Source organism: Bacillus rossius, chromosome 15 (genome assembly GCF_032445375.1).
Source record: "Bacillus rossius redtenbacheri isolate Brsri chromosome 15, Brsri_v3, whole genome shotgun sequence".
NCBI lineage: Eukaryota > Metazoa > Arthropoda > Insecta > Phasmatodea > Bacillidae > Bacillus > Bacillus rossius.
This window is the reverse complement of record NC_086342.1, coordinates 35794817-35866905: the sequence shown is the minus strand read 5'-3', so window position 1 is coordinate 35866905 and position 72089 is coordinate 35794817. Positions and strand designations below refer to the sequence as shown.

Sequence of the window (72089 nt, the reverse complement as noted above, 5' to 3'; positions counted from 1 at the left end):
CAGGAAAGACTGGAGTTCGTCTCTGAGTAGTAGTGTGATTGTGGACAGCGCCCTGGTCGGTTCTACGTGCGGTGATATCCGACGGAATAGCTGTAGTTTGTGGGCTATGAAGTTTTCAACGGGTTCCCCTCCCGCTGCGTGCTACTGTAAAATTGTGAGGTGCATTGTACTAGCTTAGATCCGGCGTTGAAGCGGTGGTTGAGGGCCTAGGTTAACTCCGGCCACTCCATGTCGGAACGTCCCCATCGTTGCCACCATGTGTGGGCAGGTCCCCGCAACTGTACGCTGGTCCTCTCGGGCCACTCATCGACGGTAATCCCGCTGCGTGCCAGGCACACTTCGCATTGATTTGTGTATGTCAGGGGGTCTTCGTGTGGTGCTCCGCTAAACTCCGGTAATCTCAACATGTAGTTTGCAGTCCGTGTCGAGCATGCACGTGTGGCGTCGGGTAGGGTGATTATCCCGTCCTCGGCCGCGGTGGTGGTGGTGTGGGTTGCGTGCCCACACTCAGGGCACGGTTGCGGTTTTGTATCGGTTGCCGTGGTCGTTGGCATAGGTTGTAGTGGTATGGCTAATCCTGTTTCTATTTTTCCTCTCCATAGCTGATCCCAATTCACTCCCCCTTGTTCGTAGTTCATGTCAGTCTTCGGTGGTGTTTTGCCCGGTGGTGGGCATTGGCAGGTGCTCTGCCAAGGTAATGGGCTTGTCAGTAAATCCATGGCCCTAGGCCGTTGGCATTCTGCATACATCGCGTGAGCCATGTACAGCAGCATGGTGTGTACATCCAGACTCGGGCGCGGTGGTGTTGACAGCTGAGCTCTGTTGACAGGGCTGGTGCACGTGGTTGCGCGCACTTTGTGCCGGTTTCGGTGAGTAAGAGGGGGACAGGTGCCCGGACAGCCGCACAAAGCGAGGGTCAAGAATGGCCGCGGCGCAGGCTGGATTGCGGATCAGCGTGCAAAGCGACGGCCGAGAGCGCCCAAACAGATGCACAAAGCGGAGGACGGAAACGGGTGAGCTGGAGGAGGGGGAGTGCGGATAGCCGTGCGTGGCGGTGGCCGAGAGCGCCCGGACAGCTGCACAAAGCGGAGGTCGAAGATGTCCGCGGCGGAGGAGGGGATGCGGATGGGCGTGTGAAGCGACAGGCGAGAGCGCCCGGACAGTCACATAAAGCGGAGGACGGAAACGGGCGCGGAGGAGGAGGGGTGTGGCGGGGTGCTGGTGGTGACGTCGGTGGCCCGCGTCGCTCGCTCCGCTGGAATGTCGAGCGCTAGGGGAGGGGGAGAGAGATCCTTTGTCTGTCGCTCCTGGCACGTCAGCCAGCCTAATCCCTGCACGTCCAAAATGGCAGTTTTCTTGCCATTTGTTCAGTTTTCACGTATTTTGTTCAAAAATTTGGCCCCACGTTGGTCGCCATTTGCCGTCGCCCGGGTTCTCATGTTCGAGATCCGGCATAGTTCCTAGCAGGAAGGTTGGTTTATTACGTAAAATGTGTCCGGGAGGGCGCCAGGCTAACTCGGTGGTTAACCATGAGATGGGTCGGTGGGTACGATAGACCCTGCGTGGCCTTCTAGGAACGGCGGCGGTTGTCGTGGTGTTAGGGGTCCCTAATTACTGCTGCACTACTGGCCCTACACAGCATAGCACACTGATCCCTAACTGGGTTGGGGAGGTTCCACAAATAACACACACGAGTCTGGTTTGCATACACGTCGCGCACAGAGTGTGCGGAGTGGATGTTTAATTAACGTCGGTAACTAAACTTACATTTACAGTTCCCTACACAAAGTACACTACGAGTACACTGGACGCTGTGACGCATCGTCACTAAAGTTAAGTCCTCACAGTCGAGGTTGAGGGGGAGAGTCTGATTGGAGTCGGCCAATCCCATTATTAGCAAACGGCGACGCTCGGGCACATCTGTGCGGCTCGCTATGAAATTAATTAAAGTCTTCACTTAGGTGTGGCCAGTGCCTGTGCACTGCGGTAGTTAACTGAAAGTCCGTTGTTGTGGGAGTCGGCCCATGCCGTATACTGCACTGCCCCGCGTAATGCGTTGTGTAGAGAGTGTTATATTTACGCGGCTGGGATAGGCCCTATGCCGTAAAAGGACCGGGCGCACACAGGGAGTAATTAAAAAAGGTTTTGAAGTTTGACTATATTTACCAGAATGAAGTTCAGTGAAGACAAAGGATAGTGGCTCCTCGTGGGACGTGCGTCCGTCCCGATCCACGAGTCGTGTTGTACTGGCGTCTGGCCATGGCGTGAGGGGAGAGGTGAGCATCCCGTCGCGCCAGTTTCCAAAGTTCCGTTATACATATAATATTATATAAACAAAAGATTGTAAGTGGCTCTAAATGCCCACCTTAAAAATTAACAATTAACTTAATACATATATATATATGTTATGAAAATTAGATTTAACTAGTTTATATTAAATAAGTTTGAATTATCTGAGTAACACTGGAGACTGTTCGTCGCTTGATGACTGCTCCAGTGGCAAATGATACACGGAAATTTGGGGCGGTTTTAATTAAGTTACACATTACGTTATTGAAATTAGGCTGAAGGCCGCAAGGGGAGCACTCACAACTGTATTACTAAAAAACCACACATGAGTGACCCGGGCACTCCTACGTTGCACTTCCCTTGCGCGGGGTTGTTAATTAAAAATGATGTGACCGTTAATGTGTATTTAATTTAAGATGTGCGTACATCGCATTGTCTGGTCAATTAAGTCATGGGTGTTGATTATACCTTTGTTCCGCGGCGCTCGCCTGACTCGAGTGGGCCTTGGCTAGGGGCGCGTTCCGTTAGCGGGGACGGATACTGGCGGTTGCAGGTCATGCTTTAGGGTGGCCTTCGGTCGGACGACGTCAGTATAATAATTAAATCTTTTTTTCACTTATTTGAAATATGAGTATAAATAACTTTTTTTTCTGAAATGTAAAACATGACAAGTAAAAATTACCAAAAATGTGGTTCCAGGTAATTTAATGTGTAATTCACTGCAAGCCATCCATGGGTGGAGGTAGGGGTACTATCAACGAGGGAACCACGAGGTTGTTGTGCCTCCAATACCCATGCGAAGTTGTGACCTATTGATCACCTATCTTATAAACAAGTGTAAACTATCTCTTGTGGTAGCTCTGCACTTTGCAAGCTGAAAGTATTTTTTTTGTGCTACCAACACAGGATTCCCGGAACCGACCAGAAAATCTATCTTTAGTCATAGCCTGTCACGATGAAAGAAAAGGACTAACATAATATATTGATTTCGATTTTTGGCACAGTCTAAAGAAGTTAATATTTTTGCATTGCACCCACTAGTCTATTGCAATACATATATGTTTATGTAAGCTGAACATGTAATGGACTGGCTACATAATCATGAGGTAGGTCATTGACTTGGCAGGCAGCTCGCTGATAGTCAAATGGGAACTGATGTGAGAGTACACTTGCATGGAGAGAATAAGAACATACATTTAATAACTATAATAAATGCTCTGTAAATGCTAGGAAGCCCTATATCATTAATTTCTACCATTACAATCTCGATCGTGGATGGTTCGTACTAAAATTGATTGGAACTTTATGAAACAGAGTAATCGAAAAACATATTTTGGTCTTACACTATTTTTTATTAAATTGTAATATCTGTAATTATTTTTGTAAATGTCAGAATATGAATGATACCGGAATCTTATCTTAAGCTATGTGCTTTTCTGAATAAGTTTTTGTAAAATCCCTTTAATAATCATTGCGAGTCATGTTTGTGCATTAAATATGCCAATTGTAAGACACTAACGAATATGATCCTTTTTTATTTTTTTTATAATTTTGTAGAATTAAATAAATTGTCTTTCGTAAACGTACATCTCAAGTATTATCAAGCGACGGTGCCTTTCAGTATTTTTGATGGATATTATTGATTCAGTGGTGCTTTTATTAAGTGAAAACCTTTGGTTTAAATTTTGCGCACATTTAGTCCCTTGTAATACAAGAACTCTTCGGTTAGCTTCAGATAACACCGGCCATACATGAGCTAAGTTTTGTTTAGCATTTCTGAATTTTATTTTTTTGCTAACAAAAAATGTCAAAGTTTGTCACTCTAGTAGGCCACAAAGTGACTAGTGCATACTTAATTCATCTCATGGGCTGGATCGCACACTTATCGTAACAAAACAAATGTCTGGCTTGCATTCAGAATGTTGTAGGTTCAAGCCTGACTGTACACCGAGAGTAATAGTCCAAAATTTGTTGTTTTTACAATCGGTACTATAGATGTGATAGCAAGAAGTCATCCTTATTCTTCATTTTTCATGGCTATTCCATTTAGCGTGTTATGCAAGTGCAACATTATCTTGACACAGTCAAGGGATACACCCACTTGAGCCCGATGTGCCATACCCATAACCTCCCTGGCTCTATCTGCGTGTGCGTGCAGCTTGACGTGTGCCGGCTTCAAATAGTGCGCTAACGGTTCGGAGGAGGTGCAAGTGATCACTGCTAGCAGTGAGATGTTCACATGAATACATTTTAATATAACTTTTTAATTTATTTTCCAAGGGCTGTTTTTTTTTCAGCTACAACGAACAACCTTTAATTAACTAACATAACTCAGGCGGACTCGGACACTCCGGAACCCATGCCTGAGCAGCACTATTTTTGACAGTTTGTATATTCAAATACAGTTATACAGTTACAGTACATGGTTTTTGAATGTAACTTAATTTGAATTAATTATGTTGATTGTTTATGTATAAGTTCCGTAACTTAAACGGCACCATTCTAGTAACTATTAAATCATCTGTGAGGCAGGAAGAGAATTGGTCAGAGGCCATTCTCTGATAACCAGCCCAGTCTTCAAAAATTAAAGCCCCAGGCAGGAAGCATCACATCGCTTCCCATCATTGACATGTTACTCCTGTTTTTTGACGTGACGTCTAATAAATCGATGAACGCCGGCTGCACGCACGAAAAAGTGTCCCGTTATGCACATTGTCCCACTACGATGTGTCCCGTTAACCTCATTGTCTTCCACGGAAACCAGGAACTCGTTAATACATATTTTTGTTTATCACGAGGGGCGTTATTATTATTTAATTATAAATAAAATTTCGTGCCCGGGGCCAAAATTGCATATCATTTTGAGCACTGGAAGACATAAAAACGTAAAATATTCTCGACAAATTTTAATTTTGGCCCCAGCGCACCACGAGCGTCTGGGTTGGAGATTAAAGCCGAAATTCTTTCTTAAATTTACTAAAACTTTTTTATTAACTGCAAGGGCATTTTTATTAAATTCTAAGTTTAATTTCACGACGAACAAACTTCGTTGTTAAATGTGTATTGCGAAAAAGCGTAAAACATTCTAGACGATCTTGAAGTTAGTATAAACATGGCGGCAGACTAGCAGCCGACAATATATTTTAAATTTCCCGCCTACCACTATAAGAAATAAACATGACGGACTACATACGTTTTTAAAACTTCCACAACACAAAACAAATTTTTTATAAATATATATACATACATCTGAAACTATTATTTCCAATATGGCCTCGTGGCCGTGCGGTTATCATCGCTGACTACCAATCCAAAGGTTGATGGATCGAATGCCTGTCTATCTTCATTTTTGTACTTGTGAAAATAAATACGGCACGTGCGACACTACAAAAGTAATAAATACATTTGAATTAATGAGTGCAAATAAAAGTAAATTTATCAATTAAATTGTAGATTTAATTTCACTCCTCCTTTGTATCCATACAAAATAGTGATGATTCAATATTATTCATAAAAGTATGCAGAGGTAGATTTTATCATAGAAAAGATAGAAAAATTTAAAAAAAAATTACTTCCTCAAAGAATAACATATTTTTAATGCCTAAATGGTTTGGTTGCAAAAACCTATTACGGCTCAGTCTCAGGCCGAATTGGATATTTCATTTTCTTACGGGTCAATCATATCATCAATGTTTTGTTATGACGTTGTCACGTTAAACTATCGTCCGTAAACTGACTTTACAGACAACCAATTTTTTTATTAAATACTTTAAATAATAGCAGTATAATCCTCAGGGGCTACCTAGGGAGGCAGGCTGGGTAGTGAATTCATTTAAACTCTTAAAAAGCTGTTTTGTAATTACTGCATGAGGAATTTGTCAGCCACGAAGGTGACCGAATATAACTATATAGATTATTGCTGCGTGGTGGTCTTACAGTTATAATGAGAGAAGTTTAACAATGCTAGTATTGAGATGAGTTCAATTCTTTCTCATGGATGGACTTCTGGTAGCAGGTCTTCAAGAGCCCACTCTTCCAATCAGCGTGTCTGATGCTCAGAACGGACCAGGTCTGGAGGGATCGAGGAAGTTCAAGTAGGGCAGCTCGAGTCGTCCACTCACGGGCCACGTCATCACCCTGTTAGGAGTCTCTGCCGGGTCTGTGTACCCAATAATCATATTGCGGTGCAGGCCGTGTAAAACCCTAGACATCACTCTATAACCTCACTGTTGATGACATAGTACAAAAATACTTCTAATGCAGATGTTTGAAAGGAAAATGAAAATATATTCAAAGGTGTGTTTAATAATACAAACAACACTTTTTTTATTATTTATAAAAAAATTTCTTTAAAAAGTATACAAATAACTAGATTCAATGGAGAAAATATTGTGCTCAAACCATACACATGTACAAAGCTACATACAATGGCTTTGAAAATAATCAGAACACAATAAATATATTTTTTTTACGCTACAAGCAAACAACTTGTTAAACAGATTAGTTTAAGAACTCTGGCAAACAACTCAGATGAAACTTAGAAATTCATATATACTTCCAAACACTGTAGCTAGTACAAAATACACACAGTCCAACTGACCTATGATGCAGTACAAATATTAAATTTGAGAAATAAAGCCAAGCACACTCAATTTTGCCACAAAAGTTTGCTGTAACATTTGTACGGGAATGTTCAGAATCAAGGAAAAAACACAATTTTCAAACCATCCAAGATCTTTTCACAACATGACAAAAGTGTGGCATGAACTGTATTGATTTACTGACCTAACAGACACATACCACACTGTTTTACTATGTACTTACTGAAACCTAATATATCACATGAGTAACAACTGCCATTTGAAGGAACCATTAAACATATGAATAGCTGAATCATCAGTACACAATTTTTAAGATGGGTGAAATTATTCTCTCCTCTAGAAAAGCCCTAACAGACACAAATGGAAATGAAGTAAATACAAATATGGTAAAAGGAATTATGTTATAGATTATGTGCTGGAATTTTGAAGTAGTATTTAGCACAAAATTGATTTTCAACTAAATTCCCTAATATAACTTTGTTAGCCCATTGTTCATCCTAATTAAATCTTTCCTACTAGAGTCCTGCAATGTTTTCACAACGCCGCAACTGAGAACCTGCTGTGATTCTGCCAGGCTAGTATTAGCCATAATTTTTCCTCCCACCTTGTGCCACGAACGCGACAAGTAACAGTGTCCGGCTTCATGAGCAAGAGCGCTTTTCTCCGTGTACTCCCAGGGCAGCCCACTTCCCAGAGCTCAGCTTAGGTTAGCAGCTCCAGTCATGCCCCATTCTAATGTTCCAGGGCTGTCGGGCACATTTCGGCACCCGGCCTAAGACTTTTCTCACGAGCCAGCAGACTCCTCCCTTCCCTCTTTCCACAAACTCCAGCCAGGGATCTGACTGGATCTTTAACCCCCTCTCCCGGCGAGCCTACATCAAGATCTTCTCACTGGCTGGCGAACGGTATGCTTTCGCCATCTCGTGGCGTAGATCCCAACTTCATTACTCTAGTTCGGTGCTGGAGCGAGACCTCTAGCGACCGTTGTTTGGTCACGCACAAAAGGGATGATGATATTGGTTGATGTATTGCTGTGATGGTAGTTGGTTTGCAGCTGAATTGTGTAGTAAATTGGTTTCTTTTTAAATTAAAGGTAGTCATATATTTTTTTAATCTAGGCTTTGTTGACTGATAATATTGCTATTGCTGACAATAAATTATGATTTCTTAAGTTTCCTTTTTATTGGGTGTTCTTCCTGTATGAGTGGTGCAGCATTGTCCCAGAGTATTCTATGACTATTGTCCCAGGCATGTTCCGCAAGTCTATATTTTTTAGTTTCACCCTTCATGTTATTTTTGTGCTCCTTAATGCATGTTGAAAGGGCCCTGACAGTTTCTCCTAGGTAGATACACCTACATTCGCAGGGGATCTCAAAGAACATAAACTAAAGAATTTAAAAACCAAGCATACAACAAATTTTACCAAAGTGAACTGACAACCATATTAGCTTTTTCTATTATAAGAGATCAAACATCTTATGTATTGAACATGATTCTGAAAATTGCATTTGGGAGGATACTGCTTCACCATTCTAGCTTTCTTTTACATCCTCAAAATTGGTCGGCAGCTGTTTTGGTTTTGTAACTGGAAAACAAATAAACTATACTTCCTCCACAAACCCCCCCCCCCCCCCCACCACGGCCCAATTATATATTGAATATTATGTGGTTCCACTAAACAACCAATCACTTGCAAGTAACATCCTGGAGGTAGCCTAATCACTGACAGCGCCAAGTGTGGCAGCATTCCAAACACAAAAAAGTTGCAAAAAAGATTGGTTTGACGAAATGTGCAAAGATAAGGGTGTTCCATATGGTTCAAGGTGCAAGTGGTTTGAGCGCGAAACATACAAAATGACGCCTTGACTGGGAGAGTCGTGTTGGAAGCTAATCCATTAATTTTAGTTATCTAAAAACTGGAAAAAAAACAATGCTGTTTCTGTACCTATTTTTGACAAGACTGTGTTTAGACAGCTATGTCCTAATTTCTTTAATTTTCAAGTAGTTCATTATTTCACAAATAATTGAAACTCACGTACAAAATTGAGTTTTTAGGCACTGTTGTGCTAAAAAAATTAATGATAGTTGAAAGAATACTAGATTTTCCCCAAGAAACCAGAATCCAAGACACCACAAAGAAAAGAAAGTTTTTTCCTCTCCAGATAACTATTGAACTTTTTAAAATATTCAACAGAGACATAAGTTCTCAAATGGTTAACCATGCGAGAAAATTTTAAATTGGTTGGCTGTGTGTGTATACGTGTGTTTGTATGTGTGTGTACATGCACTACGGTGTGATGAAATAAGCTTAATTCAATTCATAATTCAAATCATGAAATGACAACAAAAAATGAAATGAAACAAGAAAAATAATACAATTCATGAAATGACAACAAAAAATACTTTAGTAGAAAAAATAAATTACTGCCTTTACTCAATTAAAAAAGAAAGTCGTGTGATAGATGTGTATTGTGAAATCACACAGAGTAAATACAGCAGGGATTCGGTGCAGTAAATATCAAATGAGATAAATCATACACTGTTAAAATTTGATGCATTATCATATCCAATTAAAGATTTGATACAACTAGGAAAAACACATAAGACTAGAAAAATTTAGTACAATAGTAAATACATCATATAAAGTTTAACATCAATGAGTCAAAATGGACGGATTAATTAGCAACAATACATTTTTACCAAAAATAATCCTTACTTTATAAATTCTAATTTAAAATACCATAAACAGTAAACAGAAAAATATCTCAACAAAATATCAAATAAAATTTCTAATGTATTATCATAGCCAATTAAAATGTTTGACAAAAAACTATAAAAATTAGGATGGAATATTAACGCAGTTCGTACAACTGCATACTTTGTATACAGTGTTATATCAACAAGTAAAAATGGACGGATTCAATACGTAATAATATATTTATATCATAAAAATACTACTATAACATGATTCAATGATTTGTAAAAGTGAAATACTATAGAAGGCACTTATGACACGATGGGGACAAATGTGTTAAACAACACATTTAATTTCTTAAGTTAGCAAACTACAGTAACACCTCGCTACTACGAGACCTTCGAAGTTACGACAGTTTCCAAATGCACCATCAGTTTTACTAAGTATACCATACTAAATTAAACTGGTAATTACGAGTGCTACCTCGTTGGCCCTTTCATAAGTACAAGTTATTTAAATGACATCTTCAAAAAAGGAAAAAACTAGGTGGTTGAAAAAAAAACTGTTCACGTGGCAAACACAAAGACTACCACGTGAGAGAGTGCGTGCTGCACAGCTAGGTCGGCCTAACCTAACCGGATCACTAACAGGTAGAAACCGGGGATGAGGGGAAGGAAGTGAGCGGGACACCATCTCTTCCCCTCTCTGCATCTCGTGTTTAGCGCTCTCGCTTCACGGCACGGTGGCTAGTTGCCCTTCACCTCCCCCTCTCCAGTTGCTGTCTATTGTGCTGGCTTCAGTAGCTATCACCCCTCCATTTATCACCATTTTTATGTCTGAGAATTGGCAAAACAAGCAATCATCGAGTCTATCTTGACAGGTTTTTGTGATGCATTAAGTGCATATTCCAAATACCACCATTTGAACTGTATCTGAACAAAATTTTTTTTGCTTGCATAATCCCACACTAATAATGGCAACATTTCATGCACAACACTGCAACCAATTTTCAGCAATTATCAAATGTATTGTAGCAATCCATCTTTGAATTGTGGAAACTTTTTGGTCTTACCGCAATAGCGTCAGAGCGTTCCCTCCAAATATTCTTAGTCTTGTAGTTCAGTGCGTTGAGTGATAGAAGAGGTCGCTAAGGGGAGGAAGGAGTAGGTAAATGACGCCCCTTCCTCCTGTAGTAATAAAGGGGACACAGAGGTACGCGTCACATAAAGAATTAACTTCTATTAATAGAATATTACTGGAGACATGAACCTTATTGTGAAAATGTTATGTACGTCAGTGGCGTAGCGTGCCATCTCGGCGCCTGGGGCGGGAAACCCATTTTGCCGCCCCCATTCTATAGGTGCTTAATTAAAATTAAATTTCATATACAATGAGGTACCTTTTATTGAAGTTAAAATAGGATGAGCGGTTTTACAAGCGGATTCTACGGGCCTTATGAGCAGCGAAGTCAGAAATAACTTTGTCAAAATCAATATTAGCAGCCAATTCTTGTTCAATCGACAATATAGTCAAGTTTGATAGTCTATCGGAGTTATGTTCTTATATATTTTTAACGCCTTTTTGGTAATTATATTTAATTTTCGGAGCTCCGAAGTATATGATCAAATTATAATTTTTCGGGGGAATTGTTAAAGTATTTTTTTAGTATTATTATATAGCTATTTTTTATAAGTAGTAATAGGGTATGTATTTTATGATGGATGCACCGATTTGTGATGAAACGATTTTATGATATATATATATATATTAAATGTTGTCAAATAAATTTTGTGTCTTTTTAACTTGCTGCCTCCTCTCACTGTTCGCAACCTTATTAGTATTTTTTAAGCCTGCTATTAGTTTCGGTTTTAATAATTTTTTGGGTTTACCTGCGCTCGCGGTACGGGGCAATATATGAGTTTTACTGTGTCCCGGTTTGCGGAAGTTGTTTGGTTTGCCCTGGGTTAAGGTCAAACTTTACAGTACAATGCGTAGTACTAAATTCAATGAGTGCGAAAGAGAGGCATCGACACGGGCCGACGCGTGAAACAAAAGATTTTGTATGAGTAATTAACATAATAAGGAGTGCCGCTCAACTCGGCACGCGCGCGCCGGGCGGCGCGGCGTGATGCGATGTTGCTGTTTGTATGTAAACAAACAAACGTTATAAAGAGCTCTGTCAGTGATTTCGCAGTTTTTCTTTTAAATAAATATTAAAAAATAGTTGGTGCGCAAAATTTTAGATAAAAATGGAACATTATAGTGTGTCTGACACATGTAATGAATAAATCATAGATCAGATCTCAACCCGCTTCACCGGCGACCCGCCCCCGCGGGCTGCCGCCCGGGGCGGGCCGCCCCCTCCGCCCCACCCACGCTACGCCACTGATGTACGTCAAATTTACATATGAACATGCACACGTAAATTTGACATAAGTATTTTGTAAGTATTGATCTGATTTGTTAACATTTTCACAGTAAGTTCCAAGTCTCCAGTAATATTCTATTAATAGAAGTGGATTCTGTGTGTGACGCATACCTCCGGGTCCCCTTTATTACTACATGAAAACAACTCGGATGTCAGCCACTACAAACCCGGGTATTTCCTTTCAGAAACAGCCTTACGCAGCTTCCATTTTTCCCTCCCTCCTTTTATTTTCCTTTTTCCGCTCCACTTACCTCCCCTCCTTGACCATACAAGACGAAGGTGACAGCGGTTATCTTCGCTGCATTTTCATTCCTGATTAAAACAAAAATGTTGCAGATACAAAAAATAATCCTAAAGATCTTCTCTGTTCATAATTTAATTTGCTACAACTTTAATTCTATGCATTTTTTCACTACAGTGCACCGTTTCCAAGATATGGTGTGAAATTAGAATTTTTTTTTGGAAGATTCAAGAATCTAACTTAGACTTCAATTTTCTATATTCGGTTATTATGAGTACTTGTAGTTACGAGGATTTCTCTCACCATTATCAACTCTCGTAGTAGTGAGGTTCCATTGTATAGCTAAAATTCATAAACTATTTCTGGATTCTTAACTTTTATTTGAACTTTGTCCAAGATTAAATGATTGATAGATACTAACTAGTCTATGTAATTAACTTACAAAAACCTTAAAATTTTTAAAAATTATTTTTTAAACACTTAAAATAATTTTTTTTCCAATTTATAAAATACTACAAATAAATTGTTTCCAATTAATAACTTCTCAGTAAACATACAAAAATACAGCTTTCTACTTAATATTTGACTTGTAAATATTAAAAATTATGGCACTAACATAAAATATTTGTAGCAGTATAATTATGTGGACCCGTACACTCCAAAAAATTAAAAATGCAGCTAGGCACTTTGTCCCACACATGAATGTCTGTAAATAATCTCAGGACTGGAATGACAGTAGAACTCCAACTGCTACACTGCACATTTTATGCCAGGCCAACAAGGTTGAAATCTGTTCACAGCAGCAGAGTCAGATGGAAAACACCAGCTGAACAGCTGTTTAAATCCCGCAATACACATGTAGATACCAAATGAATGCTGCCAAGATAAGACCAAAACCTGCCACGTTGGAAGATCCAGAGTTGCATCTGTTGTCGAAATAGCAGAAACACCAAGTGGTCTCATCATAGTAGTCCCTGAAACAGTATTGACACTTGTTATGTGCTGTAAATGTCTTTGTAAGTACGTAAGCACTACACAAGAATTTTGGCTATTTATAGCTTCTTCTGATTCAAAGTGACAAACGTGTCTACAAGATTGCAGAAATAAAATTTAGTGAATTATTCCTTGAGCATTCCGTGTCTTTTCGCAATCACACACAAAACGGTGTAAATGTAGCATAAGTATATCTGCCACTGGTTTGGTATTTACCATATGTTCATAAATTAATGGTTGTTTGCAGTCTATAATGTGTACTCTTATCATCAAAACATGTTGCTACACACAAATACTTTCTGTGGTCCCCTATGCAACTATCAGCTGGTTACCTTGTAAATTTACTAAATTATTTTTTTTAATTAAACTCTTTTGACTTTTATTCTGGTTTTAATGCATTTGATTAGCAATGTTGTTAAAGGTATCATTTTTAAATAAGTTGTAAATTTCAATGAAGTATTTAACAGATGGTAACTGTAATATACTAAAGAATAAAAATTATTGGTTGGCAGCATGAAAAGTCTCCAGAAACTTTGAGAAGTTTCAGCAGAAATGAATCAAATGTATCTAACTTTTTGTAGTTTTTAGGTGTTAGTTTAGAATTATAATCTTTTTTAATAATGGCCAATAATTACGGAGGTATTTATGTTAGTGGATTGTTTAAACCCCATTTTTACGTGTGGCTCTAGCAGGTGTATTTTGGTCACGTGTTTAGGTGCGGTGCTAATGTGCGCATGAAGTAGGCAGACTGTGTGCAAAAGAGACTCCGGGGCTAACCACGGACGGGTGAGCATTATACGACGCGGGCCAGATTTCGCGAGCTTGCTAAGACTAAGGAAGTGCGTGAAGTATGTTTTTGCACTTCGAGCTGTGATGGGTGAATTGGCTGTTATGAAGTTACACAGTTGAGTGCTACAGTACGATGTGGAGGTTGTTGTCAGTGTGGTAAGCAGTAATGCAGGCATGAACTGTTGCTGTTCGCCTGCATGGTACAATGTGGGCTGTGTGAAGGATTTCGCATTCTAAATTGAGGTACAGTAAAACCTTTTTGTTGCGACCCCATTTATTGCGACCACCTCTCTATTACAACCCGATTTCGAGGAACCGCGAAAAATTGCCGAAAATCCAAAGAAAATCGGACAGAAAATAAGTTTCTTGTGGTGAGCAGTGTTTTACTGCGTTTCTCTTGCCGAGTGCTGTACTGCCGTAGGCAGCGCATATCTAAAAATAGATACCACTTCCTGTCGACCGCTGTCAGCGCTTAACAACCCCCATTCCACGTCCCTTTGCCGGCAGGGTGCAGATAAAGGTTTTTGTAGCAACGTGTTTACGTTTAGCTTTTAGTGTGGTACGCAGTTAAGGCAAAGAAAGCTACCTGCTGGATTTCTCTTGATTTTGATTACTAGGTATCGGTTGACAATACACAGCGACCGACTGGATGCACGCCCGCCTCAACTTGTTTTAACTGCCGCAGCGATGTTTATTTTGACAGCTCAAGCAATTATCTTTTCCCGTGGGTTGATAGAAAAAGGTCGCTTCACCCAGCATAAAAAAAAAGGCTACGCCACTTATTGCCCACGCAGGAAACACACTGGCTGCCGTCTGTCTCCCTCGCATTTATCTTTCTTCTAACATTCCACGTCTCACCTCTCGCGCAAGCAATAACGAAGCGACCACGCATTGGGCCGTTTTATGCTTTGGTGACAGCAGCTTGATTTTATTCAGTATATTCCTTTTCATAGGACCCTTGCTATTAAAATACATTTATATTTAAGTTTGAAAGCTTGTAAATTCCTTGCCAGAGATGACTGAACTCGAACTTGGTGTGAAAAGTGACATTTTGACCCATCCCTCGCCCCTTTAGTACCCCATTCATAATAGCCCAATTTTACGGGAGAAGGGAGGGTGAAATGAGCATTTTCTAAACTGAAGGTTTTTCAAAGGGGAGCGAAGTTGGGGTGTTATAAGGGAGGACACTAGATGGTTTGTGTGTCTGGGAGGGAGGGGTGAGCTTATGCGTCATGAAGCCACTGCCGCCAGCCAAGACTTAAAAAGGCACAAACCTGTGAAAAATTTGTTCAAAGCTGAATTTTTGTACAGTGGTAGAGTTGACTATGCTTAATAACATACCGAAAGTTTACCGCTGTAGACCATGTGCGTATCACCTAAAATTTGCATTTAAGTCCTAGGTGACAGCAACTTACATCAGTCCATTAAAATGCTACCCATTTATACAGTTTTTAATTTAAACTGTCCGTAAACTTACAAAAAAAATCTAGAAACTCTAACACACCCTTTAATGTTAGAAAAAATTTAAATTTTTAATATTTCAGATATGATATAAAGCGATTAATTCACGACATATATTTTTTTTATCTTTGCCACCCAGATAAAAATATGATTTACACCGATTTGAAGAGCCTAATGCGAAAAAATTTCTAAATAAATGTTTTTAATTATACTTTTAGCTTTAAGATAGTATATTTATAAAGAGTCTAGCATAATTAGTTGGCTCATTAAAGCTGCCCGAGCGTTGCAGTGTACTGCGGCCGTACTGATCTTTCACGGGCGGCGGGCTTTGAAACACGCGTACTGTGACACTCAATAAACTTGGTCTTATTTAGGGATTACTTAAAATATAGTTAACGCATATTTTAGGGTGTATTCATGTTACATCTATTGAGATATACATATTTTTTCTTATATGAATGATTTTTGATACAATAGAATTAACAATAAACAATTTTTGCTTGGAACTTGTAAATCAAAATTCTAGAGGACCTCTGGTTTTATATATGTGTGTTCGTATTTTGTTACAAAAATTTTATTATTAAAAATTATTTTAATACCAAAAAAATATAATTATTTTTTTTATTTATAATACATTATAATATTTTCGATCAGAACTATGCAAAATTTTAATGTAGCCTATATTATAAAAAATATATAAATTTAATTGTATAAAATTAGTTTACTACATAACAATTGAAGAAAACGATACACTGTAAATATACTGAGTTTGCCACTTTTATAACATAATTCGTATGATAATATTATTTTTTCCAGAAAATAAATAAAACAAAAGTTATGTTGTAAAATGTATTGAAAGAATTACATATTTTGTATATATTTTTTTCTAAGTTAATTTATTGGCGTGCTGCGCTTAGTTGACTTCGTTGAATTACTAGTGGCAAAGAGCGGTGGTGGATGTTTTTGCAAGAGTTTGACCGTATTTTATGACCCCAGCTGTGAGAGGGTGTTCGTCCCAGAAATCCTAACGGTCAAGGAAAATAGCCTTTCTCTGTAGTCACGTACGGGTCTGCTACTCGCGCAATATCGTCAGTTTATCACAACTTTCCGGGAAGTTCGGTCGTTTCTCGGTTAGCTCTGGTTTCACTATAGTAAACGGAACAAAATTTTGTCTGTAGTTAATTCATGTTCCTATTACCGTAGCAGTATGGCGTTTGAGGAAAAAACTAAGTTTTCTGTATACACGCGAATTAAAGTGCATTTTTTAGAATGAAATCGCGAGTGCATTAAAACTGTCTGTCAAAATGTTGTCGAAGGCTCGTTGTGTTGAAAACAGTATAAATATTGTCTCGAAAAATAACGCTATTGGTCCCAGTGATAAGTGCATTATTTGTGATGAGCTTCTTCTTAACGGGTCGAAAACTACACAGGTTGGTCGTGGTCTGCAAACGGTGATATGTGCAAGTGAACAGAGACAAGATGGAAAAACAAAGTTTTATGGGCAAGGTAAGTGTTAACCTTCATAAAGATTGTAGAGCTATTTATATGAACACTAAGGCTATAGCACTTTTTGTTTCTTAACAGCGAAATTCGTCCCGACCCGAACCTACTTTGACAACCTCGCAGTAGTACACACTACGCGGCTCAGATCGCTTCAGCGGTCAGACTAATTGTATGAAACACTTAAAAAATATACCAATTTAAAGATGAATAAATATTCAACAATGTTTACTTTAAGCGATTTCCACGTTGGGCTCTTTAAGATTATGTAAAATGTATTTATATTTCCTTAAAATTGAATGAAAGTGAATTCGTTAACTATAATGATTTAAACTGCTATTTTATAGAAAGATGTTTAAACTTTGAACTTTTTATCACTATCCTCAGATAGGGCAATGTTTCAAGATTATTTTGGGTTCCATACTGTCAGTCTACTCCATAAACTGCATTTGCAATATCCATTATTGTTAATCGTTGCAAAAAATTTTCATTTTGGACTTAACTGCTCGTTTTTGGTGTGACGCACAAGGTTTGCGGCAGTAAACTTTTGACGTGTTACTAAGAAATATTCATTATACTACTGTAAAAAAAATTTGCTTTGGGATAATTTTTCAAGTATTAAAAATTTTTGCTTCTTAACAGCGAAATTCGTCCCGACCTGAACCTACTTCGACAACCTCGCAGTAGTACACACTACGCGGCTCAGATCGCTTTAGCGGTCAGACACATTGTACCAGGCTCTCAACAAATAAACTAATTTAAAGTTTAAAAACTTTGCAACTAGTTTTATTTAATATTTTCACATCGGGCTCTTCGTGTGTTTGTAATACGTATTTCCATTTTTTCATAACACCTCACTTCTAATATTATTGAATAAATAGCATATTTAGTCAAACGTAGTGAAATGTTTTTAAATTTAATCATTGAGAATAATGTTTTGAGTAAGTTTTAGTTTGCTAATCTGAAAGTATACTATGATAATTACGTTTGAGTGCCATATTGTTGAGTGGTCAATAAAGTATTATTTAGGACTTAACTTCTCGTTTTCGGTGTTCCGCGCAAGGTTTGCGGAGGTAAACATTTCAAATGTTGCTAGAAAACTTGAATGTTACCACTGTTTTAAATTTCAGTTAGGAGCAAATTTTACAAAGATTAAAAATCTTCGATTTCGTGGGAGTGAGAGTGGCCACAGCGCTTGCGGCTGTGACTCTGTCGCAGTGCGTAGACGACATTGATAAGCTCGGGAGTCTCTAGTGATCCTATAAATTAAGCTAGACTTTTGATAGATATGTCCCTGTAAAGCTTAAGAACTATACAACAACTTTTGTTTAAGAAATATTTGCGTAAGATCCTTTATGTTTAAGTGAATTGTCTTTTTATTGCCTTGACTGATGTAAAAAAACTTATTTCATTAATCAAAATTTTTTTTCTTACATTTAATATAAACACTTAGAACTTTATTCGTTATAAATGTGTGTAGTAGTGCTTTAAGATTATTTTCATATAGCTATCGAGAGTCTACGGTAAAAAGTGCGTAAATGGGAAGCATTTTAATGAACTGCTGCAAGTCGCTGTCATCTAGGACTTAACTGCAAATTTTCAGTGATACGCACAAGGTCTACAGCGGTAAACTTTCGGTATGTTATTAAGCATAGTCGACTCTACCACAGTACAAAAATTCAGCTTTTGACAAATTTTTCACAGGTTGAAACCTTTGTTTCCTGGGCTACCACTCGCGTTGCAGAACCTACAGCTGCCATATTTTTAAAGGAAATGTCCCATTATTTTTCTCTTATTCTTAGATGAACATTATTGGAAGTATTAAAGCCGACAAAAATACGCGGTGTGTTAAAATTAACAGATTTTAATGATCTTTCATTTTGTTTTTTTCTTCTTCTTCTTCTGATTTTCACATTTTGGTCAAAATGCCCAATTTTTTGACGGTTCCCGAGAATGTATTCGTAAAATCACTGCTTCGTTAAATCCAGGGTTCTAGTGTATTTAACTACGGAAAGCAGAAAACGTACATGTAAACTAACACATATTTTCTTTAGAGGTGGCCTGTAGGGCGACGGACTTGTCAAGAAGGTTGAGGTGGGTTTAAAGCAAAGCCGTCTAGCATTGTGAGTGACAGCATCCTGCCATTGTACGGCTGGTTAGCGAGTAGCGGTTTGTGAAGGGAGGGGGGGGGGGGGGATTGAAATGAACTGAAAATTTCAGAAAACATCTATTGCGACCCCCCCTCTCTATCGACCCTATTCCTGGGAACCGTGAGGGGTCGTTTCAGAGAGGTTTGATGTACTGTCTTCGCCATGGACATGACAAGTAAGTGATGCCCCGAGATCATTTAAGTAGCCTAACTAGCCTAAAGATTGTAGCACGTTTTTTGGAAATGTGTTGTGAATTGAATATCACTTTCTAACTGTTGTTTACGATGAAGAAACATAAATTCGCAAGCGTGAGCAATATTAACAAATACTGCATTTTAGTGAAACTGCTGAACTTGGCTTCAATTTCGGCTACTATTTTAAGGCATTTCAGCAAATTGTTGATCTGTAGAATTTTCATCACACCTGTACAGTGTGTTACGAGAGTAAACATCTGTTTAAAGCGCACTAGCTCACATTGACTATGAACTGGAATTTTAGAAATAGTAGCTTTGTTTTGTGAAGCCCGGGCTAGTAATTTGGTATTATTTTAGTAGCCATTTAATACCCTCTTATCGCATAATCGTCGCAACTATATTTTAGGCCGTCAAAATTGGGATAAACAAACTCACGTAAACATCGCATGTTGTTTTTGGTCCCGCTATTAGATGCCGAGCGCTTTGTGTAGGTATCTTTTCCGTATAAAATGATGTACGTATTTTCAAGTATAAATCTAATATTTATTCTGACATTACCACTTACTTATTTAATTAATGGAAATACAAAGTTGTCTGACATGTAAATTTTCTTTTAAAGACGTTTTTAAATGTTATTACCTTTATCTGTATGTTTGCATCGTCGCGATGTACCATTTACAATAATGTAGAAAGCGCTAGTTGGCATCATTTGTGTTTGGTTATATTTCTTCCTGTACGTAGTGAAATATCGATATCGATATCTCGCCGAATGCATGCAACGCGCGCTCTCTATCAAGTGCTGAGTTAACTACAGTTGATAGTCCGCACTCTTTCGTGGTGAGACTATAGTTACGCGTTAGTTCATGTCACAGATTCAAGTGACTTGCGTTTGTGTCACAGTTCTTGTTTTTCTATTTTAAGTTGAAAGGTTTTTGTTGCGCGACTTATTAATTTAAATTGTTTGGCGTGCTCTTTTAAACTTCACTTTTTAAATAAACGTACTTTCTATGAATGGGTTTTGTTTTCATAAATAACTTTATCTAACAAAAATTTTTTTTTCGCATAATCATCGCACCCCTACTTATCAAACTTGATTTTATAATAAAATGTGCGACGATTATGTGAGAAAACACTGTATGTTTAAATTCTTTTCCCTTTTTATGTTTTGTAAAGTTTATAGTAATTTAATATTTATTTATAGTTTCAGAAAATTGTATATTAATTATTACAAGTATTACAATATTGGTATTCATAGTTGATATTTAAGGCACACAAGTATTTCAACTCACGAGGACCTAGTATTTGCAGTAATGTATGAAACAACTATTTTATTGCAATTCTTTTCATAGAAAAATTGCAGCAAAAATATTTGAAAGTTGTCACTACTATTACTATCTGGACTCCTATAATTATAGTAACACTGCTAAAATTTTGGCTTTTCTTTGGTATTGGTATAGCTAAAATTATCTGCACAGTTGTAGTGAGAGCACGTCAGGAAAACGTACGCTGATTTAGTGAATAACGTAATTTTTTTCTACATGTTTGTGCCACACACATTAGCAGCAGCTCCCAATGGGGTGCTGGAGTTGTGGACACTCGCTGTAGGTAAGGGGAGTGCTCACATTCCGAAACTGAAAATAGCTGTTGTTAACATTATAAACCAATAAACCCTACCATACATTATCTCCGACTATAAAAACACAATAAATCTTTAATCATATTGTTTAAAAAGTAGGGAGTGTAAGAGCCCGTTGCTACATGTTGAAGTCAACAATCATGGCATTGTGAAATTGTTGTGATCTGCTGTCACCCATGAGGAATAATAATTTACTTACTTCCAGCGTTTGCGCAGTGAAGCCTATTCATTAATACCAAAAGATCAAAGCATAATAGAGCTTAAAACTCTTAATTTATGAAGTCCCAGAGTTTCCCTGACCAATTCCAAATTTCCTGACTGTTCAAGAACTTCCAGAATGTAAGCACCCTGTTTATCTTGAATGATCGATATTTGCAAAACCATATGCAAACAGGATATTATACAGACTCAAATTTTTTTTTTTGAAATTCTTGACTTTATCGAAACCAAGGAGTAGGGAGGAGTCCTTCCAGCACTTCTGCAGGCTGGGAGGTGAAGCATTCGCCAAGCCTTGCCACGCCCACCTTGAGACCCAATTCAATGCATTTGTACAATGTGTTTTTATATGCAACGACATGGTTTTGAATTACCTGGAACACATATCATGTACATGATGTATTATTTGGTGAAAATTAAATTATTTACACTTCAATAAAGATGCTTTTAAATGTTCCTATAATTATATAATTTTACTGATGTACAATGTATTTTAGAGAACAATGTGAGGTGGTATTGTTTCCTTTTTTTTTTTTTTACAGTATGAGTATTTTTAAATTTAATTTTTTTTTTACCACTTTAACACTATTATATAAAGGGTTTTGTTCAATTATGGAATAATTTGAAACTTTAAAACCTATATTTTGTGCTTTTTCGAGGATTATTAATGTTAACTCAGTGTCAGCATAATGAAGTTTTAAAATTACAATAATTATACAATTGTGTGTTGTTCGGCATGATGAGCTGAGATGAAATATAGGTAGAAGTTGCTAAAATTAAAGAATATTGGTTATTGTACTTTTTACAAATGTGTCTCGAAAAAAAGTTTTGCTAGGTTATAGTATGACACTGAGCTCTGTCTTAGCACTATGCTGTATGTTCAAACTAAAACCAGGTCTTGCACTATTTATTTTTAGTGTTACTAAATGCATGTCCTCAGGGTTTCACAAATTTAAAATTAAAAAAAAAAAAACACCCGTTATACATAAATTGTACTTAAATGGCAACTGATTTCATTTTCAGTTTTCTTTAAAAATTACTTATGCTTACTGTTATAATGCAAATGTGTTCAAAGCCTGAAAGCTTTAAGCAGTCGTAACTATACTTTAACTACAACTTTAAACCCAAATGGGTATTTTATAGGAAATTGGATGTAATTATGGAGGATACAGGTAAAACTAATAAAGATAAAAATACGAAAACCAACCGTCCACACGATTTTAAAATATTTTTATGTAGGGTATAGTAAGGTAATATTGTGATATGTTTACAAAAATATTCATTACAAACTTATGAATATAAGTGTATGGTCCTATAATGACAGATAATAATATTTGATCCTTTTTAAACATTCTGCAGATAATAATACATTTATATGGTGAATAGAGTAGTAATGATAAATAATTTAAAACATTACAACATACACACCAGATATATTAAGCCGTAAAGTAAGCAAAAATATGAAAAAACTCATTTTTACAAGCTTGTAAAAAAAAAAAAAAAAAGTAGCAGTGTCTCACACTTCGAATGATTTATGTTTACACTACTATTACATAAGTACTTCCAAAAATATTTTGAAGCCCAACATATTCTGGCTACACTCTGAAAAAAAAAATTATGAAAATGCAAATTTTTGCAATTGTGAGGCAGTTCAACCTTCAAAGTTGGTAAGATTGAGTGATTTTAGAAAAATGGTTTATGATCAGAATTGCAGTATATAATGTATTTAACACCTCATCACACGTCTTAAGTGGTCAAAGGAAAATTTTCGATTTGTACAATTAATAATCTACAATTTGTAATCTATTAGTTTTGACGGCAGGGGCCTCGATAACTTTGATCTGTGTAATTTTGTGAATTTTGAAATTATCAAGAGAAAATAATGAAAACCCTAAAGGGTAAGCTTTAAGCAAACATCTTCGTTTATTTATTTCTTCAAATATAATTCATTTTCTACTTCCTGTTATTAAAAGTTAGTTTCCTTTTTTAATGTTTCTCGCCTGTGTACCTCTGAGTATACTGTAGTGTTTTTCGCCCACTCTAAGCATCTTCCAGGGCTTTTATAACAAAATTAAAATAAAGCTCTCTTTAACTTACACAAGGGCAGTAACAGCTGGTTTAGATTTGTTACAATGTTACAAACATTAGCAATTTTGTGGGTTTTAAATATAATTACACAATATTTTAGAATTTAAAATATAAAAGCTAAATCAAACCACATAACTTGACTGATTTACATATTTGAATAACAATAACAGTCCTGCATTTACAATAAATTATTTACTACACAAATAAGCAATATCGTTAATGTTTTGGGTATCATTGGGGGCATGGCACATGCATTAAGGCGTCTCCTCCCTAAATCCTGATGGATATTTTGGCGACTATGTTGACCCACGTGAACACACCTCTTCACGTCCAGCTCCTTGATGGAGTTGTTGACGTAGTGGGCCAGGCGGACGTCCGTCGCGGCTGGTCTGCAGCCTTCGTAGTGGTCCGCGGGTATGTCTGTCCGCACGCTCCGTAGGGAGCTCAGGCATTCCCGGGTTATCACAGTCTCCGCTGCACAGCACAGGGTTACTTCTTAAACTCAGTGATATCGTCAAGACTGATGGGAAGAAACATTAGCACAGCTAAACAAACAAGAGAGTTTTTTGTTTGGTGACCTACCAAAAAAATTGCAACAACCATAATCCCAAAATGACTAAAAATTTTAACATTACATTAAAATTTGTGCCCAGAGTAAGTATCTATAAATTAGAAACACATTAGTTCATTACATTGTTTTATTTTAGTGCTACCCTGCCACTTATAAAGTCCATTTTTAATATAAAACAATTATCCATGCCCATGAGTTTTGAAGAGCACACAATTGTTGGAATATTTCACTTAACTCATGGCAGTGTAACTTTTTATCATTGTGTGCACGTGTCATGATAGAGATTTGTACTGCCTACAAAAAATTTACGTTTTTTGTGTATACTGTTATTGTGATCCTATTTCTTAAACTGTGTATCTATTTTTTGTGCATTGCTGCAGTGCAAGCCAGTGTGTTCACAATAAGATACGAGCAGTGGAGAGAGCCACTGTTAGTGAGGAGCGTGAATTGTAGACTTAATAAAAGAGTGATTAATTTGTGGACAACTTGTTATAACTTAACAAATATGTAGTGTAAATATTACTGTTGCTATTTAATTGTATATCCTTTCCGAACCTATTTTCCCACTCATAACATTTGATGACAGAAGTACAGATAGCCCTAATTAATAGATTTAGGATTCAGTTATTTAAATTAAAATAAAAAAAAATATAAAATATATAAGAATTTAGCTATTTGAAAATAATGTCAGTGTTAAGAACTGTAGTTAGTTTTGAGTGTAATAAAGATAGTCAAGTGTAATAAATTTAGAGATAGTTTTGAATGGAAGTTAAGGCTAGGTGAAATTTAAGTGTGGACTAGTTAATAGGACATAGTGACAGTTTAATAGTGTATGTGGACGAGGAAGATAGCTGCCAACAAAATTCAGAATGTGGCTTTTTGGCCGAAATAAAGAAAAAAATTGAGTGTGTTCAAGAGGAAATGAATGAAAATAAAGGACTGAAGAAATGAGGAATAGCCAGGAAAAAATTAATAACATCCAAGTGATGAAAAATTAAATGAAGAGTGAAATCTGGAACAGCCAAGAAGAGGTAAAGAATGCAGAAGACCAAAATTAATGACATGAAGAGGGCACAAGAAGATATGCGAAGTGAACTAGTGACTGTTCAAGAAGCAATAAAGAAATTTAGGAAACCAGTATTCAGCTTCAAGGTAAAGTACAGTGTTTGGAGCAGCATCTCAAACAACAAGAACAACAATTTGTCCGACAAGAGCAACAGCTAGCCGAACATGATGTGCCGTGTATTAGGTATTTAGGCACGTTTTATTTAAAAATTTTGTAATCTTAAATATTTTTGGAAATTTTATTTTTTTTTCTCATCTTATTTTCTTTACGGCCAGGCCCTCAGCCTCTGTTCTCAGAGGCGAGCTGATTTTCTTTCCCAGCCTCATGCTAGGCTAGCATTCTGGCTAATATTTCTCCCGCCTCTAGGCACGTCGGGGCCGGTAACTTTATTTCTTCGCGGGTCTACTTTTGCCTACAGCAGCTTGTGAAGCAGTGCTGAGCCCTGCTAACTCTGTCACGAATCGGTATAAGGTTCACTAGCAGCAAGACACGACAGGAGGATCCCGTGGGCCTTGTGTCCCACAGACCATGCGTTTTTTGAAGCCATCCTCCTCCTCCTGCTCACCCACCACTTTCTTCTCAGAAGTGTGGCTAGGGGCGACGACCGCACGGGTACGTTAACCGAAGTCAAGGCCATCTCAGGCTTGACAGCCGCAGTTACGATTCTGGACTTTAGCGACACCTAGCGACGGCTGTGGTAACTAATGCCACTTGTGAGGCGTCGGCAGCGCCGACACTACCGCGCTCGCGCGGAGGTAACGACAACCTTTCCCCTCCTTATGTCTCAGGCCGCTAGGTGGCACCACTGGTTACTCCATTAACCCCCTAGCTTGACACACTCGTCGGCCACAAGTCGATTTATTAGTACTTCTGCTCGCCACCAAAAGATAGCGCCGCAGTCGCGCAGTCACTCCAGTAAGATCTAATTTTTTTATGCCGGACACCTTCGGGTGGACTCGGTAATTTTCGGCTCAGAGCCTAACCCCCCTCCCATTCTCTAGGGATCCCGCGCTTATGATATTCTGGTGATATCCCGCGCTGAACTTACTTCGGTGCGCGCCTCCTGACTGACTGGTACCGTTTGTATCTGCGATCTTCGGCGAATCATCGACATCGTATATTATGTAGTCTTCTCAGACTAGAGGGATGGAGTCCCTAGCTAAAATTATTAACCAGTCAGTAGTTTATTTGAAAGTAGAGAAACTTAGTATTTTTATATAAATTATTTTCTAATTATTCGTGATGACTTCCGTGGCTACCGCGAATTGTGGTTCGAGTTTGCGGAGACGAGACGCCCTATCCTGAGCGCCAGGACCAACACCCTGTTTTGGTAAGTCTTGACGTCATCCCCCCCTTTAATTTTCCCTCTATTGGCCTCTTGCGCCATTTAAGCATACTGTCTGGAAACAGGTCTAATTCTTTGGAATTTTGACTTTTGTTTCAGACAGGGTTCCAAGTTTGGGGCAGCCAAAATCCTCTGCCAGAACCTCTGGAGTCGGTTCCTGTGCAGAATACAACATCTTTAGGCCTACTACCTCAATCACCGTCTACCTACAGCCCCGGGTGATACCCGCATAATTCTATCTTTTTATTCACGAACTCAAAAATAGTGTAACCCAGTTAAGACAGCGGACAGTAAAAAGCAGTTCGAGGAGAAGAAATTTATATTATGTTTTGGAAGGACTATATTTACAACCTTTAAAGTTACCAATGTTAATTTCATTCTTGTTTTTAAATATTTTAATTTTTGTTATACATTCAGGGCCGGCCCTATCGTAAATAACGTTAAGGAATATCATATAATAAGTGTAATTGTGAGTTATGTAAATAAGATCACTTATCAATGAAAAACAGCCTTTACTAAGGAAAATTTAATCTATAAAAAAAAAGAACAATGATTAATAAAATAAGGAAGTCTATAGACGTAACAGTTGTTTTTATTTATTTAATATATAATAACGATCCTTTTACTCCCAAGTATTCGTAGGGAGTCTCTAAATTTTCTTTGTTTGCTCCTAGTGTCGCCTCTGTTGTTGACTTTTATAGTTATATATTGAGGGCCTCAGTTATCAAAGTTTCCATATCTTTTTACCTTATTATTTAATTATTCTTTAAGACACTAGGGGTATTACAAAATGGTAGCAGAGCATGGTTACGTCTATAGGCATACCTAATTTGAAAGGTCATACCTAAAATTAAAAATTAAAAAAAAAAATTGAATAAAAATTTTTTTTTTATATTTTTTTGTCACTTAGAATCTTTTTGTAGTAAGTAATTTGTGAACTGTCCGCTGATACACGTAGTAGCTGAATTGACCCTTGAATTTTAAAATTATCATAAGTTTTGCTGCACTTTGGTCTCGGTGTTTACATCCGAGCGCGAGCCGAGAGGCAGCTGGCTGCCCACCCACGCGACTCAGCCCGCGCGCTTGGCTTATCAACAGAGACGTGTCCGCTGGACAAGATACTCCCTCCCCCCCACACCAATAGTTAAAGGCGCTGCGTGCCAAGGTCAGTCCTGCCGGCTGACGTGACGTTCCTTGTAGGTACCCTGTTGTGCAAGCTAACCTGACAGCTTGTTACACCCGAGTACACTGTTCATTTCCCGACGCGCGTAGTAATAATAATAATAAATTATGAAGGCACATACTTCCCACGCAATAAAGCAATTGTTTTAATCATAAGCTATATTTAAGTGTATTTATAAGTTTAAAGTAAGAGATAATTTTAAGAGGGTAGTGTTTTGTGTTGTGTAATACTATGAATCCGGACAGGATGATTACTCCGGAGCTATTACTAGTAGATGAATTAAGTTACGAGTTGCAGTTGCGTAATTGACCAACTTCTGGAAATGCGCAAGAGCTGCGAAAGAGGCTTCGAGCCGCAGTACGTGATAAGTTACCTACAGTACATAATCTAAATTTAGAAATACTCGAGGAATTCAACATAGCTTGCTCCAAATTTTACGACATAGCTGCTTTTGTAAGTTATTCAGATGTGGAAGAGAATTTGCCCAATGTAAAGCGACACATTATGCGATTAGAGCATGTCACCAGACGACTGGAAAATCTTGTGGTACTTTCCGCAGATATGCTCAATGGTGTTTATCGAACAGAGCTAAATCGTTGTCTGCAACAGACAAATGCCTTCCAAATTAAATTGAAAGCTAGGGCAGCCCAATTAGAAACTCAACAGGACCTCCGGACCAACATTGCCCAGGCAGAAAACCTAGGAATGGAAACACTAGGAAATGTAGAGAGTGAAAATCCGGAATTTCCCCAGGAAATAAGGCAACCCGACACACAAGTATCTTTGTGTCAAACAAGGCAGGTTCCACCCATTTCATCAACATCTCAATCATTCTTCGCAGTTTCAACCCCTCCCATCCCAGCAGCCACCACTCAAATTCCCTCAGGCGTGCATGTTTCTACAGCTCCCATCACCAGTGTCACATTTTCCGGCAACTTGCCTGCAAATCCGCATCCTTTAACACAGCAAAATTTGTTTTTCCCATTCGCCACAAACCAGTCATATTTTAATCCATATTCCCAGTTTCATTCTTGTTTCATTCTTTATTGACATCCGGGCAAGGAACTCCGATCCCTACCATCCCTACCGCGCAAATTGCACATCCTTCACCCCCACCTCCGCCATCAACGCAGAATCAACCAGAAACAACATTACCAGTTACGCCAAGGGCGGCTGAGTATAGCTGTTATGGGAAAATTGCCCATCCAGTCGAGAGATTACTTGTTGGTTTTCCCGAAACAAGTGCTCTTGACCCAGATAAATTAATCGAATTTATAAGGCACTTACTTAAAATCAGACAGAAAGGGGGCATTCCTGACAAACAGTTGTTGGAGATAGTTTTTCCCTACACCCAACCACCACTGAGTGAAAGAACGAGTCAAGCAATAGAAAATAGTTACTCTTTTGACAAATACCACGAAGAAATTTTGAATTTTTTTATACCTGCCAGACTTTTGACAAATTACCGTTTGGAATGGTATAACAGGCTACAGCGAAGTAATGAAGCATTGCCACACTATGTAGCATCAATCAGAGAAGCCGCGGCGGTTCTCAGATTGGGCGTATCAGAGAGCGAAATAGTTAGTTGCATAGTAGACGGACTAAATCAGGCAGAGCGCTCACGCGCTGTTTTCCAGGCTAGGCCAAGGAGTTTTGTAGAACTAGATCAACTCTGTATACAGGCCATGAGTTACGAATATGCAGACACTCAGAGAAACAGGTCAGCGAAGTCCGTGGATAAGCATGATTCTCAGGCAAAAACTGCAAATAGTTTTCCATACACGAAACAACAAAATAGCCACCCACAACAGAAAACAAACTACTACAGAAATAATAAGTATAATTCAAACAAGAACATACAACAACAAACACCTTTCTGTAATTATTGCAAGCAAACAGGACATTACATTGAGCAATGTAACCACAAAAATTTCAAACCAAATTTCAACAAGGCAAAAAACGCGTAAGGCGGTGGCCAGGCAAATTTCTACCTGGTCCACCTAAAACTTCATCCGAGAGGAATTTTTCTTTTCATAATGTGCATACTAACGAATCACAAAAACAAAACAAAAATCAAAAAAGGCATAACACAGGAAAACAAAAACACAAGAAAAATAAAAGAAAGAAATACACAGAAAAAAACAGGAAACACAAACAGAAGATTATAGCACAGCAAATTAATCATAAAGAAAATTCTGAGAAATTCACAAGAATTTGCAAAACATGTGTTAGCCTGACTAACCAAGGAAAACGTAAGTGTCACAACATTTTCGGTCACGTCCGAACTGTATTACCATACACTAAAGCAATGTTTGGTAAAAATCAAATTATTGGTCTGATAGATACAGGAGCTACTCGTAGTTTTATTTCAGGTGATTTGTTTAGGGAATTACAGAAGAACAAGCAGGTTCTGAAAACAGAAGTCACGGATGTGCGCTGTTTTACTGCAGCGGACGAACCAATTAGTATATCCAAAGTGGCTATAGTGAAAATCAGGATAGAATTATTCACTTGGAATTTCCCTTTTCTTGTGGCAGAAAACTTAGCCACGCAGCTTATTCTAGGCTCCGACTTCATCGCAAAAACAGGTATTTTGATTGATCTACAAGCAGGAAGTTTTGTATTTAAATTTAATAAAAATCTTGTCATATCATTCGTGGAACCTGAAAATAAAATGTCAGGACAAGTTACTAATGTTTCTACCAACACTGACGAGAGAAATTCTTTGTTCCTGGATCATCTCGAGCCCAGTAAACAAGTTGCTATTCGAGATTTGTGTAATGAATTTTCAGATGTGCTAACTAAGAAATTAGGTTGAACTAACCTAATTGAATATCAAATTGAATTGACTGATACCACGCCAGTCAAAAGTCACCCTTATCAACTTTTAGGTCCTAAAATGGAAATTATGAGAAAACACGTACAGAAAATGTTAGATAATAAGGTAATAGAACCTTCTAATTCTCCTTTCAGTTCACCTGCATTTCTAGTGCCTAAGGGCACGGAACAACGTTTCGTCACTGATTATCGGAAACTGAACAAACAGATTAAAATACCGCAAACACCCCTCCCAGATTTGAACTCGGCCTTTTATTGGTTTAGTAAGGCCAGGTATTTCAGTGTGTTCGATCTCAATTCGGCGTACCATCAGATCCCACTCATGCAAGACTCAAAACCTATTACCGCATTTTGCGTACCTTGGAATCTTTACCAGTATAATGTGGTACCTTTTGGCTTAGCCACAGGTGCTCAAGTACTCACACGACTTCTTGAACAAGTAGTAGGAGATTTTAAATTTAAATTTGTTTACAATTATTTAGATGATCTTGTAATTTATTCAGAAAGTTTTGAGGAACACATCCAGCATCTGACGCTTGTCCTTGAAAGACTGCGCAAGGCAGGCCTCACTGTAAATACAAAAAAGGTAAAATTTGCTGCTTCCGAAATATCTTTTCTTGGACATTTGGTATCACACAAAGATGTTACAATTGATCCAGAACGAACACAGGCGATCAGGGAATTCAAACCACCTAAAGACACAAAGGGCATAGCTCGTTTTATTGGAATGGCTAATTTTTATGCCAAATACATACCAAATTTCGCCGAGCATGCGGCACCTTTGAATGCATTACGTAAGAAAAATACACAATATATTTGGGGTCCTGAACAAGACAAGGCATTTAATTTCTTGAAAGAAGCTATAGCGAATCCACCTGTTCTGCGCATGGCAGATTTTAGTAAACCCTTTATTTTACAAACAGACGCCTCAAGTGTTGCTATAGGGGCAGTATTGTCTCAGGAAATAGATGGTGCCAGGCAACCCATTGCCTTTGCCTCACGTACATTAACTTTTCAGGAAAGGAAAGCATCTTCGGTGTATGAATTGGAATGTTTAGCAGTAGTTTTTGGTATTGATAAATTCCGACAGTTTCTGGAACATAGGGAATTTCTATTGGAAACTGATAATCAGGCACTCGCCTGGCTGTTAGCTCACCCTAAACAATTAGGAAAACTTGGAAGATGGATCACCAAAATTTCTTCTCTCAAATTTAATATTCAACATATTCGCGGTACTCAAAACATTGTGGCTGACACACTTTCTCGAATGTTCGAGAACCCCTCCGAAACAATATCTCAGGAGGAACCTCAGATTTCGTGTCAGGCACTCCTAACCGATTTCCCCTTAGCTTTTCAGGACATACAAACACATCAACAAGCCGACCCATATTTGGCAAAAATAATTGAACAAGTTAAAACTGGTACAGCTCCGAAATTTTATAAGTTAGCTAAAGGTCTCCTACAAAAACGTACACAACAGTCAAGGCACTTTAAAATTGTTCTTCCACAAAACCTGCGTGATATGATTTTCACATATTACCATAGTTCACCTCTCGGTGCCCATTTAGGCATTTATAAGACCATTCAAGGTATCCGACGCCATTTTATTTGGGAAGGAATGCACCGGGACATTACACAGCGAGTTAAGTTATGTAAGCTATGTGCATTAAGTAAACCTGCACAAAATACACAGTACGGTTTTCTTGCCTCAGAAGTAGCCGAAAGACCTATGCAAAAACTTTTTATTGATTTTGTAGGGCCATTTCCTCGATCCAAATCCGGACACTCTATGCTTCTTGTGGGCATAGATGCTTTTTCGAAGTTTGTTTGGCTTATCCCACTCCGTAAGGCTACAGCTGACACCACTGTGCGTGCATTACAAAATCACATTTTTAAAACTTCAGGATTACCGAACATAATTGTATCCGACAACGGAACACAGTTTACATCCAGAACTTTCAAGAACATGTGTTTCTCGCATGGTATACAGCATGTGACGACATCGCCATATTACCCTAAACCCTCGCACGCGGAGAGATTTAATAGAAATCTTCGTTCGGCGCTCATAGCGTTCCACGCGAATGCGCAGGAAAAATGGGACAGTAATTTGGTGTGGTTACAGATGGCATTTAATTATGCCCGACATGAAGGACACAAATCCACCCCATTTGAGATTATGTTTACTTATAAGCCCAACACACCCCTTTCCAATCTTTGGTCTCTCGAAGACCTACTGCCGGATGATCCCAAGGACATCACGGAGATTTGGAGAAAGGCGCGTAGGAATTTAAATTTGGCTCACCAAACAAGTCAGATAAGGTACAATAAGTACCGCTCCCCTAACCCCTACACGGTAGGTGACACGGTAATGTGCAAAGCACACCCGCAGAGTAAGGCCATCAATAAGCGATCGGCCAAGTTATCGTATCGCTGGACTGTACCATTACAGATCCAACGATTTCTAACCCCAGTGACTGTGAGTCTAGCCGACCCCAGTTCCGGAGAGTATGTGACACGAGCGCACATCTCCCACCTTAAGAAAGCGCATCCGAATTTAAAATAGGAGCGATTACTTTCTCTAAGCCTTGGCATGCCAGATATATATATGTAAGACTCAATAAGGAGTTTAACTGAAGAATACAAAACCTAGGTAGTAACATTAAGTAACAATAAAAATCCATGGTACTAGTTTGTAAGAAAACTTAATATAAGGTGTTAGTTTAAGTGGCCACTTAAGTTAATAATTTTATTTAAGATAATGAGTTTAATCATGTTAGTCATTAATAATGTGCACATTAGTTCATAAGAGTGTTTAATATTTTTTTTTTGTGTTTTAGCATGTTAGTAGTAGGATACAGGCGAACCTGGTAACTCGTCCTACTGAAGTTTTTGGTTTTTATTTTTGCTTTCCCCTAAGCTCCGCTTTAACGCGGGGGAGTATGTGCCGTGTATTAGGTATTTAGGCACGTTTTATTTAAAAATTTTGTAATCTTAAATATTTTTGGAAATTTTATTTTTTTTTCTCATCTTATTTTCTTTACGGCCAGGCCCTCAGCCTCTGTTCTCAGAGGCGAGCTGATTTTCTTTCCCAGCCTCATGCTAGGCTAGCATGCTGGCTAATATTTCTCCCGCCTCCAGGCACGTCGGGGCCGGTAACTTTATTTCTTCGCGGGTCTACTTTTGCCTACAGCAGCTTGTGAAGCAGTGCTGAGCCCTGCTAACTCTGTCACGAATCGGTATAAGGTTCACTAGCAGCAAGACACGACAGGAGGATCCCGTGGGCCTTGTGTCCCACAGACCATGCATTTTTTGAAGCCATCCTCCTCCTCCTGCTCACCCACCACTTTCTTCTCAGAAGTGTGGCTAGGGGCGACGACCGCACGGGTACGTTAACCGAAGTCAAGGCCATCTCAGGCTTGACAGCCGCAGTTACGATTCTGGACTTTAGCGACACCTAGCGACGGCTGTGGTAACTAATGCCACTTGTGAGGCGTCGGCAGCGCCGACACTACCGCGCTCGCGCGGAGGTAACGACAACCTTTCCCCTCCTTATGTCTCAGGCCGCTAGGTGGCACCACTGGTTACTCCATTAACCCCCTAGCTTGACACACTCGTCGGCCACAAGTCGATTTATTAGTACTTCTGCTCGCCACCAAAAGATAGCGCCGCAGTCGCGCAGTCACTCCAGTAAGATCTAATTTTTTTATGCCGGACACCTTCGGGTGGACTCGGTAATTTTCGGCTCAGAGCCTAACCCCCCTCCCATTCTCTAGGGATCCCGCGCTTATGATATTCTGGTGATATCCCGCGCTGAACTTACTTCGGTGCGCGCCTCCTGACTGACTGGTACCGTTTGTATCTGCGATCTTCGGCGAATCATCGACATCGTATATTATGTAGTCTTCTCAGACTAGAGGGATGGAGTCCCTAGCTAAAATTATTAACCAGTCAGTAGTTTATTTGAAAGTAGAGAAACTTAGTATTTTTATATAAATTATTTTCTAATTATTCGTGATGACTTCCGTGGCTACCGCGAATTGTGGTTCGAGTTTGCGGAGACGAGACGCCCTATCCTGAGCGCCAGGACCAACACCCTGTTTTGGTAAGTCTTGACGTCATCCCCCCCTTTAATTTTCCCTCTATTGGCCTCTTGCGCCATTTAAGCATACTGTCTGGAAACAGGTCTAATTCTTTGGAATTTTGACTTTTGTTTCAGACAGGGTTCCAAGTTTGGGGCAGCCAAAATCCTCTGCCAGAACCTCTGGAGTCGGTTCCTGCGCAGAATACAACATCTTTAGGCCTACTACCTCAATCACCGTCTACCTACAGCCCCGGGTGATACCCGCATAATTCTATCTTTTTATTCACGAACTCAAAAATAGTGTAACCCAGTTAAGACAGCGGACAGTAAAAAGCAGTTCGAGGAGAAGAAATTTATATTATGTTTTGGAAGGACTATATTTACAACCTTTAAAGTTACCAATGTTAATTTCATTCTTGTTTTTAAATATTTTAATTTTTGTTATACATTCAGGGCCGGCCCTATCGTAAATAACGTTAAGGAATATCATATAATAAGTGTAATTGTGAGTTATGTAAATAAGATCACTTATCAATGAAAAACAGCCTTTACTAAGGAAAATTTAATCTATAAAAAAAAAGAACAATGATTAATAAAATAAGGAAGTCTATAGACGTAACAGTTGTTTTTATTTATTTAATATATAATAACGATCCTTTTACTCCCAAGTATTCGTAGGGAGTCTCTAAATTTTCTTTGTTTGCTCCTAGTGTCGCCTCTGTTGTTGACTTTTATAGTTATATATTGAGGGCCTCAGTTATCAAAGTTTCCATATCTTTTTACCTTATTATTTAATTATTCTTTAAGACACTTGGGGTATTACAATAAACAGATAGTGGCACGACAGCTAATGCAGCTTGAACAGGCAACTAACAGTGTACAGAAGCTGTAACCAAGAAGTCTGTCAGATGATTAAAGAAGCAACTGTTGCTCCAAATCGGAAGAGTGTGTCTGGGGAAGCTAAGGTATGAGGCGCTAGCAATGGTCACCCAAAATTCAAGCCACCCACCTTCAATGACCAAGCTCTTCATGGGGAGTATACAGGTGAAAGTTTAAGGCAGCTGCAGAGGTAAATGGCTGGAGCGAGGAAGAAAGCGCCTCAGCACTAATTTAGGCTCTTCAATGAGCTGGTTCAGACCATAGAAATTCCGTACCAGAAGAACTATGCTGTGTTAGTCGAAGCTCTTGCGCTATGGTGTGGCAACAGACATATGGGCAGGTGTACAGGACTGCTCAGAAACACTTCAGGAATTTGAGGCTGACGCAGAGGCTTGTGCACCTTGCTTACCTGGAGACCCCTGCAGAGTTAAGACAACAGCTGGCTACTAGTAGACTCAGAGATGCAGAGATCCAGCAAACACTTTGTTTGGCGCACCACAAGACGAGCTATGATCCTCTTGTTCACACCCTATAAACTGAAGGTGCCTACACTGCTTCAAGGAACATGAGCAAACTGTAAAAGAGCCTTACCACAATGTGAATGCCAGTTCCAGTTCTAAAGAAGGAAATATCCTCGGGGCATTAAGAAAGCTGTTGAATGGTTCACAGCTTTAGAGGCCTGGATTTTTTCTACCATACTTCACATTTCAAAAACGGAGCATGTCTAGCGTGACTGCCGGAATCGTGGGAGGGGGGAAGCCGAAGAAAGAAGAAGACTCTACCGGTTCAGAGAACAAGAGATTGTCCACAATACTCCACATGTCTAGAATGGTGGCATGTCAAACATGACTGACTGAATCATGGGAGGAAACTGAAGGACAGCAATATGATAATGGAATCAAAGAAGGAGGAAAACATGCAGGTTAACCTACAATTTACTTGTTATAACTTAACGAATAAGTAAGCTAATAAATAAACTGTATTTATTTTTTCTAGCTATACTTTCCAGACCTGTTTTCCTACTCGTAACAGTGCCTTAAAATTAACTAACCTAAACTTGACTAAAAAACTATTAAAATGGTAAACAACTTGAAACATCGCAATATGATAAAATTCTTATGTCATGATTTTTCCGGAAATGAATAATAAAATTCCGAAAATACTTTTTCAAACATTAGAGACGTTTGTGTATTTACCCTGAAAACAGTGTTGATAAATTCCTACTCGTTTCTGAGAAATCACAATATTTATATATAGCTTACATTAACTGTTCTGAAGTTAGCTCTATCCGCTGGCTTTATCCGGCCGCCCAGGTGTCTCATCGCTCAGCAGCTTGGGATAACAATGGCCCAAGTAATTAGACGCAGGTAAGGCAAAGTACGTCCTGGTTTTTATTTTATTAAGTCAAAATAAGCAGTGATGCAGATAAATCTGACAGACAGGGATCTTCCTTTCAACTGCCTACTATAAAAAAAATACCTATAACAAAATTTGTAATATTTATGGTTATTGGATGTCACTGCTATTTATAATGGAGAAAAAATCTGAAAATGTGGATTTCACAACTACAAAAATCCTTAAATTTACTCCCAAGGGATGGTTTCGTAATTCCTACTAGTTTGTGAAAAAATTAAGTTTTTATATCTTACAATACTATGCCTGTGCTTTTACGATGATACCGCCACCATACATTATTTACCAGTGATAAATAGGAATATATGTTTTCCATATACTAGAGGTGTTCCTGAATTAACCCTGCAAGGTTTCTTTATTCCTACTGGTTTGTGAAAAAATAACAGTTAACAGCTTACATTACAATACCTGTGTATTAATGCAATTGCCAACATTCATTGTTTATCTTTACCTGTGTGTTTTTTTTTTTTTTTGGAGAACTTTAGTCAATGTAGGTGGTGTTGCAATAATGAAATTTGTTTAAATAACGACTGTATTGCAGTTGTAAGGAATTTTTAATGCTTGTACTGTTGTTTTATTAGAATAAATGGTAAATATGTAGAGTAGCGGTATTTGCGAAAAAATATGCTAAAAATCAGAAATTACTTTTATTATATGCCCTTTCACTTCCTCTTTTCATTAAAACCGGCGGAGATAAGAAATTCCAAATACTTTAGGAGATATCGAATTTTTTAAATTTTCATCACAATACCTGTGTATTCATGCGACACTGATAATTGTTTCTTGTTTACGAGTATCTATCATTTTTTTTTAGTGGAGAATTTTGTCACGTGATAGTTCCGTGATTGGCCAGTATTCAAATGAACCAATACGTGATTATTTATTCATTTATTGTAGCGCAAGTAATAAGTAAAAAAACAATTACTTCAGTTCCTACTGTTCTTCCTTTGTCCCAGTTTGTTTGGTCAGGTCAGTTACATTATAAACATTTTAAAACTAAACAGCCATTAAAAAAATTCACATTATTTTTAATGTCAGCTTAGTTTGAAAGTATTTATAATGTAACTGACCTGACCTAATCGACCATTTTAGTTCCTACTGTTCATCCTTTGTCCCGGTTTATTTGGTCGGGTCAGTTACATTATAAATATTTTAAAACTAAACAGCCAATAAAATTAATTCACATTATTTTTAATGTCCGCTTAGTTTGAAAGTATTAATAATGTAACTGACCTGACCTAATCGACCATTTTAATTAATTACACATTCACGAACACACGGCAAAATAACAAAAATGACAACGGTCAAATGATTGCACAGGTATAGAATTGCAAAATTAAAAAATTTGATATCTCCTAAAGTATTTGGAATTTCTTCATCTCCGCCGGTTTTAATGAAAAGAGGAAGTGAAAGAGCATATAATAAAAGTAATTTCAGATTTTTAGCATTTTTTTCGCATATACCGCTACTCTACATATTTACCGAATAAATATGTAATTGTATTACAAAATGTTTGTTTTGTTACATTGCATTTAAAGTATGTACTATTTTAAGTAACGTTGTAACGAATGAGTCTAATGGGAGCCTAAAATTTGACTTGAATTGTTAACGTCGTGAGGAATACGTGCTGTGCACTGAAGTAGCTGACACATTGAATTTTGCAGTTTTTCCAAGGAATTCTTTGATTACAGCCGTTGTATGTTCTGTGTTTGTTATGGCTGGTTTTGCATGTTTCCAAGTTTATCCCTGGTTCCTGAAGGCGTGATCCTGATGGCATGATCCTGTTGGCTTGATCCTGTGGTACAAGATGCTTGCTGTTTTAGTTCAGTACGTCAGATCTTGCACATAAAAGAAATTGTTAAATAAGAAAGAATTATGATTGTATGTTGACAAAAAAAAAACCTTTTTATCATGAACATAATTCATTATTACATGGCAATATTTTTTTATGTACAGGATCTTCTGACGTACTGAATTAAAACAGCAATCATCATGTACTGCAGGATCAAGCCTACAGGATCATGCCATCAGGATCTTTCAATGTAATTAATTAAAACAGCAAGCATCATATACCACAAGATCAAGCCTTCATGATCCAGGGATAAACTTCAATATAATATGAAACGGAAGAATTAGTGTATTTTTAATTCTCCATATTTGGCTACAGTTGTGCTAAACAAAGAGATACATGATGTGGGTAAACAATGAATGATGGCGGCAGTGTGAAAATATACCTAAGTATTGTAATGTAAGCTTTAATCTGTTATTCTTCAAGAACCAGTAGGAATTTAAAAAAAAACTTTTCGGTGTACAATTAAGGACATCTCTAGTACTTGAAAAATATATTTTCCGTTTTTATTTACTTTTAGTTCCCTGAAGCCGTGATGTCTGTTGCTGATATAGTAATGTAAGCTATAAACTATTATTTTTTACAAACTAGTAAGAATTAAGTAACCATTCGTTCAGGATAAATTTAGGGATGTGTGTAGTATGTGAAAACCATGTTTTCTGATTTATTTTTTTGTGAAATTTACTTTTGCCAATCCTGTGATCCTCCATGTATAAGAATGTTAAAGAAAAGGTGCGTCAATGCATAGGTATTGTAATGTTAGCTGAATTGTGATTTCCTAAAAACAAATCTGAATTTAAAGATGCTATTTTAGGATATATAGAGGAATGTCTTTTGTGTTTGAAATATGCATTTTAAAATTTCATTATTGATTTCCGAAAACGCCACAATGTACACATATTTTCCACAATGTTTCAAAGAACGATTTTATAAATATTAAGGAATTATTTTCTTTTTAAAGATGTACCCCTTTCTTATGCTATAAAGTAAAAATTATATCTTTAACAATACGATAAAATGTTATTTTTTATACAAAAATCACCAAAACCTTTGTATACTATACCTCCTTTCCTTTCAATTAATTTGACACATTTGTCATTTGCTTCCGGGCAAATTTCACCCCAGTACCAGAGCCAGTTGAAAGGTGTTCCACAACCGGGATGCGTCGACACGCAACGGTAACAGTATAACTTGATTGGATTCCAGCCACCCAAGGCTAAAAAAAAATGAATCAGTATACAATTATAACAATACACGACAACAATAATTTTAAGTAACTAAAAAATTATCAGTAATTTGTTAGGTTAATGAAACCACGCCCTATCACAAACTGCATCAAAAGGTATTTTTCTATAAAAAAAATTAACTTACCAAAATATATAGACTGGAATAGAGAAGCATAGAAAATTAGAATCTTCCTTGAGTTCATTTTCTTGATCAATTAAGAACAGAAGGGTACTCAATTACAATTAACGTTAGTCAAACAGTATAAACAACAACGACAATTTAAAATAATGTTTTCACGCACAGGGTGGGTTCCGTTACCCTGCTACGAAACCAAAATCCCCTAACGTCTATAGCGGGACATGTCTGTATTTTGTGTGGTTTATTTTGTTTCGGTGTTGGCGAAACTTATTATAGCTACTCCGCTAGTAACACCTGTGTCTATGCTATGGCTAGTAAACAAATACAGAAATATGTGTGACGTGTGGATGTAGTACTGCTCTAACATTGCAATGTATTTGTGTGTTGAAAAGGGTGTTTTTTCCATTTTGACTTTACTATGTTGTGTTACATCGGTAAGCCATTTTATAATATTAACTGTTTTGCTGAGTAGTGAAAATTACTTAATTTTGTTAATTTTTCAACTTGCAATCGAGCTTCCATTCGTTGAAAAGGAGTGCTTCCCCTACTTTTTCTTTTACACACCTTTATACTTACTTCTTAAGTACGTTATACAATGAGACGGTAACATGAAAACGGGAACGCATGTGAACTTGCTCAAAATTTACGTTTCATTAACCGTCCGTCGTTTCCACGGTGTACGGAAACCAAACGTAACATACAGCACCCAATGAAATGGAACTTCACATGAAAAATATTTAGAGATCCGAGAATAGAACACGGTCCGGATTTACATGTAATAAAACTAAACCACAAAGTAATGATATAACACTAGATATTATTGTACTACAACGATTTTTAACAATTTTGAAATGAAAACAAATCTGGCTTCCATGGCTTCCAAATACTTGACTTTGATTGGTCGTATGGAGTAACAAAAGTGGAAGTGCTGAGCATTTCACAGCTATTCCCTATGTTCTAAGGTCGGCATGCATGTCATTGTAGATAGGTACTCTGTTCTGTGAGGTCCGTTTCAGTTTACATGATCCATCTCCCGTGTCCGTGTAATTTAGAATGAGCCTTAGTTCCATCGCTTCCCGCACTTCTAATACCTTTGTCTCATAAGTTACACTCTTGCCATGTCCTATGCATTTTGTTTAAACTCTTCCTTTTCCCTATCCTTCCCATACATAACACTTATCCATGCCAGTCGCCGCACTATCTCTAGCTCGTTTTCCTCCGTCACCAAGTTGGGTCCCTATACTGCCGCTGCATACTCATCATTGGCCTGGCTAACATAGCATGTGCCTTTGCTTTTACCTTTGTTCCTGTATATTTCAGTGTTCATATTGTTCAATACCCACTTGAAATGGTAAACAAATCATGGTAGAAAACAGTCTCGGTTATGCTATATTTCTAAGGATCTTTGGAGAACCACATGATCAAGTTACAGTTTTTTACCACCCACCACCTCCGGCTAGCTCAAATTAGGTGATGAGTGGAACATACATGTTACAGATCACGAAGAAAGAAGAAATTTATACACAAAGTTCGATGTACCTGTTTTATTTATTTATGTAAAAATCACACTATATTACGTACAAACAGAATAAATAAAAATTAAATGTACATTAAAAAGAAGATAAAACCTGGAGCCATCACCCGGCCACAGCCTGCTCGGCCCGCCGCCCGAACAACGACCGCTCGGCCCGGTGCTCGGACAATGACCGTCCAGTCCAGTGCTCAGGCAATGATTAATTATACAGCCTTCCTTTCCTTCGTGCGGGCAGTGTCCTGGGCTCGCTGACGTAATTTTCAGCCAATCGCGGCGCATGGTAACAGAAGCTCCCACGAAATGCTTACTTCTGTTCCCACGACACAGCAATTTTCTCTCTTTCTCACACTCCCGTGACCGTGACTCACATGCCTAGCGTGTGAAACCTCGGTCGTGGAAAAAACGAAGGAGAATCACGTCAGCTCGCCTTCCCACACAAAGAAGCCAGCAAAATAAATTACTTCAAAAATAAACTTATGAATTTTAAAAATAAAACAATAAACCCAGTGAAACACTTTACGTCTAACTTCGAAAAAGAAAAAAAAATTTATAACAAACGATTATTGCTGGATTGCATGAGGAAGGCTGTAATCTGGGTTGTTACAAGTTAGTGTCAGAAAACAGTAACAGAATCAGGTTAATCTCTCCTCTACACTATTAAAACACAAAAAAATTTGCATCACTATATTTACATTATAGGTAATATTTACAACAATTTCACAATAAACCCTGAAAATATTATTTTTCACATGTAGCCACCCTATTACATTGGAACCACTTGTTCAAATGCAATGCGCTTTTACAGAATGATTAGAAAACATGTTAGGAAGTAATTAAACGTATTTTGGAACTTAAAAAAATTGCGGAAACATAGTATGACTACTATTTATCGGTCTTACAGAACACATTTTCACTACTGGACATTAAATTTAAGAAATTTAGTATTGTTATTTCATTCTTGATATATTTTTATGTTTAGAAGTGTGCAGAAACTCATTGGATATATCACTTTGAATTTTTGAGAATCAGTTACCAAAAGTATAAATTATTTATAGGAATTTTTTTTTATTTTTTAAAAATGTACTCTTTGAGAAAATCAAAATCAAAATTTTTAATTCATTACTCAAAAACACTTTTTCTGACCTATTATGTTGTGTTGTACATCAAAAGAAATAGCATTCAAAACTGAGTAAAATGTCACCACTCCCATCTCTCTAGCTCAATTAGGAGAAAAGCTGTGGTGATCTCAAAATATGTCTGGTGGTACTGTTTTTTTTTTTTTTTTTTTGTGGATTTTGGGAGACTTTACATAGCCATAATTTTGAAACCGTTTGAGATATTTGAAAAAAAAAATTGGCATTTTTCTTAATCTCTACGAGGACAAACTTCATACCAAATTTAATCAAATTCTGAGGTGGTCAGGTTTATACCCTGTGTTGATTTGATATCGAATGACCCTCTAACCATTAACTGAGTGAAATTATCTCTATGAATTTTAGAACCAACTGTAGCAAGAAATACAATGAACTGGCATCACTGGTTTCAACAGGTTTTTTGTTTCTACAATTACATTTGAAAGGCTTTGCTACTATGGGGTGGTACCTCAGTGTTTATATGCCTGTTTAATATCCTTAATAAGTACTTAATTTGTCATTAATGGAATAATGACCCTTAAAAGTCCTTAAATTTCATTAAGAAACCTAAAAAACTCATTAATAAAGACTGATAGCATGTGAGTAATGGATAAAAAAAAAGACACAGCTGAATTTATGACCAGTTTTTTAAATTGTGTGGTTTATTCTAAAGCTCTGCACACCGTATGTGTGCTCGGGTGGACGGAGCTCTTAGAATGGCAATCTGTACTTTCTGTAATCCAGCACTGATCAAGCCGATTGTTTTTAAATTTTTTTCAGGTGGATCCCTGTTTTCTAACTGGTTCACAAATATTACAATTTGTACATGCAATGTACAGACTCAGAATAGCTTAATTCAACTCGTTTAGATTGTATATTAATTTTTCTTTAGTATTTTGTTAAAACTATGTTGGTTTTCGATAATCCGAAAAAATTGATAATCCTACATGTCTGCGGTATTGGAGGCTCCTGATTGAATAATTTTTGCTGTATCATGAATAAATAATAAAACTTTTAAATGGAAATTTAAAAAAAATTTTCTTATGTGCTGATTAACCGCTGCTTGTGTTGAAAGTGTTACAGTAGAGACTTGATTAACAGAGCTTGGATTATAAAGGTTCTGTTTTATCTGAGCCAACCTAAAGTGTCATAGACATAGAAAATAATTTTACCTTCGTCGAAAGCGATAATAAAATGGACCTCAACGATGCTGTTTACTGTGGTTAAGCAAATAATTAAGTGATCTAAAAGAATTCACACTGAAGAAAAGCTAGAGAAATTTCACCCCGAAAAATGATACCACTTGGCCAACTGAAAACCATGATGGTTTTCGAATTATGTCGGTGTTAATCTCAGATTTTGCTTATCCGAGTTTGCTGCAGTCCACATATCTAGTTTAGTCAAGACTCTACTAGTTTCGGAAGGAGAGGATTACTGACACAGATATCCTTGTGCAGGAGTCGGCAGACTTTCTAGCGAGATGAGCCAAATGTTACGGAAGCCTATTTTCCAATTTTTTTTAGAAAGCCACAACATGTAATTTCCTTTGTATCTATGTAGAATTTCAGATTATGAAAAGAAAAAAAATAATATCAAAATATTTTATTCACAAACCCAACATAAAGTATTAAAAATAAAGGCTACTTAGGAAAAAAAATACCATAAATGTAAAAAAAAATATGGTAGTCATTAGTTGAGCTCTACTTAGAAAACAAGAAAACCTCAATTATTTTAATAAATCAATTATTAAAATTTAAAAAAGCACCTGAGCAACAAGTGTGATGGTAGGGTGTGAGCACGCAGGTTGAGAACATCCGTTGTGATCCCCCCCTCCCCTCCCCGAGGCAGCGTAGAGCTGTAAACTGCTATGAAAAGAGCAGCATGCTGCAGTGCCTGTGTTCCAGCTGCGGGCGGACGGGGACTACGACGGGTTTATGACGGTCGGCCTGTACCACGCGCTGGACGCCTCCCCCGAGGGGGAGTTCGCCGAGCGCGGGAGGGTCACCGTGCAGAGCCTGCACGGCGAAGCCAGCGTGCTGCAGCAGGGCACGCTCTCGCTCCCGGACAGGCACAGGCTCAAGGTCAGCACTGGGGACGTAGCCACCCTCCCAGGACAGCAAGGAAGGATGTTGTGATCCTTATACTTAGTTGGCTACAATAATGTATTTCTTACCCTTTTCAGCCCAATATGCCTCTTACACATGAGCGGCAGGAATTGTTTTTCTAATTAGCCCATAATTTTGCACATGTGTTACTGGAAGCATGTTTTTTTTATACAGGATTGGCTGATTTAAACCACGGTTTAAACCAACTTTTTTTTATAAAAAAATGATTTTTTAAATAATGTATTTTTAAATGGAATATTTTAAATTTGTTTTAATGAAAAGTCTTAATTCCAAAAGTTTGATCATTAATTTTTCTTGTGATTTACAGGAACAAAAAATTTTCTACTTTTCAAGGTTGTATCATTAAAATTATCTGAATAAGTCGTAAATTATATATACCCAGCCAAATACTTCTCTAAAATTAAAAATATTAAATAGTTAATTCCTATTCTGTTAGAAACACCCATTCTATGGAGAATCCTCTACCTGTGGGGAAATATCCTTTCTGTGGTTAAGTTCCAGTCAGATATGCAGATTTGCTTGTCTTCAGTTCTTTGATGTTATAACTTTTATGGTTCAGTGGGTAGTGTCAGAAAGCGGGATGTTGTATGGCTTTCATTTGAACATGGTGAGAACCCAAATAACTAACGTAATAAGATAATTTGGTTTAAACTTAAAAAATTCAGGTTCAAAACAAAAAAAAAACAGGTTATTTGTTTAAGGAAAGAACTTGGTTTTTACCAACCCTGCTTTATAGAAACTTTTTGCACGTATGTTTCTTGTTTTTAATAACACATTTATATATTATCTATAATATACTGTTATGATATACGGGGGTTCGTAAAGGATAGCCCAATTAAAGATTTTTATCACACACAGTATTATTGATGGCCACTACTTATGTCACTTACAAATAATCTTCTAAAATGGCAAATAATCAATTGCGCTTAAAAATACTGTTGCTTCTCCAGTCACTCGTTTCTTACACACCACACACCTCGCTGGGCCGCACCTCTGGCGCCACTCTCGCCGCAGCACCCCTCGTGGGTCTCAGCCGCGGGACTCCGTCGCCGCCGCCGACGCACCTGCCCTCGCCGAGGATCCGCTTGACGCCTCGCTCGGGACTCCGCCGCGCCCGCGACACTATCGCCCGGAAACTCCGCCGCGGGAAAACTCCTGACTCCACTCACTCCCTGCCCTGGAACCTTCATCCAAGGACTTTGCCATTCTGCCACACCCACAGTACTATCACCCCCGAAACTCCGCCGTGGGAATGCTCCCGCCTGAACTCTGACTCAGCTGTCCACTGCCCTCAGAGGCCGGCATCCCAGGCTTATGTATCACAGGCGCCGCTTCTCGAATTCACTAGTGTGGCTGGGGCCAGTCACGTCATTCCGCGCCGACCCGACGGCAGAAATCTCTCGAAACATGTGTCGGCGGCTCGCGTAACTCCACAGCTGTGAGGTGTTAGGTGTCTTAGCTAGGAGTGGAGGGAAGGAGGGCGAATAGCCACAATCCTTGTAATCTTCCAGGCGCACGTGGCGCGTCTCATGTCGCGGCGGCCGCCAGCCAGCTCTGCACCTGCACGTGTCGCGGCCTTGCTCATGTTTGTAACAATACATACAATATCAGACCTGCCAACTCTCAAGATTTTGGCGTGAGGCTCACGATTTTAAGGTCCATCTCACGCCCTCACGCCAAAATAGTTTTTCCTCACAATTTTTCGAGGCCCCGAGATTTTTTTAACTTCATAATTATATTGCTTCAGGAAGGGGGAATATTAGTGGCAACACAACTGTGAATAAGATTTTAAGGTTGCATTTATTTTGAGGTTCAGCTATGTAAATACTATTGACGTCGGACCAAGTGCCTACCTAGCTCCCTACCGGCCGTTATGACGGGGCAACTGCCAGTTATGCGTGTGTGGTGCAGTGTAGCTAGAGGGGGGGGGTGTAAGGGCCAGTTAGGCACAGTGGTACCAACAAGTACGACAGTACTTCCCGGCGACAAAGCGATGTGTTTTTTTTTTTTTTGCAGACAATTTAGACAATTTATGTATCACAGAAGAGACTGAATTTGTATATATTTTTTACTTTTATTTGAAGGGTCTTGTTCTGATTGTGCACTGGGCGACTTAAGTCCCGCCCCGCCTGCGACACGTCACGAGCTCCGTGGGAGACGGTGAGGGGAGGGGTAGCGCCGCGCGCGGATGGCAGCACACGTCAGTCGTGAGCGAGTCACGGGCCCGGTCGGTCGCGGGAGTGGAAAGGTCACAGTTTTTTCCCAGCGCGGGTAAGCATACTCATTCAGCGTCGCTGGTCAGGAAGAGGATAGGCCTTTTGCTAGACACGCAGAACTACGTGGCCTCACCAGTAAAATCTAGGCTGTCGTAATTAATTTTGTATACAAATATAGGTTGTGAGAACCGCGATTAGCCCTCGTGGCGCGGGCGTCCTAACAGACAGTCACGAGTCAGACGCGAGAGACACGTCTCGCAACCCACAGATATTTGGAGTATATCCTGAACATCGTGTAGCCAGTAGACTTCGTGTCAGAGCCAGTAGCGCATTGACTTGCAGTGCGGCACAGATCGGCGTGGCACAGCTCACGGAGCCGGGCTTCTCCCTAAGACGTGCACAGGCGGGGACGGGGTCAGCCCCATGTATCAGGGTCGGTGTGTCAATAAACCAGCAGTCGCCCATTGAACTTGGACGTTGTGATTAAAAGCACCAGGTTAGCTTCCCCCGGAGGCCACGAGGCCTGAACCCCTCTCTACCTCGAGCAGTCGGGCAGCTGCACCTTTCCCGGGGAATAGCCTGGACGACGACACTATGATTTATTTGTGTTAACTGTAACAGTATTGTTATATTTGAACCTGTTGCTGATATTTTACACCGCTACGTTTCTCCTCCGGCCGGGCCATGCCGAGCTCATGCTCTTTGGCTGAGCCGGGCCGTGCTGTTTGGCGTAGCCGACCACATACCATGCTCTCGCCGTGTTTGATAGTCGATAGTAAGTGAGTAGTTGGTGTCAAAGTCGAATGTTTATTTTCGTCTTGCGCTGCTTCCTTTGTTGTTTTGCAAATGGTGGCGGTGTTTGTTTGTCTAGAGCAACGTGAACATGTCTGATAGAACTGTTTGTAAAAGTTACAAAACAAGTTTTACAAAAGCTTAAAGTAATGAGTTTCCATCAATACTCGAGTCACGTAAAGGAAGCAATTTCGTGTTTTGTAGCGTGTGCCGTGCTGATTTATCTATCTCGCATAGTGGAAGAGGAGACATTGTGAAACATGTCGCTACAAAAAACGCAACGAACACGTGAAGTGTATTGCTTCCAATAAAATACTAATTTTGCTGTGAACAGCGATAATAGTGTTACACGAGCAGAATGTTATTTTACATATTTTTTAGTTGAACATAATTTAGCGCTGTCGTGTAGTGATCATGCAGGGCTGCTTTTTAGGAAGATGTTTCCCGATAGTGACATTGCCAAAAAAATACGGCTGTGCAAAGACCAAATCTGCAGCAATATTGGGACAAATGGATCAAAGCTTACATGAGAAACTTGTATCTATGTTACGTAATACACCATTTTCCATCGCAACCGATGGTAGTAATGAAAGTGATTGCAAACTTTACCTCATTGTGGTTACTTTCCACAGTAAAGACAAGCTCGAAATTCAAAATAGGCTCTTGGCAGTACCAGTTCTCAAAGTTAACTCAACAGGAATAAATATTGGTAATCTTTTACTTGATACCTTAAAAGAAAACAACATCCCGTTTTCTAACTGTTTGGCGCTAAGCGCTGACAATGCGCCAGTGATGATGGGACATAAAAGTGGTGTGGCTGCTGTTATGAAAAGTAAAATCGAAAATTTGATTGCTGTTGGTTGTCCATGCCATTTGATAAACTTATGTGCTGAAAAATCTGCTGCTTGTCTTCCATCTAAAGTGGATGACATTTTGATTGATATATTTTACTACTTGGAAAAGAGTGTAAATAGGAAAGAAAAACTAAAAGAATTTCAGATGCTGCATGACGTAGACACTAGGAAAGTCCTCAAACATGTGTGTACACGATGGCTTTTGTTAGGAAAATTCTTGACAAGGTTGGTAGAACAATGGCAGCCATTAACAAGTTTTTTTTTGTAGAATGTCGGACTGAATTTGCAGATGAAAGCAGGAGCACACTTCAGAGCTACAAAATCCCCAAACTAGTTTCAAAAATAGGTGAATGTTCAATTCCATCTCAACAAGGTAGTCAAAGTAACCTCACAGTTTTGTGCAGTGCCACAAACACAGAAAGTAGTAGTAGTACAAACAGTAGCCATGCAGTGTCTTCAAATGATAAAAAAAAACATTTCCAAGTTCACTTTTCCCAGTAAAATAGCTTCTAAACCTGACAGTTCAAAGAAGCGCAGTTCTAAAATGGATGTGACCAGCTCAAAGAAAATCAAGTTAACACACAGACCTAAAATGAAAATTTCAGTTCCTCAGGTACCAGCAGAAAAAGGTAGACCTATGTCATCCCAACTTACTAGAGAAGAGAGGCTATTCATGTTTTTATCTAGTGATTTAAACAAGGCATTTTGCATGTTTCTCTTAAATGTAATCCCTATGTTCGACAAGACCAATGTACTACTACAGTCGCAAGAACCTCAGATTCAGAAACTGAAATCCACACTTTACGACCTGTTGCGAAACTTGATGTCAAAATTTGTGTGTGCTGATGTAGTAAAACCATCTACTTCTCTTTTGGAGATTGATTATCACACTCATGATTATCAAAAAAAGGATAAAGATTTGGTTATTGGTAGTGCGGCATTCAAAATTGTGGGTGGCTTGAGTGTTGAACAGGGCAAATTGTTTTACAGTTCAATTAGGCAGTATTATGTGGCTGCATGTGACTACATAGTACACAAATTTCCTTTAAAAAGTACATTTCTTGCTCATGCAGAAGTAGCATGCATTGAAACCATAAGCCATGCATCATTTTATAGTGCAAGATATTTTGTTGATAAATTTCCAAATATTATTATTATTATGGAAGGACAAGATATAGATGCTGCAATTGATGTTTTGGAGTCACAATTTTCTTCATTTCAAATAGAAGATATTCCTGAGGAAATATTGAAGCAGGAAAGAATTGACTCTAAGTGGTCATTGATTGGACAGATGAAGACTACAGATGGGAGTTTAAAGTATTAGCTCAACTTATGCTAGGTATTTTATCCATTCCTCATAGTAACGTTGAGTGTGAGAGGATCTTCAGCCAGGTAAAGAAGACAAAAACCCAATTAAGATCGTCATTGTCGGAAAAATCGCTTGAAACATTGCTAAAAGTAAAATCTGCACGAGAGGGTGTGTGTTACGAACAACTCTTTGATGAAAAATTTTTGAAGACTTTAAAATCTGCAACCTATAATTTGTTGAAATAAATTTTGAAGCAGAGACCATGTAACATATGTACAGGTATGTCACTTAAATTTAAAGATTCTCATTTCTTGTTTTTTATATCTAACATGTATTTGTGGGCCTGAAAATTTTTATCGAAGACATCATGATTTTTTTTTATTTGAATGTTGGCAGGTCTCCAATATATACTATATAACAAACATATAATATATATAATATACACACATCTTTGCCTTGCTGTGGGTTGGAACCCCAAAACAAGCTGGTGCACCACCACTTACGCCGTGCAGTGACTTAATAACTACTTAACCTATTACTAGGGGTATGCAAAATTGGCATTTGCGATAAAACGATTTTTTACGCAAATTTTGACATTTTATAGTGAATAATCACGAATTTGCAATAAAATCATTTTTACTTGAATTTTAACAGTTTAAAATGAACAAACCCAATATCCAAATTAAGGGATACTATTTTTACACGAATCTTAACGTTAGAAAACAAATAAACCCGACATCCATAACTATTTGATTAAACTATGCTAAAAATACGTACTTCTGACGAAGTCCGTAACGTAGGCCTAACCTAGTGCAGAATTAGTAAATCAACACGACCGCCATAATTCAACTAGAGTACGATGTGCGTTTCCTCTCACACGCGAACATGTGACGATGTTTTTAGTATTTATGGTAAGAAAAACGGTGTAAACATGTATAGAGGCGAAATTGAATGTTTAGAATAACTTGAACGGTGTAAGCAAAGACGTGAGTATAGTTTGATACACTTGTACCCAAAACATCAAACAAATACGCAGTAACTACACAACACGTCATTACTACATACTTATCCGAAGTAATAAATATTTTTAACAAAAATGTGTACCTGTAGTGACTGCCAAACATCGGGCCGGAGAGTTTTCACAACACAATTTGTATGCAAGCGATGAAAAAACCATTTTCTGTCGTTTTTGTAATGTGTCTGTGACATGGGATCGCAAAGACTCGTGTGCGAAGCATATTGGCAGTGAAAAACATAAGAAACAGGCAACAGAAAGTGTGAATAACTTAGTGAGCGTAGCCTACTTACTGTGTTGTTTTTAATTGATTTTCATTTATTTTAAGTTAACTTTCATTTTAAATAGTGTTTGCTGTGTTGATTAAGTGTTGTAATAATTTTGAAGCAGTAAGGTCCCAGTTTGCCAATGGTTTGAAGTGAACAATTCAGTGAGTAAAGTAAGTATTTAAATAAGAATTGAGAAATGACTTCATACTTCTCCAAATACTGGACTTTCAATGTCATCTTTTTTAATATTAAGTAGTTAGTATTTGGTGTGTATTAAGTGTTAAAACAATTTTCACGACACTTGAGATGTGAAATTGGTATTACTGTTATCCATTTTGGTAGTCAAAATAACCTCCCTTTCAGAGAAAAATAACACCGATTTTCCAGAAAAATAACCTCGAATTCTGTGAACAAATAAACACGAAAAGTGGATACCCCTACCTATTACCTTTCATTGCTTATTTTGAAACTATCATCCTCATCAACATCCATCTATCCATCACCACCACGAACACTATATCACCACCACACCATCACCACCACCACCCCACCATTACCACCAACACCATCATCCATCCATCATCAATCCATCATCATCAATCCATCATCTATCCATTCATCATCATTCATCAATCATCATCAATCATCATCACAGTGGGAGATCATGGTTGTTAGTGACACACAGTGAAAGGCCTTGAGTCCAGTATTCCATAGTTTCTCGCAGCCTGTAGTGTTGCACCAATTGAGCTGTTCACATTCAAGTTTTACTGGATGGATTCCAGTTGTTCACCTTGGCCGGCAGGGGACATTTCTGTGCTGCTCACGTTTTTAGTTTGCTCGGTACAGCGTTTTGTGTGTTTTAGCAAATATATTTCACATTTCTCCAGTTAAAACTACATTGAAATTCCATAATCAGGTAAAATTGCCAATTCGACATAGCCATGATTCAAAAAAACCCAGATTAACGACTTTTCGCTGTAATTTAATACTTAATTTTTTTATGTCCCCACGTGGCATTTTTGTGTTAAGTTTTTAATTCACAGAGTGTTCCTTGAAGTAAGTTATTGTTAGGTTATATGGTGAATTGCAATAAAACAGAAATAACACCGCAAAGCATGTCAATACAACATAATACAGAAATTTAAGTTTGTACACCATTTAGCACAGAAATGTAACTAAAAACATGAGATCAATCAGTTATTTGATCAAACTTAACTCATACCCAAAAATTGTAATTTTTGTAATCTAATAAATTCATGGAATCTTAATTATGCATTAATTTATAACCAATATGGAAAAAATTCGATATTATGTTGTTTGATCTTGCTTCTCTTATTAGTTACACATTTGTCATTAGTAACGTTGGCACAGATTTTTAAACATACAAAATTTTGCCGATATATTTTTAATTTTTCTGAGTAGTTCTGTTCAAGACATGCTTATGACAAAATGATTTTATTGTTGAATTGCGTCATGTGTCAGTCAAGCTGTCAAGATGAGAATATTTGGTTAAATAAGTATTAAGAAATATTTCAGTTTCATATTAATTGAATAATACACCATTATTTTGAATAAACACAATTTATAAAAATAAAACCATAAAACTCTTGTCGCTAGTTATTGTACAGAATTTTTATTGAATTAAAATATATATCTAAGGTTTTGAGACAAATATTATATATTTGTGTGTGTGCGGGGGGGGAGGGGGGGTGTTTTTGTGTGTGAATGTATATATATATTTATTAAGTTATAAAATTATTTTGCAACATACTGTAATTGAATGCAGCATAGACGTGCCATATGCCAAAGCTATTGTTTTTTTTTAAATTTATTATTTTTATGTTTTTCCAGGACCTTGCCAAGCAGGATGGGATATACCGGCTTAAAGCAGTAGTCAAAACAGTTGATGGCAAAGAGACACCATTTCTTACGTTCGTAAAGGCTGTAAGTTTAATTTTTTTTTCCTTCCCTCCTAAAACATTGACACTTGTGTTTGGGTACCTGCTGACATAACGAACCAATTTGTAGTGTTCTCTCGTAGAGTCTCGTCTGTCCGACACTGTGACGCTGTCACTGGACCATTCAGGCACAGTTATAGCAGTGACGATGTCGACTAACGCACTGTGCCAGGGATCGTACGTGGATTTGGAAGACATAAGGCAGTTCAACACGTCGGTTGCTTTCAAACATACGGAGCAAGGACCCGTGTAAGTGTGGCTAACCACAAAACTATACGGTAATTAGATTAAGGCATTTAAAATGTTTCATTCGTAGTTTTTTTTATTTTGATGAGAGAGAGATTGGGCTTCAAATGCATTTTGTCACTTTTGGAAACTCATACTTTTCAACACATTAAAATTTTCAGAATATTTTGTAACATTTTCACAATGTTTGTTAATATTTATTGCCTGTGCTAATTTACATTCACAATTTTTTGATAAATTGTTTTACGGAGGTTTTAATACTTTTCAATACAACCTAAGTTTACAAGATTAAACATTTTGCGGTGGTAAGTCTTTGTAGTCTCAGCTAATAATAAGTTCATTGCAAAACAGTTTTTTGATGCCAAGTGATTATCAAAGCAAATGTTTAAAATATTTGTGAAGTCAGATTGAATTACGAATATTTTTCTCAGTGAGGCTTGTGACAGCCCAGACCTCCCAGCTAGCTCAAAATTGGTCTAAATTGCACATACATAAACACACTTGAATTAGTTGGGTTCAAAAATACTGGTCAAAATTCATTTTTAAAAATCTTGCTTTAAATGATTTATGATGAAAACAAAGTCTCTCGAGAATAATGACTGATTTTTACTACGTTTTATTTTCCTTTACTTCACATCGGCACAAATGCCGCCATCTTCCCACCACAACATTGTTCAAGAATTGTACATAAAGCATAACAAAAACAGTTTGTTGATTTGAGAAAAAAATTTACTTGAAACTGGTACCGAAATGTCCGATGAAAAGGTCATTTATTACTGTTATTAAATCCCATGATTTCGCACTAACTCGTGGTACAAGTCAAGTACTTAGATACTTGGACAATGACAAAAGACTCAAGTTTGCCTTGTTACGGGCTTAACACCAACGAATTAAATGCCAAAAAATGTTAATGAATTGGCGGCGCCGGGACCGCAGCCACAAAACTTACTTTCCAACTGCATTATTAATTGTATTACTTTTTAAGCCATACCCCGACCGCTACCATTCGGTACCACTATCACAACATGACTAACTGCCCACCTGACTACGTACTTCCATCCACGAAGGAGGGAGGTGCTCACTTGTCCCTCGCCCAATCACACACTTGCTAAAATTCAGCCAAACAAAACACAAGTTACAAGAAATTAAAACACTCTGCATACACATAACTAGGGGTTTTTCCCCGCTCTGTCTCTTTCCAATTTTTATGATACATTTGTCCTCGGGTTCCCACGCTCTGTGGGAAATCACTGTTTCTGTCTCTCTCTTACACTTCAGGGCACACCTGCCACTCTTTCTCTTTCTAACACTGATGTAATTTTACCATCACATTGCAACATCATGCTTTCAATCAAATTCTAATATCAAAACAAGTGTAGAAAAATATATGACTACACTTGAAAATTTAACCAACAAGCCAAATAGGCAATAACACATTTTTTTGCTTTTAAAATTTAAATTAGGTAAAATAACAGACATACTTAAAAACATGAACTAATGAGACATAAGGGCAAAACAGCACATTGCTAATATATGGCTACCTCTGAAAAATTAATTCAGCCATTATTTACATTGAAATAGAAAACCTAAACAAGTACTGAAAAATGATCAAACAACCTTATAAAATTATTTATGCCAATGATTCATATGTTGAGATGGTAATGGCTTGCAATGTTGCAATACTATATGCTCAACTGCACATATTTTCTAAAATACGGATTCAAGTAGAAAAAAAAAATTTATCATATGTAATGGTTATAAAACCAACTTTGTCTAATTCAATATAAATGATAAAATAACCAGACATAAAATTATAATTGTACATTCATACAGAGATTAGGGAAATATACAGATGGAGCATAAGTTCAGATTCAAGACGACGGGAGTGAAACCAAAAGGAGAGGTGGATTTCAGTCTACTACACGTAATAATATGGCGGCCGTTTGTTTACAAATGTATCAGCTGTATTTGTATTAGATGTTAAATTGAAAAAAAAAATGCAGCTGATATTACATTTGTGTTATGAAGATTAATTTGGACCTTTAATGTATATAAACATACTAACCAGTAATATTTTCATCTAATTTTCTTCCTAGCAGATTACTACAGTCGTTAATAAAACCAGGCTAGAACAGCTGATACAATTATAAACAAACGTCCGTCATATTGGTATGTGAAAATCTGAAAAAATTGGGGGGAAAGACGGTTTCACGTCTGATGGTGATGGCTAAGGCTCTATCTGTATCCTTTCTTAATCTCTGCACTCATAATGATAGAATGGAGTGCCACTTAAAATTTTTAAGTAACCAATATTGTTTATGCAAAACATATATTTATAACACATAATTTTCATTCCAGAAAAAAAAATTCTAATCCAATAACTGTACCATTTGTGAGAAATAAAGGTTTTGCCATTTCAAAAATAACAATAATCAGGCATTTTAAAATGTTAGTCAAGTACTAAAAATATAAAATCAGTTGCAAATTACATTTTACAGTTTTAATAGACAAAATCTATCTCATTATTAAAATAATTACTGAAAGATATAAAAATACAAGGTGAAACACTTTCTTATAATTATACACAGCACAAACAGCATTATCACATTACCCCATACATCAATATTATTCATTGGCACTCAAAAAAAAAGGAAAGAAAAAAATACCTTTTGAAGTATCCAAATACCAAATGGTGTTACTGTTAATTTTTAATGTTAAGAAACATTAAAAAAAAAAAAAAAAACTTTTGTGAAATGTAATTTAGAGAATGTTTAGCATTTTTTAAATTTAGAAATCTTCATAATTTGCTGGAAAAGGAAAAAGCAGAGGTTTCTTTATATTAATGTGGCTGCTCATACCAACCTAACAAACTTTTTACTTTAGTTATGTTAATCTGCACTTACGAAATTAAAGAGCATAATTTTAAAACTGGTAAATAGTGCTTATAACTGAGGAGCAGTGAATCTTAGGCTGCCAATGTTTTGAATATTTGCAACAAATGCTTAGCTTCACTTAGATACTAAACTCTGCATTACATTCAAAACTTCAAATCAAACAAATAGAAAATTTTCTGGCAAAGTATAATGAATATTATAAAGCTATTTAATTGATTTGCTTAGTGGAAGCTTCGCACAGGCCTACTAATCGGTGTGTTGTTTGCAGGCCAGACACTGCCACTTACATACAGAAAATGGAAAGGGAAAGAGAAGCTCGCGAGCGAGGTGAAACTAAGGACAATCGCTCTTTCCTAGCTAAATATGTAAGTTATTTGGAGTGGTTCTTTTGGAAACTGCTTAATTTTCTTTTGTATGTGTTGATGTGTGTGGCACTGTTTATAGTACAGACTGTAATTTTAGGCATTCCAATGGTATGATCAATTTTGTGGTAAAATAAACTTTGGTCCCTGTGTTTATTCATTGAAGACTTGAATTTAATTCTACAAATTTTGTATGAGTATAACTTACCTGAAAAAGTGTCCAAACCTTTTAATTTAACTTTTACAATTTCATTTTGTATAACTAGTAAATAATTAATTTTTGCCTTTTGTAGTAGAGATTTGGAAAATAGAGTTCATCTTCTTGTTGCTATAGTTCAAACAATCAACAAAAAGCGTGATTTTTTATTCTTTCACAGTAAATTGTTAATGTGTATGTCATTTTTATAGTGGGCCCAAAGTGAATAAGTAAGGAATATATTTGTGACATTTAACATTACAAAACATTCAAAGGTGATGTTTAATGCAGTCACAAAAAGAGAATACCTACATATTATTGCAGTATATTTAATATCCCTACTTTTTAAACTTTTCTATGTTGTGTGTGTCATTTTGCTTTTTTTTTTCTGTTGGGGATGATGTTTCAGTAAAGTGTGTACTTTCATTTTCTTAAATATTTTAAAATAACATAGGAACAGGGTTTGTCCGTGACGTAATGAGACTGGGTCTGGTAAAAAGAATTTATTGAGCAGATCAGTACATATTGTTAAAACTCTTCAAAATAGTCTTCTTGGGCGTTGGTACACTGCTTCCAGTGTGATTCCCACTCTGCAAAGGCTCCCTGGAAGTCAGCTGCTAATCTCTTTCAGCAACTCTGTGATAGCTCATTGGCTAATGGGAAGATCTTGGAAACGACCTATCAGGATTTTCTTGAGCTTTGTGAACAGGCTCACATCGGGGCTGTACGGTGGCTGCCGCAAGGTTGCAACCCCTATCGAGACAGGTAGACAATCACAACGAAGGCGGTGTGGGCTGGAGCGTTGTCGTGGTGGAACTTCCTGTGATCGGCAATCTCCGGTCATTTCAGTTTGAGGCTCTGTGCAGGTGCCAAGGACTTCTTTGTGGAAAATGGCATTGATGGTCTGTCCTGTGGACCACCCCATGCTGGTCAAAAAAGACAATAAACATTGTCTTTACCTTGGACTATGACATTCTCGCTTTCTTGGGTCACGGGGAGTTTGAGGTGTGCCACTCTGAACTTTTGATGCTTGGTTTCGGGGTCGTGCTAAAACGCCCATGATCCATCACCTGTTATTATGTCGTCTAAAAAGTCAGGTTCACTTACTAACTGCTCCAATGTCTCCCGGGAAACGTCAACTCGTCGTGGTTTCTGTTCATCACTCAACACTTTTGGCACCAGTTCCGCGCCAACCTTCTACATATTCAAATTTTATGAAATAATTTTATGAACCGTTGTTTTGTCTTCAGCGATTAATCTTACACTCACACAACAGTCAGAGTCCAGGATATTTTTTTTACTTTGACCACAAATTTGGTCCAAACCTTTCGTCGAAGGGCATCCAGATCACTCCATGTCTTCAGCTGTCTCCGTCCGTTCTTCAACTCACTGAACCACCGAAAACCTGGGTCATGATTGTAGCCTCCTTAACCAAGGCAAGCGTCTCAGGGGCGGTTTTGCCCAGGTGAAAGCAAAATTTAATCACGTAGGGCTGCTTCAGCGAACACTCCGTTTTGGACATTTTCTGCTGAGACAAAAACTCAAAAACAGCTTTTGCGCCACGCGTGATTCTTACTACGTCAGAGCTCGGACGTGACTACCACCAGGTCCACTGCTTAGCTTAGACCCCCGCCGGGGTCCTCTCCTGGTGACTGGAGCAGTCAGTCTCATTGCTGTATGTTGATGTGTACGGTATATACATTTCGTATTTTTCTATGTAACCAGTAGTGGCAGATTAAAATGCATTGAATAGAATTACATTTTGAGGTCGAAAAAGGCTGAAATATTAGTTTCTGAGCAGAAGATTTTTGTGGTATTGCCTTGTCAGGCACACTGCAAGTTAGACATATAGAGCAACTTATGTTGAAACATTTTTCGTACAAAAATTGGCGAAGCGTGAGAGAAACGTGCCAAATTTTTTCCTAATTAATGCAAGTGTAAACTTCAACATTTTTTAGATGTGAATCTCCTGACTTTCGTGAAAAATATAACAAAAGATGTGCTATTATTAGTTGTAAATCATTTTCAAAACTTGTCAATACAAGTAAACAAACGCTTGTAAAATGTCAGCTGTTTCTCCCAACATGCATTTTGCACATGGCATCATGAGTCATTCCTAACCTAAATCAACCAACACATTTTCAGCATTGTCTTAGTGATTCTAATCATCATCTAAAAATTTCCTACTGTCATTTGTACTGGTCCAAAAATACGTAGATAAAAGTACCTATTTTCTTGAATCTTTCAACATTAACTTCATTTCCAGAACTTATATTCTATTTACACTTGAGCTTCAATCAGTGTTGACTATCAGATTCCACAATATATCAAGCTTTTTACATTTCAACAAATAAATTTGTAAACCTTGAACTACAAAACTTCAATGCTTGAATGCTGGGTTCAACTCTCAGTTAACAATAATCTCCATTCGAGACTCAAAACACAATTTTTCAACAGAAAAAGTTACGAAAAAATTTAATAGCAGTCATATGAACTGCAGTGGTAAAACAGGCCATAAGTATGGTACGAGTATACTGGTAATTTTTTTTTTGAGTTAGCACAAATTGTGCACAAAAAAGTTTGGACAATGCATGCAATGCAAGAAATTATGTTTATTCTTCAGGATAAAAATTTTTTTTAAATATTTAAATTTGTTTAATGAATTTGTATAAAAACTAAAAGTTCATCATGTATATTATTTACATTTTTTTCTGTTTATTTAGTGTAGCTTTTCGCGTAATAGAGAGTGGTCGTTAAATTGAGAGAAATAAAAGATATAATTTTACTATTCCATAATAATATGTATTTACTAATATAGTACACATTTTACACACGAACATTAATATTCATACAAATAACAACACTTATTGCGTATAGTCTGTTATCTTCGTCTGATGTTTTTTGCTACTCCAATATTTTAATTGTATTTTCTTATGTTTTTCTCATTTAATTTTTTTTTTCTATATTGTAGACATTGTAGACTGGCTAAATCCAAAGCGTCTTCCAACATCGCTCATCTTTTCTCCCACCTCTATTGAGCAAAGATTTTCGTTTTCTCGCCATGTTTACAGTTCAAAAGTCTAAGCAACTGTGATAATGATAACGTGTAACAGCTTGACAAAAGTCTAGTGACAGAGGTAAACATGTGCAAGTTCATCATACAAAAAAAAAAGGCAAAATTTCTTTGAATCTCCGGTACATCAGTCGAAGTAAACACGTGCTAGATAATACAACAACAAAACAGCAAACAAAAAGAACGTACACAGCTGCAGTTCTGATCAACTTCGGCAACTTAGAAAGTACTGCTTAATGATTTATAATGACGTATAGTAGTCGTTAAATAGAGTGAGTGTGACGCTATATAGTGTGTATTATTGTATAGAAAACAAGGTAAACCAACCAAAGTCAAGCAATTTCAACGTTTTAAGGAGTTTGTCGTTAAATCGAGTGACGTTATAAATAGTTTACACGGTATTTGTAAAAGGATAATGATAGGAATTAGTTCAAGTATCATGTTTCACTAACTTGTACCTAATTAAGTACATCTGTTCTGGAATATTAATTAGTCTTTAGCATAATTAGTGACAGGGTTGTATGAAATGACTCAATTCCAACATTTTTGAAACCATTAATGATTAATGGGAGACTGACTTGTTCATATTTTCATTAACATGTGACATATAGACAATCAAGAGTTTAATTCCTAATGTCACACATTACTTGGCGACCAGCCATATAAGTTAAACAAGATATTTTTGGGTCAAAATATCCCGGCATAACAAAAAAAAAACATTAATATACAGCAAAGGGTCTTGAAAGGGGATTAGACCCAACCATCTTGCAATTTCAAATATTTTGATACCGCTTACAATAAAGCTTTCATGAGAAATGTTTTGGGTTTACATGGCATAGGACTTAGCTATGGCTATTTGGTGAAGTCAGTACTTGTGCACTAGTGTGATTATTATAATAGTTTTAATCGCCCCGGTTAAATAATAAGTTTTTTCCTCACAGTGCTAAAGACTAGAGCCTCTTAGTAAATATGTGGTTTGCAACAAGGTTTTAGAAGGTCTGGATATGATTTATGCCTTGACATGCCAAAAATTGGGATAAATAGTTCAAAATTAGAATTACAGCCAATATATTTTAAAAATCCAAGATATCAGGGCCTAATACCCCTTAATCCTGCATTCTGTGGTTTGCCAAATTTTGTTATTTGGTTCCGGTATATTTCCATGATGATATTTGTTACGGTCGTCGACTTTCTAGTATCTAATCCTATGTCGGGCAAAAAGATGGATGTGAAAGGAAAGTGAAATTCGAAAAGTGATAATCAAGTGAATATGATGGATGATGGGAAGGGGAATGGAGGTGAATTTTACGGGGATTGATATCTAAACTGATTCATGATATCCCTAAGGCCGTGGATATTAGAATACTGGGAGGTGTTTCTCCACCACTCATCTTTAACCTTTTTAAAAGAAAGGAAGGGTGATGAGTCTCTTTTCTGATGCATACAGAAAGGTGGCTGTGGTGTTGCATCAATTCCCACTGACTGACTGCAACTGACGACTTCAGACTGATTTCTGTGGCTTAAGAAACCCTATCTGACTGAGTTGACTTTGTTTATCATAACAGTGCAAATCCTTCCCGTTAACAGCTGTCTGTCGCCTCATACGTCATTACCCCCTCCTCTCTCTCGGCTCATCTGCCCTTCTTAAATCGCATCTCTTCAGCGATTCTTAAGATCTCCAGCTGTGAGTCAAACATATTTGTTGTCATCGCGACTGTGTTGTGCTAACTTGAGCAATCATTACTACCCGGCCTCCCGCCTGTGATTGCCTTATAAACTGTTTCTACTGATGGCGGTGTTTCCTCATCGCTACGACCTAGCGGGCCGTGTCATTCCCGAACATGATTAGCATTCCCTGGAGCTTTGATATTGCTAAGTTAAGTATCTCTAATTTTTAAGGTGATGTAAATGTATTTTTAAGAATACCAATGCTCATTTGTATTTCTTTCTTTCTTTAGAGCAGCTACATGATTTGAATCCCATTGTACCTTATTTAAATTTTTCTTTGGTGTTTTTGTTAAAACTGTATTGATGATCAATTAATCTGCAAATTTGTTAATCTGTCATGGCCAAGGTCCCAAACATACAGGATTGTACATACATTTCACTATGTATGCATAATATAAATAAATGCATGGATCCTTAGGAATCATAGGAGGTAGTGGTTAGTCTAGGTGACTCTCGCAGAATGCTGGGTTCAAATCCCAGCACGTGCAGACTATAAATGCTGTGAGCTGGTAGGTTTATTTCAGGCTTTACTGTTCACCCCACCACTCGTCCACGCCTCGTTCGTTCCTCGGCCGATGTCCGCGTTGCAGTTGGTCGAAGCACCGGGCAACTTTTGGGCAAGGAATTCCGAGTCTGAATTCCGAGTAAGGCACAAGTGTATCTGACTTTGTTAATTGAAAGTAAATTTTAGTGTGCAAGGCAACAACAATTTTGTTTCATCATAATAGAGAGGGGAAATAAGCGCAGTGAAAACATGTAAAGATCCATTCTTCATGCAGGTTGACATCAGCTTGACCGAGAGTCATCCCAGCCAAGATGACCCTGCCTCTGGGAAGGGGGAGGGGGTGTTGTATAACGAATAGACATGACAAGATTATATGGTGAATTGCTATAAAAACAATAACATTGAAATGCATGTTAATACAGCATATAACAAGGTAATTTAAGTTAGTATACTAAAACGTACTGAAATGCAACTAAAATCATGAAACTTAATTAGCATTTTCAATCAAAATTTAACTCTAATTGACAAATACCTGAGATTTTAAATATTAATTTTACCACAATTGTTCCACAACTCGATAAAAAAAAGTTTGGAAAAAAAATACTTTTTTAATCTTGCAACAGTTATTAGTTATTCATTTTTGCATTAAGATCTTAGAAAATCATTAAAACACAGAAACACTTAAAATACTTATTTTATTTGTTCTGAGAAGATAAACATCCATATTACAAATAATTATAATGAAAAAGTCCATCTTGTATCAGCCCAAATGACACTGTTATAGACAAATTAGTATATGGAACATTTAATTTTTTTTTTCAATAATACTCATTCTTTTTCAATAAAAAGTTTTCATTAAAAAAAATAACACGGAAACTTCCTGTTTTAAAAATTAAATTGGCATGAAAATAAAACCATAAAATCTTTTCTCTAGTCGTGAGATTATGTGCAGTGAGTTCAGGTTCCTTGTTGCAAGGGTCCAGCTCAACAATTTACTTAAAAATGTGTAAGATTTTACATTGAATTGCGATGAAACCGAAATAACACCGAAATGCAAGTTAATACAACATAAAAAACCAAAATGCTACTAAAATAATGTAATTAATCAGCATTTATAACTAGAAAATTAACTTCAATCAAAAATCTGAATCTTTTAAATAGTAAATCAATGAATATAATTTGTTTAGTAGGAAGTTTTTACCAAAATTTGAAGATAAAAAATACATTTTTTTTATCATACGATTGTTATTAGTAAATCAGTTTTACATACATTATGATTGGTAGATTTCCAAACACACAAATACTTGTCAGTTTATTTTTATTGTTCCAAATAGTTAAACATGCTTATTAAAAATTATTATTTTGTAAAAGTGCAATATAAATAAGCCAAATTAATTTAAGTGCCATGTTTATTTAATAACATTAATCATAATTCATAAAAAAATAAAAACAATAACTCTGAAATATCCTGTTTATAAAAACAAAATTAGCCTAAAAATAAAAATATATATTCTTTCTTTAACAAAGAGTGGCAAGATACCAGTTCAAACCTATTCTGGACATTCTGATTTTTTTTCAGTGGTTTCCTGAAAACGTTATCTAGGCACAAATGTTAATATGGTTTGATAACATTGTTAGCATTTTCAATGATTATAGAGGTAGAGCATGAGTAATGTTCGCAGCTAACATTTGAGACATTTGCTAGACAATTATCATCAAAGATGTGTATCAAAATAAAAAACTGAGAAACCATGTAAATATAACTATAGCAACACAACTCTGTCTGTACATGAAAACAAGGTTTTCTCTGTACTTGCAGATTCATCATCATAAAATATTTCTACAAACACATGTCATCAATGAAACTAGTATTACAATCCTGGGAAACACCTCATATTTGGGCTCAAAATTCATTACCACCTGTAATGGGGGGAGGGGGGGGGGAGTTGTTTCTCCTGCATAGTGGCATGTACCTTGGCACAATGTGTTGTAGCCCAAACATACTTATTAATTTTATCAAATATTACATCCGAGGAACTTGCTGAAACTCAATATGCAAGTACGCGATTATATGGAGAATACAACATGTGAAATTCCATGCATTATTTAGAAAGTGTTAATGACTTCTCTCTCAATGAGATCTCCTTGTGGCATGTGTTCGGAAGGAGCATGTACGTGGGTGTTCTGTTCACAGTGGATGTACATAGTTCCTGTGCTCATCTTTGTGCTGCTGTCGGGAGCCGTGAACCCGGAGGGGGCAGCCGGTGGTGGTGGCGGGGGTGGCGGCGGTGGCGGGGGGAGGTAGACCCTCTGCTCCTGCCCTTCTCCCTCCCTGACCCGGGGTCTGCGCACTGCACTAACACTCGCGTGCTTTGGGACTGGCGTCGGAGGCACTGTCGAGACGAGTGTACCTCTTTGCCTCAGATCTCTCTGTGTTTCCATTTCCTCTAAGTGGTTGATAAGGTAGTGTGCTGGTGACTGTGTCTGAAATATTTAAAGTATTTTGATTTTTAGTGTATGTACATATTTATGTGTGAAGCTATAAATGTTAAAATATAAAACCTTAATGGTGATATACAAATAAAGTACTTTTTGTTTAAAAAGTTCAAGCATTGCTCAAAATGTGTTCTGATATTAATTATTATTGTTGTATTAATTAATATTAATTATTTGTATTTTTTTAGATATACAGGAGCACAATCCTTTATCCGAAATGGTTGGGACCAGCAGCATTCCGAATTTCGGAATTTTTCGGCTTTCGGAATTTTAATACAGGAGGCCTAGTAAATCCAAGTTAGGTTATGTCAGATGTATTAAGGATCCATTCCATCAACACATGGTCAACATCTTCATTTTGTGCCCTATGCATTGTTTTTCTACACTCCATTGCTTTTCTGTCGTCACTTTCACTAAAAAACGTAAACAATTTGTCTTTTTGTTTCTTCAAATCGTACACAGTTGTAGTTCCAACACCGTATTCTTCTGTTAGTTGTCGTACAGGTACGCCAAAATCAAGTTTCCACAATAATTCCACCTTCTGAGTTATTGATAATGTTAAGTGTTTTCTTTTTTTTTCGCTACCACCCATCTTCATATCGAAATGCCTTTTTGCCATTGCCGTCTTCAAATATGGCAACACGTTCGCGTAACAACACGGTTAACTACTAAACGCGATAAAGCAACTCCTATCGTAGCCAAGCAGCGAGCTGTAACTGGCGCTAGTTTGCCGGACAAACGGTAAACACAGCGCCTCGGCATTGCCAAATTGCATGCTGCCTTGCTGACGCAGTGCTGCCAAGTCACTCGCTCGCACTAGTCACGCGATCGCGACTTGAGTTTGCCACACAACTGCAAACAATATCGCAAACGTTGAAGTTTCAAAAAAAAATTCGGATTTTAGAGCTGTTGTCGGGTTTTGGAATTTCGGATAAAGGATGGTGCACCTGTACTTGTATTCCTGTTATGAACATCCTAAAAACACACCGGGAAGAATTAATTTTTTCTCCCCATTTCTTGAAGTGTGTTGTATTAGGCAGTGTCAAATAATTTGAGTCAACTTCTGTTCAATTATTGGCATATAATATTGGGTTTTATTAGTTGATTTAGAGGTATATTTTATCATGAAACTGTGACTTCATTAGCAGATTAACCTTGCATAAATTTTTCTGGATGAATATTTTATTGATATGTAGTAGTAATAAGATTTTGAAAAATTTGTATAAATTAGGTTCACATAATTTTGTAAAATTATGCATACTTTTGGTTTAGTGTTAATACTTTTTTAGAACAGCATATCATGGTTAAGTTATCAGTTGTGGTACTGAAGTATCATAAATTGGTATCTGAAAATGAATTATTGCAGCCAGCTCTATTTGAAACTTTTAGTCAGAGTACATTGATGAATGCAGGGTTGCCACAATTTAAAATATAATTAATTCCGTGAAATTTTCACGTTTTCCCTGGCAAACTACAGTTTTTTTCCCTGACAATTTTTAAAGTTGCATTATTTACCTACCAAAAATTAAATTACAGTTGAAACAATTTTGTGAAAATTTCACACCTTTTTTAAACAAAAAACTGTAGTTAATTTACATAAAAGATAAGTAACATTGTTTAAAATTACATCATTTTAACTGTATTTATATATAAACATTTTACCATTTCAAGTGCACGTTCAAGTTCACTACAGGTCAGTGCCCCTGACTTCTAACCATGTAGTCACTGGTTCAAATACCACCTTGAACACAGGTATTTTTTTTAATTAGTTCGTGAGCCATCTTCCACTAAGATCCCTGAAAAATGGTGTGGATTAATATTCTCTGCTATAAAAATTATACAACAATCATGCTTCTGCATGGATGAAAATTGTTTGGCAAGACATATGCTAAACGAGTGGTGTGTGGTTCCAAGACAACTTTCAACACAGGAGACTTGTCGCTAGTGTGTGTGTTTTAGGCTCAAGTCTCACTAAAATTAATGACTGACCAGAAATCTGTCAGATACTTTTGAAATAACTGGTATAAAGAGGGAAAAAAATAATCCCAGCATCAATTGACAGTGAATTACTTCCGTCCGTGTATATCTATTTAAGGAGCTTTCATCAGTGAGTTCCTCCTGGTTTTCAAGTGTCAAATCACATATTTCAGAATGCATTATTTTTATGATTGTGTTGCATCTCAATTGTTACTGCGAGTGAGAACCAGGGGAAAGTAAAAAGATGCAGAAAAAAAAAGACACTTGCGATGTTATCTGTCACGTCTGATGCCAAAGGTAACGTAGTATATATCACCGGTCAAAAATAGTGTAAGTGACTCAGTTTGTAGGCGGCACAGCATGTAATTTTTCAACTAAGCTGTAAACATTGCTCAAAAATGTCATAAGATGCAGTTTGAAGGAACAGCACGACATGAAGTTTTTCAACTAAGCTTTTTTCAACTTGCTGGACACTCAAATAACACTCGGATTTCCCAGTGCCAAAAAGTTATGACTAAATAAAGGATACCCTATTTTCCCCGGTGATTTGCCTCATATTCTGAATTCCCGGACATATCCCTGATTCTGACATTTCTGAGTTTTCTCAGTTTTCCAGACAAGTAGCAACCCTGTGAATATAAATGAGTTATTTTGCTGGAAGCCACAATTATAACAGAAACTTACGCTCCTGAAGCACTGGATATGGTGTACCCTGCTCGCTATAGTGCAGGGAAAATGTCTTGCAAGCTGGGCTTTAGAGTTCGATGGAAATGTGTTGCCCAGAACGGACTGGCAGAGCCCTGCGGAAGCAAACAGTTGGGACTCGATGCAGGCCAGTTACACATTAACTATTCTAAAATCTAGTGATCTACCAATGTAATTGTTTTAGTATCAGTGTCAACCAATATTCCCAATTTCCCTGATTTCCGACATAATTGTTTCCAACCGACACTTAAAAAATCTTATTCATGTGTAAAAAGCTCACAACTTTGTCCATTCAGGTGTCACTTATTTTTTTATTTACCTGGTCATAGCTATGTAGGCTCGTTTCCTCCAATATTTATATAATTTAAGACTATACTTGATTATTTTGTTTGTTAGGTACTTAGTTAAAGACATAATGTGTATTTTATGTTGTAAAATGCTTTTTTTTGTCATCTGCTAAAAAATTCCTTTTAATAAAGTGTGTTATTAAGGTATTGGCATGTTATGTATAAGTATTAAATTTCTGGAGACTTTCACTGTTATAATTTATGAAAAGTATTGAATGAGTTTTATATCGTTTATCCAGTGTGGTAAAGAAAATTCCCTGTAATTTTTGTAACACCTATCATTACTAAAGACATCAAGCATTATAATGACGGTGTGTGTATCAATGTGTATTGCCCACTAAGCACTACATGATCAACATAAGCAGTTTAAATGGGTTTAGCACTCTTATTAAAATTCCATACCCAAAGGAGATTTTTCGACCTTTTTGGCTAACAAAACATTTGACCCGCACTGTATATGTATGCTCTTTGGAATAGGATATAATCATCATCACAGTAATCTCTAAGATTATCTACTATAAATTATCTACTAGAGTGGTCATTTTTATGGTTACAAGTGAAAAGCTCGTATTAGTGGAGACAAAATTTTATGATTTATTTTCAGGATAAGTTTGTTTTTAAAACAGATTTCAGTGTTGTTGATTTTATTTTTTACTAAATCAGTTGTTAAAAAGCTTGCATATTACTGGACTAAGGCCAAAGCCGGCTAAGTACGGGTGAGCAGCCCCCCAAATTTTGGCCAAACGTTGCATCTGATGGGTTACAAACTCACCACAAATTTCAAACTTGTAGCTGCACTAGGAACAAAGATATAAATACCACTAGTTTTTTTGGTGAAGATTTATTTTCTCAAGATCTACTGGATCGATTTTTATGGGGAAAAAATGTATGTTGTAAATATATTCAAGGCGATTCACAGAAAAAATCAAGAACCTAATCCCACAAATGTAACTACCTGAAAAATAATTATTTTAGTTTTCATGATTTTTTTCTGGTCACTTGCTCATGAGATACAACTACCAGTTTTTTTCTATTGTTAGTTTGAAAGATTTCTACAAATGTTTCTGGTAAATTAATTTAGTCCTAACATTTGACGGTTGATTATTCCTTTGTGTTTAACTCGGTCATATTTTTTACATATTTCACACATACTAACGAGTCTTAACGAGTCACTGATTTGTGAACCTCTCGTTACATGTGTCAGTGAGTGCATGTGCATCAGTCATTTATGTTTGATAATGGAATATTTTCCAATTTTTAATGTTCAATAAAGAGATGATTTTTACTTTATGTAGAAAATACCTCAGTCAAAACAATTATGATTACAATGCAGTATTCTAAAATTGTTGCTAATAAAGCTGATAGTTAATTTTATTACCGAAACATGTTGTAAGGCAACAGGGTCCCGTGTGTTTAAAAGTGAAAATGGAAAATTGTATGTGGCACAGAGTACATTTTAAGAAAAATGTTACCACATTTTAGATTTAGATGTTTCAAGTGGAAACAACTAGCTTTTGGAACTTCCAAATAGTCCATCAATGCATTATGTAATACATGCTGACCATTTTAATACCAGAAATTCAAAACTGTACAGAAGAACTCTTTGAACTATTTTGCAGTTCCAAAACTGCAGAATCATAGTACAAAGGAAAACTTTAAAAATCAAGAAACAGCCAAGATTACTGAATGTGACGATGCCACACACAAACTTGGCTCTCGCAAAGATATTAAATCAGAAATTGTCTAAATGAATCCGAAATACGTCATATTTTTTTCAGTGACACGGAAGTAGCAGCATCACTTAGTAGTAGTGGTAGAACTAATGAGCCTACCACCCTGCCAAAAACTGATGATACACTAAGGAATAAACAACTTCAGGCCAAGCTTTGAAAGAAAGTATTGTTACTTAAAAGTAGTACCTATATAAATTTTTGTCTGGAAACAGGTTCCAGGTGAGTGGATGGGTTCAATGACCGACTGCCCTTACGTCACGGCGGCCATCTTGGATGAACTTTACCTTGACCTCTGACCTTAACCTAAGATCTTAACCTCAGTTGCCAGCTTGAAATTGAACGTCCCACTCCCCGAATGTTGTATTTTTTGTATGGCCGCCATATTGTCATCAAGCTCCCTAATCCCGTAACGTTGCACTTTTAGTTACAGCCAGCATCTTAAATTCTAATGTCACGCTCGCCATCTTGGAGATGATACTAATGCCATTTTTTTTCGATTCTCACGAGACAGCCGCCGTCTATTGTATGCTGAAGGCAGCCATTTTGGATGTCACAACTGCCATCTGGGTTTTTTCTGTTCTGCTGGAGGCCACCATCTTGGTTACCAACATCTTTGTTTCTGTTTGTTCTTAGAAAGCACCAGCATCACACTGTCTCATGCACGTAAGGTCGATGTTCCATTACCTGCCAATGTTGTGGTCCTTGTCAAAATATAAAAAAAAATTTTATATACAAAATACATTGGAACCGTGGTGATTCGGACCATGCCAGCTGGGTCTACTGGGTTGAAGAACATGCCTTTGACCCAAGGTCAATAGATACCAGGTCATCTCATCCCGCTATTTTGCTGTTATTGGTCAATCTCGTCTGACGTACATGCTAGACCTCATTGCCGCGGGAATTCAAATTAATCACGTGTCTTAATGGCACTTTCTTAGATTTTCCTATTCATATAGACTGATGTAATTTATGTACAGGTTAAATGTATCATGTGTTTCCGCTAGTAATATATTTAATCTTTGTTATGTTGTCAGTTATTTAATCGTAAATTAGGCTCAAATGTGTATTTTAAAATCTAAACTGGTGTTGTTGGTAAACATTGCGATGCGTGCTGTTCTTGCAATATTCACAACATTGTGTTATTTAATGCTAATTTGTTTATGTTTGTTACCATTGATAAGTAATTATATTCAATATTACATTTAGCTTCCTTGCTAGATGTTTTAAGTGTCAACACGTTATTTTCATTTGCAGTAGTAAACAAAGCCAATCTTTGTTAGTGTATTAAGAATATCATAGAATATAACAAATTTTATGGTAATGACTATCCTCCAAAAATATTCTAAGAATATTTAATGGCCCTTTAACTATCAAATTTCATATTTGCGTGCAGTAACATGATTTTGTCTAATCCATTGCATTCTAACCTGTGGATCTTCCACATGTGATCCCTCTGCCCTTTACCTATCTCAGCTTTCCAAAATCCCCTCCCTTTAATTATCTTAAACAATTTCACCATTCTTTCTTTCTCCTCCTTTACAGTGTCTCCCACACAAGCTCCATCATCATCACTGATGGTCTATGCATCTTCCTTCTTCCATTATTGTTTCTCCTCCACATATTTATCTCTTATCTCGCTACATTGCATTGTACCTTTCTAACTCTTAAATGTCCCTCGCCAGGTACGGGTCCGAAATTCCTGTGGCGTATTCCATACCTGGTATCACCAGCATGGAATATGCCTTTTCATTGACTTTAATTTCTCTCCTTAGTGTCATAGCAGTTAACCCCAGACCCCTACTCCCTTCTTCACCATCTGCTGCATCTTTTTTTTTTTCCAGTCTAGGTCTGTCTGTAGTGTTAATCCCAGATATTTGTAATCATCTATTGCTTACAGAATCTCCTGCAATATATTCCACTAATATACTTGCTTGTCTATGTTTCTATTTCTTGTGAATATAACCATCTATTTTTTGTTTACATTTATCCCCATTCCATTATTCCTTGACCAACACTCTAATTTCATCTTATAGATGTGCCATTCCTCCCAATGTTTTGTATATCACAGTCACCTACGAACAATCTTAAGGGGCCGTCCTAGTAAGAAATAGAGACAATAAACTGACGGCTACGGTAAAGCATGTCCTGCTTATACGAGAAAAGTTGTCAGGGTAATTTCGAAAAAATAATTAACAAGAAAGATGTATTGATGTTTCTATAGTCATCTGTGTTCGTAAAATTCGTAATTTAGTTTAGTAATTCGTGGTTCAATTATCGTAATATTAGCAAATTGAACACAATTTTTGAACTATATCCTATAAATTTATTAGGTTTTGGAGACTACAGGAACATAGATACATACTTCGACAACACAAATATCAAATAAAATTGCATAGTTGTCGCTTTGGGTTTTTTGAGGCCTGCTCTAAGCTAAGCCGTGATTCCGGCAAACCTCACTTCTACGCACAGCCGGACGGTGCTGCTGGAAGGCGACAGGAGGGCGACAACACAGGTCTGCGAGTGGAGGGGATAGAAGGGATGTGTAAGGGAGGGGTTGGCCCAGCGGGCGGTGCGGGAAGGCAACGAAGTTGGCAGGAAACAGGTTTTGGTGAAAGAGGCAGGACACCCCAGCCAGTATTTAAAGGATGGGTGTTGATGTGCTTTGGTGTGTGAATTGAGTTCGTTGCATTATGTTTTCTACAAGCAAAGGCTAGCGCTATGGGAATAAATAATAGTTTAAAAAAATCTAA

General features: G+C 37.3%; 2 protein-coding genes across 3 annotated transcripts; one reads left to right on the top strand and one right to left on the bottom strand.

The window, feature by feature from the left end:
• Positions 1-12235: 12235 nt before the first annotated feature.
• Positions 12236-40044, bottom strand: LOC134539229 (uncharacterized). Its single transcript, XM_063381023.1, has 4 exons — positions 39878-40044; positions 39570-39722; positions 23602-23755; positions 12236-13228 (listed from the first exon to the last, which is right to left on the bottom strand). Exons 1-4 carry the CDS (start codon positions 39933-39935, stop codon positions 13093-13095), a joined length of 501 nt encoding a protein of 166 aa, XP_063237093.1. The 5' UTR covers positions 39936-40044; the 3' UTR covers positions 12236-13092.
• A 41-nt stretch (positions 40045-40085) lies between these two features.
• Positions 40086-64703, top strand: LOC134539228 (ER membrane protein complex subunit 10). Of its 2 annotated transcripts, none has more exons than XM_063381021.1 (6): positions 40086-40305; positions 44443-44619; positions 52971-53063; positions 53148-53326; positions 56486-56582; positions 64276-64703. In XM_063381021.1, exons 1-6 carry the CDS (start codon positions 40243-40245, stop codon positions 64384-64386), a joined length of 720 nt encoding a protein of 239 aa, XP_063237091.1. In that variant the 5' UTR covers positions 40086-40242; the 3' UTR covers positions 64387-64703. The 2 variants fall into 2 exon arrangements, with proteins under 2 accessions (XP_063237091.1, XP_063237092.1); XM_063381022.1 differs by having other exon boundaries at positions 40181-40305; positions 44429-44619.
• The last annotated feature ends 7386 nt before the right edge of the window (positions 64704-72089 follow it).

What these genes read in the sequence shown, in the direction of transcription:
- LOC134539229 (XM_063381023.1), bottom strand. Translation starts at nt 39,935, where the DNA reads ATGAACTCAAGGAAGATTCTAATTTTCTATGCTTCTCTATTCCAGTCT. An exon ending in ATTCCAGTCTATATATTTTG is followed by an intron (nt 39,723 to 39,877) that starts GTAAGTTAATTT and finishes ATTTTTTTTTAG; the next exon opens with CCTTGGGTGGCTGGAATCCA. An exon ending in AAGGAGCTGGACGTGAAGAG is followed by an intron (nt 13,229 to 23,601) that starts GTGTGTTCACGT and finishes ATACTGTTTCAG; the next exon opens with GGACTACTATGATGAGACCA.
- LOC134539228 (XM_063381021.1), top strand. Translation starts at nt 40,243, where the DNA reads ATGTATTTGTGTGTTGAAAAGGGTGTTTTTTCCATTTTGACTTTACTA. An exon ending in TACTATGTTGTGTTACATCG is followed by an intron (nt 40,306 to 44,442) that starts GTAAGCCATTTT and finishes CCTGTGTTCCAG; the next exon opens with CTGCGGGCGGACGGGGACTA. An exon ending in CGGACAGGCACAGGCTCAAG is followed by an intron (nt 44,620 to 52,970) that starts GTCAGCACTGGG and finishes ATGTTTTTCCAG; the next exon opens with GACCTTGCCAAGCAGGATGG.